General features: G+C 44.6%; 2 protein-coding genes across 5 annotated transcripts in view; one reads left to right on the forward strand and one right to left on the reverse strand.

The window, feature by feature from the left end:
• The first annotated feature begins 1951 nt into the window (after positions 1-1951).
• Positions 1952-57342, forward strand: LOC140360474 (prolyl 4-hydroxylase subunit alpha-2-like). Of its 4 annotated transcripts, none has more exons than XM_072445678.1 (15): positions 1952-2097; positions 13450-13545; positions 18523-18619; positions 19454-19605; positions 22922-23059; positions 28284-28523; positions 29270-29466; positions 30622-30798; positions 31385-31455; positions 31994-32093; positions 32798-32851; positions 33547-33612; positions 37845-37913; positions 39809-39905; positions 55989-57342. In XM_072445678.1, exons 2-15 carry the CDS (start codon positions 13464-13466, stop codon positions 56018-56020), a joined length of 1572 nt encoding a protein of 523 aa, XP_072301779.1. In that variant the 5' UTR covers positions 1952-2097; positions 13450-13463; the 3' UTR covers positions 56021-57342. The 4 variants fall into 4 exon arrangements, with proteins under 4 accessions (XP_072301779.1, XP_072301778.1, XP_072301777.1 ...); XM_072445677.1 differs by lacking the exons at positions 33547-33612; positions 55989-57342 and adding exons at positions 33423-33482; positions 41407-42007; XM_072445676.1 differs by lacking the exon at positions 55989-57342 and adding an exon at positions 41407-42007.
• Positions 57343-69446: 12104 nt separating this feature from the next.
• The window catches only part of LOC140360475 (sodium- and chloride-dependent GABA transporter 2-like), a 20909-nt gene continuing 18266 nt past the window's right edge, over positions 69447-72089 (reverse strand). Inside the window, exons 11-14 of the mRNA XM_072445680.1 lie at positions 71925-72027; positions 71267-71367; positions 70546-70716; positions 69447-69629 (exon numbers count right to left, since the gene is read on the reverse strand). Coding sequence (XP_072301781.1) covers positions 69495-69629; positions 70546-70716; positions 71267-71367; positions 71925-72027 — 510 coding nt within the window. The 3' untranslated portion in view covers positions 69447-69494. The remainder of the gene's footprint in view (positions 69630-70545; positions 70717-71266; positions 71368-71924; positions 72028-72089) is intronic.

Here is a 72089-nt window from a genome sequence, read left to right on the forward strand (position 1 = left end):
CAGAGCCGGACCTCCAGACCCGGACCGCCAGACCCGGACCACCAGACCCGGACTAGAACCAGACCCGGACCGCCAGACCCGGACCTCCAGACCCGGACCGCCAGACACGGACCCCCTGACCCCGACTAGAACCAGACCCGGACCACCAGACCTAGACTAGAACCAGACCCGGACCACCAGACCCGGACTAGAACCAGGCCCAGACCTCCAGACCCGGACCCCCTGACCCGGACTAGAACCAGACCCGGACCACCAGACCTGGACTAGAACCAGACCCGGACCGCCAGACCCGGACCTCCGGACCCGGACTAGAACCAGACCCGGACCTCCAGACCCGGACCTGCAGACCCGGACCTCCGGACCCGGACTAGAACCAGACCCGGACCGCCAGACCCGGACCCCCTGACCCGGACTAGAACCAGACCCGGACCACCAGACCTGGACTAGAACCAGACCCGGACCGCCAGACCCGGACCTCCGGACCCGGACTAGAACCAGACTTGGACCTCCAGACCCGGACCCCCAGACCCGGACCTCCAGACCCGGACTAGAACCAGACCCGGACCTCCAGACCCGGACCGCCAGACCCGGACCTCCAGACCCGGACCGCCAGACCTGGACCTCCAGACCCGGACCGCCAGACCCGGACCTCCAGACCCGGACTAGAACCAGACCCGGACCTCCAGACCCGGACCGCCAGACCCGGACCGCCAGACCCGGACCGCCAGACCCGGACCTGCAGACCCGGACCCGGACTAGAACCAGACCCGGACCACCAGACCCGGACCTCCAGACCCGGACCGCCAGACCCGGACCGCCAGACCCGGACCGCCAGACCCGGACCTCCAAACCCGGATTAGAACCAGACCTGGACCACCAGACCCAGTCCAGATCCAGATCCAGTCCAGACCCAGACCCAGACCCAGACCCAGACTCAGACCCAGACCCAGACCCAGACCCAGACCCAGACCCAGACCAGATCCACTGCAAACGTGACGAGCTGCATGTAGTTACCGTAACACCGACCAAAAGACGCACATGGATTATTTTGACGTCACCCCCCATGTGAAGAAAAGCCTGTGCGTTCTCTGGAGAAAATGACCACCAAGATGTGATCCTTTTTTAAACTAATTCATGAATGTATTTATTTTGTACCTAAATGAAATCAGGAAAGTATCAAAAGTCTTTGACATGGAACAAAATCAACACGTTTAAAGTCCTCCATCTTAACACTGTTTGTTTGTTTGCTGGAGGCATTAAAATAACGTTCAAAATGTCTTGTGTTTTGTCTGAAATGTGCTGAAGACGTCACTGCAAAGAGACAACACTGCAATTTCAAGAAGAAAAAGTCTCCTATTGCTACTTTTAACACATGATTTTAATCCGTGTTTAGATTCCTGTAACTGTAACTGCCGTTATGATTATGTAAATGAATGTATTCTATTATATAGTATTTATATTGCTTACATTATATATTAATCAATGGTTTAATAGATCCAGGTTATTAAATAAAGGATACTACTACTACTACTACTACTACTACTACTACTACTACAACAAATACTACTACTAATAATAATAACAATGATGATAATAAACGTGGCATTTGAAAGGAGGAGGGTATTTACTTGTAACTCGTGTGTATATATTCAGTCTAAGTATTAGTAAAAGTTTTTTTTTTTTTTTAATCTCATTTAGTTCATTTAGTTCAGTCCCAATTGTTTATTCATGCCTTAATATTATCATTTACTATTATATTCTCGTTTCATGTTGCACCTTCTCACAGAATAAAGTCCCTAGTTTGTGAATCTCGCTTTTATTCCCGACAATGACACTAAAAGTGTTTCTGATCCTCATTCTTCTGATTCTACTTCGGCCGGAGGAATGTGCGTGCGCCTATGCTGCCGGCTTTACGGCGCGTGCTCCGTACGTGGCAACGCTACAACATCGTCCGCGCGCGCGGCGCTATTCATAACCCCGGGGAGCCAAGCCGTCCCGCGCCTCGTCCCGCGCCTCGTCCCGCGCCTCGTCCCGCGCCTCGTCCCGCGCCTCGTCCCGCGCCTCGTCCTCCGGAACCCTCCGCGCGGGGACACATCGGTAAGACGAGCTTTAATCCTCACAAACGCGTCTTTTCCGCTCATCGACGCGCCGCACGCACGTCACGGCTGTCATGGTCAAAACGCGCTGTTCCGCTGCGGACCGCGCCGTTATTGCGCACTGTTATTGCACACTGTTGTTATGCACGGTCCGGTCGGAAACGTGCAACCGATTTGTCACGACGTTGTCAACGGAACACGCGTTTGTTTCACGTTTGGCGCGAGGCTTTCCACGCGCAAAATGCGGAAAGTTTCCAAAAACACCTTCTCAGACGCGGTTCCCTCAAAAAGCCGCTTTAAATCGACATAACAGTTTATCTTACTGCGCAAAGTGTCTATTTATGGCCGCGCAGCCGAAAGGACACTGTGGTCCCTGTCCCGAATGAAGCAGAAGTGTCTGGAGTCTTCTAGAAGACGCGTCCTGCGCAACGTCACGTCCCAAAGCTCCAGCTGGAGACGGGGGGCATCCCGGGTCAGCGAGGGGGACGAGGCCCCGAGGCAATTACCCTTTTTAATGAGTAGTTTGCTGTTTATAGACCTTTTTCATGATTGGTCCAGGCTGAGGTCAAACGGTGTTTATTTCCCTTTGCGTCATTTAGACCGCCACAATCAGCGCGTCACAAGAGCCATTTCACTTCTGTCTTATTATAATGTAGTGTCGGTGTAATCCCTCATTCGTCCAGGCGTGTTCCATAGTAGAAAAAGCTTCAGTTGTTTCATCTGGACTCAGCTAGAAAAAAATAAATATATTTTTTCTAACTGAGTCCAGATGAAACAACTGAAGCTTTTTCTATTATTATTATTATTATTATGTATTAAAAACTCTTGCTTTTTGGACCTCTACGGATATTTTCTGCCGTGTGTGATTTGTGCGTTGGCTCTTCTCTGAATTCTTAATGCGCCCGAACATGTTTTGTGCTTTTGAACAGACTCACAAGCATAAAAAAGACCCAAAAAAAAAAAAAAAAACATGAATCGCAAATGTAATCGTGACGAGAAGAATCGCAGTTATAGTTTGCCGGACGCTTTCAGCCCCGATTCCTTCCTCTTGACTTGAGAGTTCACCGACTTGTGCAAACCATGCAATAATGTCACAGTCATGTGCAATAATGTCACATTCATGTGCAATAATGTCACAGTCATGTGCAATAATGTCACAGTCATGTGCAATAATGTCACAGTCATGTGCAATAATGTCACAGTCATGTGCAATAATGTCACATTCATGTGCAATAATGTCACAGTCATGTGCAATAATGTCACAGTCATGTGCAATAATGTCACAGTCATGTGCAATAATGTCACAGTCATGTGCAATAATGTCACATTCATGTGCAATAATGTCACAGTCATGTGCAATAATGTCACAGTCATGTGCAATAATGTCACAGTCATGTGCAATAATGTCACATTCATGTGCAATAATGTCACAGTCATGTGCAATAATGTCACATTCATGTGCAATAATGTCACCTTCATGTGCAATAATGTCACCTTCATGTGCAATAATGTCACATTCATGTGCAATAATGTCACAGTCATGTGCAATAATGTCACATTCATGTGCAATAATGTCACATTCATGTGCAATAATGTCACAGTCATGTGCAATAATGTCACAGTCATGTGCAATAATGCCACAGTCATGTGCAATAATGTCACAGTCATGTGCAATAATGTCACAGTCATGTGCAATAATGTCACAGTCATGTGCAATAATGTCACATTCATGTGCAATAATGTCACAGTCATGTGCAATAATGTCACAGTCATGTGCAATAATGTCACATTCATTTGCAATAATGTCACCTTCATGTGCAATAATGTCACAGTCATGTGCAATAATGTCACAGTCATGTGCAATAATGTCACATTCATGTGCAATAATGTCACAGTCATGTGCAATAATGTCACAGTCATGTGCAATAATGTCACATTCATTTGCAATAATGTCACCTTCATGTGCAATAATGTCACAGTCATGTGCAATAATGTCACAGTCATGTGCAATAATGTCACAGTCATGTGCAATAATGTCACAGTCATGTGCAATAATGTCACCTTCATGTGCAATAATGTCACAGTCATGTGCAATAATGTCACATTCATGTGCAATAATGTCACATTCATGTGCAATAATGTCACATTCATGTGCAATAATGTCACAGTCATGTGCAATAATGTCACAGTCATGTGCAATAATGTCACAGTCATGTGCAATAATGTCACAGTCATGTGCAATAATGTCACATTCATTTGCAATAATGTCACCTTCATGTACAATAATGTCACAGTCATGTGCAATAATGTCACAGTCATGTGCAATAATGTCACATTCATGTACAATAATGTCACCTTCATGTGCAATAATGTCACAGTCATGTGCAATAATGTCACATTCATGTGCAATAATGTCACAATCATGTGCAATAATGTCACTTTCATGTGCAATAATGTCACAGTCATGTGCAATAATGTCACATTCAGGTGCAATAATGTCACAGTCATGTGCAATAATGTCACATTCAGGTGCAATAATGTCACAGTCATGTGCAATAATGTCACATTCATGTGCAATAATGTCACAGTCATGTGCAATAATGTCACATTCATGTGCAATAATGTCACAGTCATGTGCAATAATGTCACATTCATGTGCAATAATGTCACAGTCATGTGCAATAATGTCACATTCATGTGCAATAATGTCACAGTCATGTGCATATAACTGATGTAAATAAGAGTGTTTACTTTACCATTTGTATTAGTATTATGTTGTCTTACGCTAGCTATTTTCATTTTATTTTATCTTTATTTTTCCCCTCCATTCCCTATTAAGATATGAGAGGTTCTGTCTATAGGAGTTTTTTTAATAAGAGTTTTTCTTTATAAAAGTTATTCTATTAAGAGTGTATGTGTAAATAAATAAACTTCCTATAAGTTTTCTGTCCTTTTCCCCTGTATCTACTGCGTTGCAACAATGAAATGTCCCCATGTGTGGACAATAAAGGCTTATCTTATCTTATCTATTCACCCGCGGGTGGTGTCGCCTGAAGCCGTCCCGTTTGGGGGGCGTGAGGGGGGTTTGGGGGCGTGAGGGAGGTTTGGGGGGCGTGGTTTGGGGGGCGTGAGGGAGGGGTACGCCCCGGATAATCACAGACCTCGCTCCATTCGCTCCAACAGTCCTTCAATTTGTCCGGCCTAAAGGGCGTTCTGTGGATTACCAGTTGTATATTCGAGCCTTTGACATGGTTTAAACAAGAGCTAAGTGCTAACATTTGACGTGTCCCAATCCGTTAAGACCGTAAACATGTTCCAACGCCGGGCTTTGGTTTCTTCTAAGGTCTACGTTATTAAGGCCTTCGAAGGAGCAACATCAAAACTGGGACTGAACCTGGATTGGAACAGGACTCGACCTTTAGTCAACAGCACAAAGCCTTTTGAAATGCTATAAAAGGCTAATACCGGCCGACACTGCTCCACGCCCTGCAGCCATGCATGACAAAGGCAGCGTCTGGACTCAATAAAGGAACGAGGATGACTCCGTCTTTGGTCCGTGATCGGGCCGTGTGCGATCGAAAAGCTCTGCTGCTTAATTTTGTGCGTCTTTCTTCACTTTCAGAGCTGTTTCTTGGGTTTCAGGAAATTATCTTTCGCCAGTCAAAAGATCTCATAGCTTGATTAGAATTGCGATGTAGGACCTTTTTTTTTAATCAGGAGGGAATTCTTTGCCTGGAATCCATGAATTATGACATCGATCACAAATCTACAGGTTCAGTCACGTTATTTAGTGCCGTCTAGATAAAAAAAAGTATTAATTAACTCAACATTAGACCAAATACAGACATACAAGCTCGTGTGTTAGTCTGGGTTTGTGTTTATTACATTTATTCAGGCGGTTTTAAGTCGAGACGCTTGTACAGACACCGATTTGCTTTCGTTTCGTACGTTTTTAAAGCCTAATCTGCATTTCCACTTGCATTGCAGCTCGGTTGTTTGCCAGGTGCAGCTGTATGTTTGCAGTTCTCTTGTTCGGCCCCTGACCCTCGGCCTGTGTAAACCAATGCGGTTAATACGCGCCCGAGATGGGTCACTCTCCGTAAACATTCAGCCGAGGTTATGAACGCTCTCGAACCTCCTCGAATCCGCAGTGAAGCGCTCTGATCGTCCGCGGATGCTTCAATCCAACCACAAGTTCGGGACATTAGAGGGAAACGCAAGCGATTACAGGGTTAAAGAGACGACAGAATTCAATTTGTTTTCGACTTATTGTAGTAAAAACGCCCAAAAGCAGCAGTCGCCGGGCAGGGTACAGACAAAATGGTTGATTTGTACCAGCAGAAAGTTTGACTATCAAGCAATGAAACCGACGTAGGTGAATAATAGAGAAGCAGAAGGTCCAACGTTCAAGCAAATGGATAACTGTCCTTAGATCCTCTTTCTCGCCAAAGAAAAACTACAAAAAACAGTGGGGAAAAAGGAGAAATCTCAAAGCTACTGTCCAACAATGTTCCACCGGTTATTACCAGATCGATAACTGCTAATGTTTGGTGGCTACTAATCTCAACAAAGGCGGTGAAATAAACGATGTTGCCTTTTACGTTGTCGCTCTCCATCTCTGACTGTTCCAAACTGTCATCACACACACCGTTGTTGTGATTTTACGGTATGGTTACGGTTGTCAACGTTACGCAATGAAAATACTGAATACGAATCAATACTAAAACATAACCATGACTGAACTGTTTCCTGAATGAAACTTTATCAGAACTAGTCTGGGATCACATGTTGAGAGCTATAAACTGATATTGTTTTGCCTTAAATTACATTTTACTGTAGGATTGTTCACTTTTTTTCTGTGTAGTTTTGGTAAGTGGCTCTTCCTTAGTATCAAACTTGAGTTTGACAATCACTCATTTTGGAGCAGCTGACAGAAATAGAGACAAAATGTACAAAAATGTCGAACTTTTGGGTGTAATAATGATAAATGATAGATATAAATGTAACTATAGCTGTACGGACAAGACAAAAACGACTTTAGACTCTTGAAATGTTGGCTGCCTCTGCTTCCTCGGGTTTAAGTTTGAGCTGCTCCTCGTGTCATATCTGCCGGGCCAATATTTATTCTATGACGTTTGGTTCATATTGCAACGACAGATACAGCAGTTTAGCGTATAATCTGCTGCTTTCCTGCCAAGAACATTCAGAGATAAGCCTCAGAGTAAGAAACACATTCATCTTTGCGTTGGAGTCTACACGATATCAAACTTCTCAAATATGTTCATGTTTTCCCTGTTATCGTGCGTTCCAAAAGACTAAAGTGTTATAGATTAACCCAATGAAGTGAAGTGAAGTGACTGAACTCTTTGGAAGCATATGTAAGCTATTAACCCGTGTAGAAATGAAACGAAGCCATCAATGTTTTGTGACATCATTTTGACATGGTAAAAGTCTGTATATTAAAATTGGGGACGCCAAGATCATTAGGTTAATCGATACTCGTGATTGTTCAGGTCACAGTGTAAACGCAAGAACCAAAAAATGAGAATCGTGAACATTTTTAGAAGCCAAATTAAGTCTTTTTAGTTCAGTCCATAGTCCAAAAAGAAGAGCTAAATGTAAGTAACTTTTCTATCTGGCTGTAATTTTCAACTTTAGTCTTTTCAGAGAGTTCAGTTTGGTAAAGCCGCTCACAAACTCGAGGAATAGTAACATGAATGAAAGAAAATGAAAGATTTCACTGTTGCTTCGTCACAGTCTCAATAAAATGATCGTAACACTAAAATTTGATATCGTGACATCCCCAATCAAAATATGGACGCTGCAACTGTCCTTTACTTTGATAATCGATTAGTCTGGCAATTATTCTTTCAATAAATCGATTCGTTGTTTGTTTTTACCCCCATAAAACTAAAGTCAAGCCTCTCGATGACATCTGGATAGTTCATTTTTTCATCAAAATACAAAATTGTGTACATTTCCCGTGTCATTTCGATGTAATTACTACTTTGTCTGAGTCATAAAACTGTCTTCTCATCTGCTGGAGTCTGTGTATAGACCAGTAACTATATTCACTACGTTACAGTAGTTCACGATTGACACAATACGACCTTGGTCAATATAAAACCAAGTGGAAGTGAACGAAAATCTCCACGTTTACTACTGTACCACTTGACATTTGTCTGCTAATGCGATGCAGTGTTGCAGCGTGTCTCCAGAGTAAACACGGGCTCAGGCTCATGCCGAAGACAGATACATATATTTATCGGGATCTTTGCAGGACGGTGTCGGGAAATGCTGCCTGTTTAGACTTGGACATCGCACAAAGCTGTAAATTACGAGGGCCACAATCTGGTCCTCGCATCTGTGTATCTCTTTCAAGCTTTAGGCAGATAATGTTCTGGAAAGACTGTATCCACAAGCAAGACCTGTAGAAAACCCTAGAGAACTTGAACGCTTACGAATGTGAAGGACAATCCCACTATTTCATGTTTTTAATAGTTTTGTTAAACTATTCAGACGATGCGTGGAGTTTTTGGGTCCTTGGACAACTTACGGAACAGAACTGACATGATAAAGCATGGAATATCAGCAAACTCAATATTTGTAGTTTAAAAGTGTTCTTCTAATAATGTCATTATAACAAACAATAACTAATACAAAGGCTTATTTCATCTCCAGTAACTTAATGTATTCTCTACAATTCTGCAGAGGTTTGGACGTGCAAGTCGTGGCTTGACTCGAGTCAGATTTGCATCACAATTTTGATGATCAGAGACTTGATAAAATAGACTTGAGACTCAACATGGACTTTGGCTCGGGACATGACTTTCACAAATGTCAGATCATTTGTGAACATATTTTCTGTAATTGGGTGAATGACTTCAAAGGACTTGAAACTCAAAGTAGAGAACTTGTCTTTGACCCGGGACTTGACTTGTCCATGACTCATCATCAAATCAATTTATTTTTGTAAGGCCCAAAATCACAACAACAGTCGCCTCTGAGGCCAAATCAACAATGTCTGTGGTGGCGATGGAGTCAGACAATGTCTGTGGTGGCGAGGGACGATGTCCCAGAGTCCTCTGTCCTTAGACTCTCCTTCTCGGCCAGGAAAAACTACAAAAAAAACCCTCTTTGGGAAAAAAGCGTAGAAACCTGGAGGAGTTCCAGTGAAGGAGAGATCCGACTCTCACAGACGGACACAAGGGAGACTGGAGCTGGACCCACTCTTCAGGCAGATGAGGGACCGTCTGAGTCGATCTGGACCCACTCTTCAGGCAGATGAGGGACCGTCTGAGTCGATCTGGACCCACTCTTCAAGCAGATGAGGGACCGTCTGAGTCGAGCTGGACCCACTCTTCAGGCAGATGAGGGACCGTCTGAGTCGATCTGGACCCACTCTTCAAGCAGATGAGGGACCGTCTGAGTCGAGCTGGACCCACTCTTCAGGCAGATTAGGGACCGTCCACACAGGACAGGGACCACTTCACCAGGAGAGGGACATCTGGGTCCACAGGTCCTCAGGAGTGAGAGAAAGAAAAAGAAGGCGGTGAACAGTTTGCAAGTGGAATTAAAAAGTAAATATTGTTTGATAGAACAATTAGTCAGAAGAAGAGGATCGTGCTCAAGTTGTCATACTTCCCCCAGCATAGTTACTCCTAGGGCAGCGTAGCTAGAGCTATGGTCTGACCATAAGCGATTTCGAAGAGGAACGTTTTAAGCCTGGACTTAAATGAAGAGACTGTGTCAGCATATATAACATACCTGGGACTTGACTTGTCCTTGACCTGGGACTTGCTTGTCCTTGACCCGGGACTTGACTTGTCTTCAGTACAGGGTGTAGTGTAGCGTTAGCGTTAAAGTCAGAAGTTAATATATTCACTTGCTGTGTATTTACTCAGAACGTTACAGATTCTTGCGTTTCGCTGACACACCGTCTTCTGTAGAGTTGACACGTGGAGTCTGAGCACATATTTGCCCCGTCGTTCCCAAACTGGCCACTTTGGACGTGTTCGAACAGCTCTGCGTCTGTTCAGCCCAAACATCCAAACTCTGAAAAGGTCAATCTCGGGGTTGAATCTGTGACTCTAATGACTTTTGATATGACCCACATACCAACTCAAAATAACTATATTAACTATATTTGCACAACTTTCTGGACTGTTTCTCGCTCTCAAATTAAGCTACAGAGTTGATCCTTTATACAATCCCACTTAATTGTTGCTTTGACAGTTTGACAGCAACATAAAGGCGTGTTGTTGTTGTTTGTTTGCTTTGACTTGGGAATCTTGCATTTCATTCTGGTTTATATACGGTTTATATTTATGCACATGCCTAAGATTCATGTTTACTTTGACTTACTTTTTCACAGGGATTTAAATTTTGGGAGTAATCAGAACAATTCTTTTGTTTGCGGTAAATGCATTTCCTGAAATACAATTCATTTAACAAAGTCATGGTGTTAAAGGTGCACTGTGTAACATTTCTGGTGGAGATGCTGCTGCTTTATTGATCAATTGATTGCCGTAATTTCAAACACGACAGAACGCATAGTAATGTTTCATCTTGAATGTTCAACAGTATCGCATTCATTCTGTCTCCATTTTTAGCAATAACGCACCTGCAAAATGCTAATTATATACAATACGTTTAATGCAATATTGTGGAACATTCCAGGCAAAGCTATAACAGCTTCACAGTCAGGTGGTGCCGGACCCTCAAACAGAAAAGTTGAATTATTGACTAAGAAATCGCTGCATTATGGCACCAATGAATGTGTTTCAGTTTAGTTTCAGTTTGTGCTAAAGTTTAGTGCTGCTACACCTGGTGATACAGAATCGTGGGCTGTTGTATCGATATATCGGCATTATTATTTAGTGGCAGCGCTGCAATGGTGTTTAAAGGAAACTTGTTTACGCGATACATTTGACGCGTGCGCTGTTCTGATGTGTATTTCATGTTAAGTCTGTGCAGGCAGTGGTTTGACAAAGAAATAGTGCAGATAAAATGTATTTGGTTCTTAAAAAATGGTGCCATAGTGCAGAATATCATGTGCCTTATCAAATGTATTGTGTTATTGCCGTTTCATGAGCCATTTATCGACCCCCTGGGGCTTTGAGGACTCAACAATCCAAAATAACATACTATTATATCTTTTAAATGGTCTTTTTTGTGAGTGTGAAACCCATGGACAGGGAACACAGGCTCTTTGAAAGAACTACTCTGCTCCACCTTCTGCCTGAACAACACTTTCACTTTATGCAAATTCGCAAAGATTTGCACCTCTCTCCGTGTGGCCTTCTAGTGTTTGATCAGCTTGCGTCGACGGTGTTGCTCCGGCTCGACGTCTGCGGGTGAGTGGTGCGCAGTGAAAGTAATGCATGTTTTGGGTCCTTCCCTTCGGCGCACTCTTCAAAGTGTCACGTTCATCTCATAAGGGCGATGTAAGAGCCGGGTTTCTGCGTGATTACACACTCGGGTGTCGCGTTTTTCTGCAAAGGCCAAGACGCTCTGGAGAGAAACTGTAGTGGAAGGTTTGGATTATGTCTGCGCCGAAGAAGCATCGGCGTTGTTGGCAGCAGACGTGGACTGCGAGCTTTAGATCAGGGCAATAAAAGAGGCTCGCACAGACGGGAACATAAAAGTACATTCTTTTCTACAGCATGTGGCTTTATTCTGTCTCCCTGCTTTTTACACACTCTACACTGGCGACTGGTGTTTGCTGAGTTTAAACACATTCGGACACAGATTGTGCAAATATAAGCGTTTATCCTTGTTCTGACTTCGTTCCCTCAACAAAAAACCTGACGTTGTATTCTGCTTTTTCACTGTATTTTCATTCATCTTGTCTAGTAAATCCTCTCCCCACCGAGCCTCAAAAAACACTCAGATAGGAAGGTTTTTAAGACCAAAAATCATCTCCAGACTCGTTCTGAGCGTTTCTGCCCTCAAATTGCCTTCTGTTGCATGTCGGGGGGAAAGCTAGATTTGTTTATCTCCTGTGTGTAATTCTTTGTGCAGCCACTAGACTGAGCTCTAACTGAATTCCAGATGTCATGTGTGCTTTAGTAGACAATTTTCTAAAACGTGAGATGCCAAACTAAAGGGACATGAGCATGTTTGAAATACATTAACAATACAATAATGCATAATATGTGTCCTTTAATCGTTTTCACGGTTCTAGGAAAATGGATATTGTCTAGATTCACTTCCTCGTTAGACTCATTTCTCCGTGAATATGAGTCTGATTGTAGTAGTTTAAAACATAGTGACCTCTGTTCACTGACGTCTTATTCTACAGTGTGTCAAATGCTTGCACTTCCTGCTAGAGTGCCCCCTGGTGGCCATAAGCCAGTACAAATCTAGAAATTGACCACTCTGTTGTATGGGCTGCAGGGTTCAAAGCGTGGGGGGAAAGTAGCGGCTTAAAGTCTGAAAAGTATGACATGTACGTTTAGGTGCAGGATGAGGAGCTCAGTCACACGGGAGGAGCTCGGAGTAGAGCCGCTGTAGTGTTCCACGGCTCCACTCTGCTCCTCCTGAATCCAAGATTCGACTATCAGTGGGATTCTCCTCGAGTACTATTAAGTAGACCCTACCGGGGAGGCTGAGGAGTGAGATCCCTCTGTGGACAGAGGTACTGTCCCCGACAAGACAGTAACATCCAGAGACTGTAGATACTAAAGGACCTCATCCACCCCCAGAGCCTTGCCACAGAGGAACCCGCCAACAATCTCAGAGACTTCAGTTTGGGTGATGGACTAGTCCACCTCAGAGTCCTCAGTCTCCTTGGCCCTTAATGAGCCTAAAAGATTTTATTTAAATTATTGATTGTGCTCTTTTGATTTGACATTTGCTCCTGTCACTGGCATTCAAGGATGAATTAAATGCAGAGGACACATTCTCCAAAGGGGACAATAAACATGAACCTTCTGAGCTTGAATTCTAGATCAAAGAAAAGTCTCATTTGACCTGCATTATTTTTGTATGAGACTTTTTAATCTTCATGTCTAGACTACAAATAAAACACAATAGGCCTGAAATGACTCTAAAATGAACTCTTCTCCAAACATCTGTAACATGTGAAAAACCTTGTGCTGAACACGTCCCCAGTCGACCGCTATGACTCATTATTACTAACATCATGGAAAAAGCACATTTGGTTTGGAAGAACACACTTATTACAAGAGATTTGGAAATCTGGAAAATCTGTCTGAGCTACTTTTTGCTTTGTTAAGGATCATTTCTAAATCTAAAGGACCGTCTGAATGTTGGATTATGACTTCACCTTGTTCTGCGAAGTGTCCATGAATTGAAAATGACATGATTTGAATGTGTTTTTTTGTTGCAGACGTCAGAGAAACGATGCGTGACTTCGGTGTCTTCTGCTCTTTGGTCCTGCTCTGCTGCTGCTGCATCTCACAGGCCGAGATCTTCACTTCCATTGGTAAAAGCATAAATACTTTACTCTTTAAATTGTGGGAGTAACCGTCCTGTTGTTGTTGTTCTGTTTTAGCGCTCCTGTGAGACAAAGACAAAACATACAATAAATGGAATGGTTGTATTTTGCTCATCGCTCTCTGGACTATACAGACGCTAAAACGCTCACAAAAAGACGTTTGATCGTAAAGACGGGTTCATTATTAAATACAAAGATACAACATTGAATTAAATTGGTAATACACAGAATATTTTCTATCCAGAAGCCTTCAGTTACCAAATTTCAATCATTTTTTGGGTTAAAAATGCATTAAAAAGATCTCGATGTACGAAAGAATTAATTGTTTGATTACTAATGTCGGTTAAAGCCCTATTGTGTAACTTTTCTATCAAGGGGTCGCCACATGCTTGTCTCTGAGGAAATGTATTTGCTTTTCCTGGAATATTCCACTGTATAGCTTTATCTCGTATTTTCTGTACTATATGTCGCTCAAGTACAAGTTTAGCATCAGTTTTACCCCAAATCACTAAATCCACTGAATTCTTCTTCCTCTGTGTCACTTCTAAAAAACTCCACAAACTCCAGAGGAAGTGCAGATTCTTCTTCTGCGTCGCTTAGAGCCTAGAGCGCCCTCTTGTGGTTGTCAGTGTGAAAATAACAAATAATATCACATATAAGTCTCTCCGAAGTATAAGTCGCACCCCGGCCAAACTATAGTCCGGAAAATACGGTAATTACATAACAATAGATAAGTTTAATGCCATACAGTGGGACATAACCAAGTTTACGTACTGTGGAACGCTCTTGTTAAAAGCATAGAAGTGGGTCTTTGATAAGCAGTAATCATTAAAGGTGCCATAACATGCTTTTTTTCACGTTTCGTAGTCTATTCTAAGTGTATAATTGATAATAATAAGTGTTGTGCAACACCCTTAACATAATAGTTAAGAAATATCACCCAGACCTTGGACCGCCTCACCAACCCGGAAATGCAGACGGCTTGGTTTGATATTCGCCCCCACCCCTGTGCAGAGCGATCTGGCTCCCCCGCCCAATCTGTGACGTAGTCTCAGAGAGCGTGTGTGCCCCGCCCACCCGTGACGTAGCCCCACAGCTGTAAGCTGAGTGAGAAAGAGTCTACTTTGAGACTGAATAAAAACGTGTTGATACAGATATATATATATATATATATATATATATATATATATATATATATATATATATATATATATATATATATATATATATATATATATATATATATATATATATATATATATATATAAAGTCTTATGTCCATTGCGCTCTTATTTCCTGGTTTTTCGGTATCGGATAGAACTTTTCTCTGTTTATTTTCCCGGTTGCTGCATCAACTGCCACATAAACCTTCACCATTGTGATAATAGTAAAGAGTGCGATATCATTAATGAAGTTTTGGGCCTCTTTGAGCCGTGTTTCCTCGTAAATCGAAACAGAAAAACTCCGAGGCTTGAATGGGAGACACGAGCAGCGCGGAGCCGGGGTGAAGGGGGCGGGAGGCGGCAGGCGGGATGGGGGTGCAGAGGGGGGATGATGACGCGTGCTTGCCCTTATGACGCGGTCTTGCCCCACCGCCTGTCAGTTTGGGGATTGGAGGAAAGGAGATAGTCTGTAATATACCTAAACACTGCGAGAATCAATCAAAAAAACACTCTGGACATATATGAAGCACAAATAGCAATGTAAGAAGGTTAAAAGCTCTGAAAAGTCGATTTTGCATGTTATGGGACCTTTAAAATATAAATGTGAGAGAGTGTAATACTGTTACAAAAAACAAACTCTATCCAGTCTTTTATCCTGGTCCAAGCTGCAGTATCAAGTTTCTCTTTTGAAAAAAATGCTGTTTAAAAAAAGAAAAAAGCTGCAAAATCCGATTTCAAGCCACGAGTCGACTTCCTGAAATTCTTCTCTCTAAATCGCCTCGTTATGTTCACGGAGTTTACTGCTTGTTTTTGGCTGAAAACGGTCGAAAAATCGCACATTTTTCCAGACTTTCGGAGCAGCGTGTTGAGCCAGGGTCTGTTCTGCATCACAAAGACGCTTGAAATAGAAGACAACGGACACGTCCTGAAAAATCGCTGCATAAATTCAAAAAAGCTGTGTTGGCAAGACTTGTCTACAGTCATGGCAGAACTGGTTGCGCAACTCGAAATATCATTAATCTTAAAAAGTTCTGACAGGCCTAAGACAAATCTAAATGAAACGTTTTTAGATTTTGTTTTCAATTGAATCTTTGTGAAATAAGAAACAAAAGCTTCACCATATCAACGTCATATTTAATGTTCTTTGTTTTCACACCTGACTCGCTGCAGAAACTCACACGTGAAGTCAACACTACCTGCCGCTCAAGCGTCTCCGTCGTGTCGTTGGCTTTGACCCTTGTTTCCTCGGCTAAAAGCGTTTGCGGATGTGTAATGCCACACGATTAAGGTCCCGCAGGATTTCGCTCTATTTTTAACGTGCAACGCCTCGTTTTATTGGGTTTAAATTTGTAGCATTGCACGGCCATAAAAATGCAGTTCTAGTAATTAAAACACTTGAACTTACCTTACATTTACAGCACTGTAAACCATTACGTCATAAGGCGCTGGTACAGCTGGCAGCCCGGTGTAAACGCTCTCTCTTCTTTCTCACACTTATTGTGCTTTATCTCCTATATTTTGTAAATATAGTTAATATGTTTTTTCTATTTTACTGTACGATAGGGACACGCGCTGGAATAGTTTTTTAATTCAACTGTTTTTGACTTTTTTCGGCTGGATTTGAGCGTTTTTCGTTGCGTTCGTTGTGTTGTTGTGAGGTGAGCTAGCTCCGAGCGAGCCCACCAGCCCCCCCCCGCGCCCTCCGGCCGCGCTAAAGTACGGCGTGTCGTCGGTACACGTTTATATACACGTTTATATGAAAGAGGAACTTCACGAACGATCGGGACACGCACTGGAATCGCTTTAAATTAACTTGTTTTGACTTTATTCGGCTGGATTGAGTGTTTTCGTCGTGTCTTGGCTCTGAGTCCCCCGGCTCCGGCCCGGCCCCGCCCCCCGGCTCCGGCCCCGCCCCCCGGCTCCGGCCCCGCCCCCCGGCTCCGGCCCCGCCCCCCGGCCGGCGCCGTACCGCGTTTCCACAAAGGAGGAACTCATGAAACTGCGGAGAACTGTCGTCTTACCCGGAGATCGTCACGTTATCCCGTCGCAATACTGACCTAACCTAATACTGATGTGCAATTCTGTCGTATGTGCAATTGCTGTTGGAATTCATGTGCAATTCATGTGCAATTACTGTGAAATTCATGTGCAATCTATGTGCTGTCGTGACACATATTCATGTGCAATTACTGTCGGGATCACATGCAATGGTATTTATGTATTTATTTGTCTATGGGAGTTTTTATTTATTTATAGGAGATCTTCTACTGAAAGTGTTTTTCAGACTTCCTATAAGTGATCTGTTCTTCTGTATCTACCTCTGTATCTACCTGCGTTGCACCAATGAAATTTCCCCATGTGGGACAATAAAGGATTATCTTATCTTATCTTATCTTAAAGTTGTGTTCGGAGCACGGAATCAAATAATGTACCGTATTTTCCACACTATAAGGCGCATTAAGCCAAACAAAATGTGTACCACACACAATCTCTTCGAGGTCAGTAAGAACAACCAGATTTTATCCTTAAATAAGGCGCACTGTCCTTTTTTTGAGAACATTAAAGTCTTTTAAGTGCGCCTTATAGTGCCGAAAATATGGTAGTGTTTATGATCTATTATTATGATGTCTTGGTCATTTTTATGACTTGGTAATTCTTTAATCATATTGCTTTTCTAACTGCTGTTTTTCACTTTCTCAAATGGTCAACGATCAGGCAGAGCAAAATAATATGTCTGTTTGCCGTAACCCGACCGAGCCGTCCAAATTATAGCCGACTGAAAACAAAATATCATTATTTTGTCAAAATTATTCCAAATTCTTTTATTTTTCTTATATTTCGCAGAGTCACCGACCGTTTTTTCAAAAAAGCGCTGTGTTGAATAATTTTGTGTCACTGGAACTCGCTAAAAATATTACGAAGCCGAAAAAGAAATGAAAATGAAACTTAACACGAGCGGAGAACGTTCAACTCATTGTCTGTTGAAGCCTGACCCCTGGTGGTCACTGCGTGTCACTGGCAGAATAGAAAAAATGTCGACGGCAACATGTGTGTTCAGTGTGTCAGTGTCAGACCGCACAAAGCGAGCGAAAAGAGGACGTCGACGATGCTACAACTTGAAAATGGCCAAAAAATAAAATCATTTGTCCTGTACAAAAATAGTTTATTGGGTGGACTTATTAATTTTTTTGTTTTGTACATTTACGGTAGCATCTCTTTTATTGAATGATGATATTAACCTAATTTCATAGGCAAATTATTGTTGAAGTATATATGCAAATTTGGATTTTTTTTTAATGCTTTAAAGTAAAAAAAAAAAAAAAGAATTTACTTTCCTACCTACCCACTTGAAAAATGTTGGTAGGGTTACACCAAACATACCATTTATTTTAGATCTTTATTTTTGCCTTCAAAGTTTAAAAAAAAAAAGAATTTACTTTCCTACCCATTTGAAAAATGGTGGGTCGGGTTACAGCAAACAGACAATTTATTTGGGGCAGCCTCAGCTGGGGAAGTTTGTTTAAATGTTCTAAACACGGTAAAAAGTCAAAGCATGACGTTTGGAGCCGTCTTTCTTTGGCAAAATAAACGACAATGTTCTGTGTTCCAAGTCTGCACTCTTTATCTTTCTTTAGCTCTAAGATTGAAGCATATTTCTAAGTTTAAATCACTTTGTTTGCCACGTTGCCCGGTCATAATCGCACACGTCGGCTGTGGAAACCGGGCGTCTTATCAGAGGTTGTTGTGATCGTTAAAAGAAAAGCGGTTTCCCCGTCTCACTTTCCCCGTCTCTTCTGCGCAGGTCAAATGACGGATCTGGTGTTCACGGAGAAGGAGCTGGTGCAGTCGCTGGCCGAGTACATCAAAGCCGAGGAGGCCAAACTCGCCGCGGTCAAAAGGTAGAGGTCTCGCTCTAGAGTTTTGGGTGACTCGGAGACCACCGGGAATCTGAGCGTCGCCGCGGTTTAATGGTTTGGAGGTGAAAAGGTCACGGAGTCGCTGCCCGGCTTTCACAGTTGCCTTTTATTGTGCAAGCGAAGACGCGGAATTGTGTAGAAACGCCAGTCTTTTAAGAGAGTATCTTTTTCTGACTTCTGAATAAAGGTTTTCTCATCTCATCTTATTATAACACTAACACAAAGCGTGTTAAAGCCTCGCTCTGGAGCATTTCACCCTCGAAATGGATCCAATTACATGTATTTCGAGGTGAAAATGCGTCCTTTGTGTGAGCGGCCTCGCCTCACGCCTACCGCAGACCTGATTCGTTACTGCGGCCGCTTCGTCTCCCTGGAGATGATATTGTTCCGGTTTAACGCGCTCCCTGTATCTTCCACTCAGTCGTAAACAAAGACACTTGTCAATGACACACGAACAAATGGTTTGATTTACATTGTTTATGATCGTTTCTCTATTACCGTATATTCCGGACTATAAGTCGCACCAGCCAAAAAATGCATAATAGAGAAGAAAAAAAACATATATAAGTCGCACTGGAGTATGAAATGCGGTTGCAAGTGTGAAAATAACAAATAATATCACATATAAGTCGCTCCGGAGTATAAGTATATGAGTATAAATATAAGTAGTTGCACCCCGGCCAAAACTATGAAAAAAGGTGCGACTTATATTCCGGAAAATACGGTACATGCTCTTGGAAAGTGGACTTTAAATGCCGCTCACAGTGGCTTGAATCACATTTCTACACTAAACCCGTTTGTTCTCTGTGTACGTAGCTGGGCCAACAAGCTGGACTCTTTGACCAAGATCTCCACCTCGGACCCTGAGGGGTTTTTGGCTCATCCTGTGAACGCCTACAAACTGGTGAAGAGGCTGAACACGGAGTGGTCAGAGCTGGAGAGCCTGGTGCTGCAGAACCCGTCCGACGGTACGGTTTTTATTTCATCTGTCATCATTTCCCTTCAGCAAACACAGAAAACACAATCCCTCCACCTGTCCCGCAAATCCAAGACTAGTATGCTAACGCTAACACCTTCAGCTACATGACGTATGCTAACGCTAACAGCTTCAGCTACATGACGTACGCTAACGCTAACACCTTCAGCTACATGACGTATGCTAATGCTAACACCTTCAGCTACATGAGGCACAGACAGAACTGTGGTAAGTGTCTGGTATGTTAACGTAACATATGAACAGTTATTCAGATAACTATAGCATAAAGAACATGCTAAGAAGTTTACATTTTGCATTTCGATTTACGGCCCTTTTATTTACTTCATCGCTCAATAGTATCCCGTCCAACTCGACTGCCACGTTTGCAGATTCACTGGAGCGACAAACACACACACGATGTCCCAAATCAAATCCGCACTTGGACAATGTGAAACACGGAGCAGCTGCAGGTCGTGAAAACGTTTGGCAGCCGATGGGTTTGAAGGCCGTTTCCTTTCCAAACACTTTCCAGCGCAGAGCTTAGACGTGAAGCTAAAGGAAGTGAGCGGAATACAAGGGTGACAGTCTTTATGCTATAAACGTGTTAGCATGTTCTTTATGCTATAGTTATCTGAATAACTGTTCATATGTTATGTTAACATACCAGACACTTACCACAGTTCTGTCTGTGCCTCATGTAGCTGAAGGTGTTAGCGTTAGCATCCGTCATGTAGCTGAAGGTGTTAGAGTTAGCATACGTCATGTAGCTGAAGGTGTTAGCGTTAGCATACGTCATGTCGCTGAAGGTGTTAGCGTTAGCATACGTCATGTCGCTGAAGGTGTTAGCGTTAGCACACGTCATGTAGCTGAAGGTGTTAGCGTTAGCATACGTCATGTAGCTGAAGGTGTTAGCGTTAGCACACGTCATGTAGCTGAAGGTGTTAGCGTTAGCATACGTCATGTCGCTGAAGGTGTTAGCGTTAGCATACGTCATGTCGCTGAAGGTGTTAGCGTTAGCATACGTCATGTCGCTGAAGGTGTTAGCGTTAGCATACATCATGTAGCTGAAGGCGTTAGCGTTAGCATACGTCATGTAGCTGAAGGTGTTAGCGTTAGCATACGTCATGTCGCTGAAGGTGTTAGCGTTAGCATACGTCATGTAGCTGAACGTGTTAGCGTTAGCATACATCATTTAGCTGAAGGTGTTAGCGTTAGCATACATCATGTAGCTGAAGGTGTTAGCGTTAGCACACGTCATGTAGCTGAAGGTGTTAGCGTTAGCATACGTCATGTAGCTGAAGGTGTTAGCGTTAGCACACGTCATGTAGCTGAAGGTGTTAGCGTTAGCATACGTCATGTAGCTGAAGGTGTTAGCGTTAGCATACGTACACCTATTCACCATGTTCTCTCATCTGTTATTTTTAAACTGCATTTACAGATGAAATGTCAGTTCTTGGATTTGATCAAATACATTTCCCCCAAAAATGCGACTTATATATGTTTTTCTCACCATCCACCTATTTTCGCCCTGTGCACAATGGTTGGACATACCCAAATGGCATTGCTTATTAAAAGAGGATCTTATGTTCCACATGCAAGTGTGATGCATCATTAGAAAGCTTAGGCCTTCTAGTTTCTGCAGATGTGCACATGGACACTGTTAGGGCTTCAGAACTTGCACTACAGAGGCCCAAACATAAACAAAACATCCTTTTTTAGTCTCGCCTGAATATTGTTAATTTGTAATGGTCCTGAGCATGACATACTTCATTGTGTGCTTATGCTGTTCACTGTACATGATGTTTATCTTGTTGACAACAACTGTGTAAAGTTTCAGATCTCTAGGAACAGGCATTTTGGTGCTGTTGACCTTTTTGTATCAAAAAGTATATTCAGAACAAGTGATCCAAATATGTGCCAACTGTGCCAAACTGTTTTATTACAATTTTAGCACCTCTATGATCATAAAACATACATTTTGATGTTTTGTAGGCCACTAATAGCAATTATAACTGCTAAAAAAAAAATATGTGAAAATGTGTAAATATGAGTTTACCCATGAATTTCCCATATAGAGGTTAAAATATATATATATATATATATATTATTTTTATTTTATTTTTGTATTGGTATAATAATACATATATCTAACAATATGCACGTCCAAAAGGCTAATAAAATCAGAAAACGTTATGCGCAAAATCCTGCCGAGAAATCTGGCTCTTTACAGCCTTCCCGGAGCCTTACGCACGATAATACAGAACATTCTGTGTCAATCAGCCCCATTGTCCCGCCCCTCTTTTTAAAGCTATTTTCATTGGCTAGAATAATCTGTCAATCAATCTGAGCTACGTCATTCGCACGCGGCGCTGTTTAGATGTAAACAGACTAATCCATGTGCGTCGCAAGCGGCGCATTTTTTTTTGCGGAGGCTGTAGCAAACAAACCCGTGGACAGAAAAATTCGTGGATGGTCTCATTCTGTAGGAAACAGTCTGAAGAAAAGAAGGATACCCAACATTATTTTATAGGTCAAACAAGTCATTTGTTATGGACGGAGAAATGCGCCGAACAAGCGCATTCTCGTCCGGCGAGAAACGAAGAAAAGTTTGTTTACTTGACAATATCTTGAAATCGGATAACTTCAGGAAAAATACAAGTGGATATTGTTTTTCAATGGTTCCTTACGGACAGACTGAGCACATGGATGTACAGAATTAAAGCCGTTTCGTCCGTCATAAACAGCAAACAGGTAGGACATGCGTTTGTAAAAGTTGAGACTTTCTCACAAACTATTGGCAATTGCTTCTTGGGGCATATTATTCAATGTAAATCAATGACATATTCGTTTTGTTGAGAAAATAAGCTTTAAAATGATGTATGGCTTGCTGGTATTGACCACGGAAATAAAAGTGATGATGTAAGAGAATATTTGAGATATAGAAAATGTTCGCCGGCGGACAGGTGGGTGGTAACAGGTTAAACATTTTTTGGCTTTAACTTTTTTTTTGGCTTTGACTTTTTCGACTTATACTCCGGAAAATACGGTCGACCTGCAGACGGCGTCGTTTACTAGATTCTCTATGTGATCATATTGATTCTGCTCCGGGATAAACAGGGCAGTAGCAGCTCAAGTCAAAGTGTGGAAATGACTATTTAAATAAGAAGAGTGACGCTGTCCGGTCCTGGAGAAACTGCCTCTGCTTCAGTTACGCTGGTGTCAAGGCTCAACATTTGACCATCATGAGCGCTGATCGCCATGATATCTGGACCAAACAGACTTTCAAACGCTCTGTTCTCCGCCCCCAGGGTTCATCTCCAACATGACGGCGCACAGGAGGTACTTTCCGGACGAGGAGGACGAGACGGGAGCGGCCAGAGCTCTGATGCGTCTCCAGGACACGTACCAGCTGGACTCGGAGGCCTTCGCTCAGGGGAAACTGCCCGGTAACGACGTCCACAGACGATAAATCCTGCTCTGTCAAAACTTTTACAATAGTAAGATTGTAAGAGAGAGAGAAAAGCCAACGTTTTCCATCGTTTTGAACCAAAATCGTGGGTGAAAGTAGTTTCTGTTCGGTTGAGACGCCAGGAATGACCAACAGTACAACGACTCATGAAGTAAACCTGCACTGTACGCTGGTAAAGTATTGCAGTATTGGCATCCAACTGGATATAATATAATATATCCATCCATCTTCTGCCGCTTTATCCGGGGCCGGGTCGCGGGGGCAGCAGTCTGAGCAGGGACTCCCAGACTTCCTTCTCCCCAGACACTTCCTCTAACTCCTCCGGGGGGATCCCGAGGCGTTCCCAGGCCAGCCGAGAGACATAGTCTCTCCAGCGTGTCCTGGGTCTTCCCCGGGGCCTCTTCCCGGTGGGACATGCCTGAAACACCTCCCGAGGGAGGCGCCCAGGAGGCATCCGAAACAGATGCCCGAGCCACCTCAGCTGGCTCCTCTCGACGTGGAGGAGCAGCGGCTCTACTCCGAGCTCCCCCCGTGTGGCCGAGCTCCTCACCTTATCTCTAAGGGAGCGCCCAGCCACACGGCGGAGGAAACTCATTTCGACCGCTTGTATCCGCGATCTTGTTCTTTCGGTCACTACCCAAAGCTCATGACCATAGGTGAGGGTAGGAACGTAGACCGACCGGTAAATAGAGAGCTTTGCCTTTCGGCTCAGCTCCCTCTTCACCAGAACAGTCCGATGCAGCGACTGCATCACTGCAGCCGCTGCACCGATCCGCCTGTCGATCTCACGCTCCATCCTTCCCTCACTCGTGAACAAGACCCCGAGATACTTGAACTCCTCCACTTGGGGCAAGGACACCCCACCCACCTGGAGAGGGCAAGCCACCTTTTTCCGGTCGAGAACCATGGCCTTGGATTTGGAGGTGCTGATTCTCATCCCAGCCGCTTCACACTCGGCTGCAAACCGTCCCAGTGCATGTTGCAGGTCCGGGTTTGATGGAGCCATCAGGACAACATCGTCTGCAAACAGCAGAGATGAGATCCTGTGGTCCCCAAACCGGACACCCTCCGACCCCTGACTGCGCCTAGAAATTCTGTCCATAAAAATTATGAACAGAACCGGTGACAAAGGGCAGCCCTGGCGGAGTCCAACATGCACTGGGAACAGGTCTGACTTACTGCCGGCAATGCGAACACAGCTCCTGCTCCGGTCATACAGGGACCGGACAGCCCTGAGCAAAGGGCCCCGGACCCCGTACTCCCGGAGCACCCCCCAAAGGACACCCCGAGGGACACGGTCGAATGCCTTCTCCAGATCCACAAAACACATATGGACTGGTTGGGCAAACTCCCATGAACCCTCGAGCACCCGATGGAGGGTATAGAGCTGGTCCAGTGTTCCACGACCGGGACGAAAACCACTCTGCTCCTCCTGAATCCGAGGTTCGACTATCGGTCGGATTCTCCTCTCCAGTACCTTGGAATAGACCTTACCCGGGAGGCTGAGGAGTGTGATCCCTCTGTAGTTGGAACACACCCTCCGGTCCCCCTTCTTGAACAGAAGGACCACCACCCCGGTCTGCCAGTCCAGAGGCACGGTCCCCGAACGCCACGCGATGTTGCAGAGACGTGTCAACCAAGACAGTCCTACAACATCCAGATACTTTAGGTACTCAGGGCGGATCTCATCCACCCCCGGAGCCCTGCCACCGAGGAGTTTGCGAACAACCTCAGTGACTTCAGCTTGGGTGATGGATGAGCCAGCCACGAGTCCCCGGTCTCCACTTCCTCTTCGGAAGACGTGACTGAGGGATTAAGGAGATCCTCAAAGTATTCCTTCCACCGTCCGACAACATCCCCAGTTGAGGTCAGCAGGCCTCCACCCGCACCGTAAACGGTGTTGGTGAGACACTGCTTCCCCCTCCTGAGGCGCCGGACGGTTTGCCAGAATTTCTTTGGTGCCGACCGATAGTCCTCCTCCATGGCCTCCCCGAACTCCTCCCAGGCCCGGGTTTTTGCCTCTGCGACAGCACGAGCCGCGGCTCGCTTGGCCTGCCGATACCCGTCGATGACCTCCGGAGACCTACAAGCCAGAGTGGCCTGATAGGCCTCCTTCTTCAGTCTGACGGCATCCCTTACTTCCGGTGTCCACCACCGGGTTCGGGGGTTGCCGCCACGACAGGCACCGGAGACCTTGCGACCACAGCTCCGAGCAGCCGCATCAACAATGGAGGCGGAGAACATGGTCCACTCGGACTCAATGTCCCCAACCTCCCCCGGGACATGGGAGAAGCTCTCCCGGAGGTGCGAGTTGAATACCCTACTGACAGAGGGCTCCACTAGACGTTCCCAACAGACCCTCACAATGCGCTTGGGTCTGCCAAGTCTGTCCGGCTTCCTCCTCCGCCAGCGGATCCAACTCACCACCAGGTGGTGATCGGTTGACAACTCTGCCCCTCTCTTCACCCGAGTGTCCAAGACACGCGGCCGGAGGTCTGATGACACGACAACAAAGTCGATCATTGACCTCCGGCCTAGGGTGTCCTGGTGCCATGTGCACTGATGGACACCCTTGTGCTTGAACATGGTGTTCGTTATGGACAATCCGTGGCTAGCACAGAAGTCCAATAACTGAACACCGCTCGGGTTCAGATCGGGGAAGCCGTTCTTCCCGATCACCCCTCTCCAGGTGTCACTGTCATTGCCCACGTGGGCGTTGAAGTCCCCCAGTAGAACAACGGAGTCCCCGGTCGGTGCACTGTCCAGTACCCCTCCCAAGGACTCCAAGAAGGCCGGGTACTCTGCACTGCTGTTCGGCCCGTAGGCCGCCACAACAGTGAGAGACCTGTCCCCCACCCGAAGGCGGAGGGACGCGACCCTCTCGTTCACCGGGGTAAACTCCAACACGTGGCGGCTGAGCTGAGGGGCTATCAGCAAGCCCACACCAGCCCGCCGCCTCTCCCCGCGGGCAACACCAGAGAAGTGGAGCGTCCAGCCCCTCTCGAGGAGATGGTTCCAGAGCCCAAACTGTGCGTGGAGGTGAGGCCGACTATATCTAGTCGGTATCGCTCAACCTCCCGCACAAGCTCAGGCTCTTTCCCCCCCAGCGAGGTGACATTCCATGTCCCCAGAGTTAGTCTCTGTGTCTGGAGATCTGGTCGCCGAGGCCCCTGCCGTCGACTGCCGCCCAGATCTCTCTGCACCGGCCCCTTATGGATCCTCCTGCGGGTGGTGGGCCCACGGGAGGGCGGCCCCACGTCGCTCTTTCGGGCTGTGCCCGGCCGGGCCCCGTGGGGTAAGACCCGGCCACCAGGCGCTCGCCATGGAGCACCCATCCCAGGCCTGGCTCCAGGATGGGGCCCCGGTGACGCCGATCCGGGCGACGTAAACGGCCTTGTTCGTGTCGTCGTCATAAGAGGCTTCTGAACCGATCTTTGTCTGACCCGTCACCTAGGACCTGTTTGCCTTGGGAGACCCTACCAGGGGCATGAAGCCCCCGACAACATAGCTCCCGGGATCATTCGGGCACTCAAACCCCTCCACCACGTTAAGGTGTCGGTTCAAGGAGAGTATAATATAATATAATATAATATAATATAATATAATAATAATATCACAGTAACGCCAAGGTTCTTCCTCGTTAAGTCTTTATTTGATCTTGATTTTGTCTGACTGTCAAAAAAAAACTACAGATATGCACAGTTTAGTTTAAATATAACTGAAATTATTCAAAAAGTATATTTAATTAAAAAACTGCAACAATATTGAGCACTAAACTGCCTGCAGATTTCAGCAGTAAGTGTTTATTTAGTTCTACACGGATCATATACATATATAATACATTTTACACTAGACAGACATTAATACACAAAAGAAATACTGTGCTTTTATTTAAATGTAGTTTTGTTTTTAGCCCAAAATCACGAGAGAAATGGCCTCGCATAAAGTGTGAACGTGTTGAACTCCTCAGTCCTCAGAGCCTCGAAAAAGAAACTTCTGCTTCGGTTAGAAAAAGTCGTTTGGACCAAAAATAACTTTAAAGATGAATAAAACAAACAGAAACACAACCAGAGAGCAGATTATGAAATACAAATACAAATGGACATCAACTAAAATTAAAATAACAAAAAGTCACATTTGGTCCATAGTCGGTCAAACAAAAAGAACTTTAAAGTGAATAAATGTCCATATTTATTTTGTCTATACTTATGTCGAATCACAACTCCTTCTTTATTAATTGGCACGTGTACTTGAGCTTGTACTTGTACTTGAGCTTGTACTTGTACTTGTACTTGAGCATGTACTTGAACTTGAGCTTGTACGTGTACTTGAGCTTGTACGTGTACTTGAGCTTGTGCGTGTACTTGAGCTTGTACGCGTACTTGAGCTTGTACTTGAGCTTGTACGTGTACTTGAGCTTGTACTTGTACTTGAGCTTGTACGTGTACTTGAGCTTGTACGTGTACTTGAGCTTGTACGTGTACTTGAGCTTGTACTTGTACTTGAGCTTGTACTTGAGCATGTACTTTTATTTGAGCTTGTACGTGTACTTGAGCTTGTACTTGAGCATGTACGTGTATTTGAGCTTGTACTTGTACTTGGAGCATGTACGTGTACTTGAGCTTGTACTTGTACTTGAGCTTGTACTTGTACTTGTACTTGAGCTTGTACTTGTAATTGAGCTTGTACTTGAGCATGTACGTGTATTTGAGCTTGTACTTGTACTTGGAGCATGTACGTGTACTTGAGCTTGTACTTGTACTTGAGCTTGTACTTGTACTTGAGCATGTACTTGTACTTGAGCATGTACTTGTACTTGAGCTTGTACTTGTACTTGTGCTTGTGCTTGTGCTTGTACTTGTACTTGTACTTGAGCTTGTACTTGTACTTGTACTTGTACTTGTACTTGAGCTTGTACTTGTACTTGTACTTGAGCTTGTACTTGTACTTGAGCTTGTACTTGAGCATGTACGTGTATTTGAGCTTGTACTTGTACTTGGAGCATGTACGTGTACTTGAGCTTGTACTTGTACTTGAGCTTGTACTTGTACTTGTACTTGTGCTTGTGCTTGTGCTTGTGCTTGTGCTTGTGCTTGTACTTGTACTTGTACTTGAGCTTGTACTTGTACTTGAGCTTGTACTTGTACTTGTACTTGTACTTCGCCCCCACGACGCTGACTGTGGGCTGTATTTCCGCGCAGGCACGCACTCGAACGCCCGGCTCACCGTGGACGACTGCTTCGGCATGGGCAAGACGGCGTACAACGACGGCGACTACTACCACGCGGTCCTGTGGATGCAGCAGGCCCTGAGGCAGCTGGACGCTGGCGACGAGGCCGAAGTGGTGAAGTCGGACATCCTGGACTACCTCAGCTACTCCGTGTACCAGATGGGGGACCTGCCCCGGGCCCTCGAGCTGACGCGGCGGCTGGTGGCCATCGGTAAGAGCGGAAAGCGTGCGAAATGAGGGCTTTTTCGAACCCGAAGCCGAGCTGATCGTTTCCCGTTCGGCCTCGACCGACTCCCCACCGTCTGGATCAGGTCCCACGGGGGATCTGGTGTCCCATCTCGCATTTATTCCGTTCTGGTTGAATGAAAGTGCATAAGCTGAAGACCACTTACTCTTTTGAGATTCAACTGCTCGTCAGTTTGAACCCTGCGCGATCTCGTGTAATGACAGGCAAACCACTCTGACCCGCTGCATCTTTTAGCTAATGATCTTCGTAATGGCAGAGCTTTGTTGTCGTTTATACATTTCCTGGGTGTTGCCATGGCAGCAGGGCGTAGTCCCACCACAGGCCCGTCCGGTGCTGCTGCTGCCGTGCTGACCACAGAGGGGCCGCTCACACTCGGGGCGACCTCAGAGTCCAGAGAGCAGCGTTTATGTTATTTATAGTGCTTTTTCTGACCGTCTGGACATGTGCAAATGTGTCAAAATACAGTGCAGACGCTCTCTATGTCTGTGTAACGTGTTTGCAGCGCATATATCACACGATATGTCACATTAACTACAGTGTTCTCTGTTATGGCTGGAGCAAATGTCTAATCGTGATCAGAGTTGGATCAATATTTGGTTTCATCGCTGACTATTCGAATGATATCGCGCACTTTTTATTACGTCTGTATCATATTTTCATCCAAATAATGTTGTGTTATTGCTGGAATAGATCACTCCTTGTGTCTACAGACCCCAACCACCAGAGGGCAGGAGGGAACCTTCGTTACTTCGAGGTGCTGCTGTCAAAGCAGATGAAGGAGCAGAATCAGGCCTTTGAACCAGCCACAGAGGAGCCCATCCAGCTGGGGACCTACACCCGCCCCAGGGACCACCTCCCGGAGAGGGAGGCGTACGAGGCCCTCTGCAGGGGGGAGGGGCTGCAGATGGTGAGGGTGCTTTGTCACGTGGCTGGGCTGAAAATGTAAAGAAATCACAGTTTAAACAGTTTTCATGTCAGAAACCTTTTTTTCCATGTTGAACCAGAGAAAGGTTGATTCATGCTGAGGCTTGTAATTATTGCCAGTTTACCTTCAAATATCAATAATAATGTTCAAAAGCATAAATTAAGAAGAGGATCATCTAATAAATCAGGCGCCATATTGTGATGTTTCCAAACACTACATCAACGTATAGTGCCACAATGCTGCCCTCTAGTGGAAGGAAGGGGCAGATGAATATATTATAATATATTTTTTTAACATGAGCTCCATAATGTTATTCAGATAATATTTGAACAGTATATCAAGAATGTGCTAAAATGTGGCGGCAAGAAGTCTTGTTTGTGGCTTAAGCATTTTATATATATAACTATATACTATATACTCTATACTCTACTATACAACAATTGCAATATCATATCGTTATATATTATGTTATAACTTGAGAACAAAAACCTGCACAACTCTAACACCACTGGGAACAATACAAATATAAAATTCAATAATACAAAATCGAAATATGTTGTTTTTGAACATGTCCACAGTGTTTTTAAAGTACATAAACAGTTACAAATGAGGAAATAGAGTAAATGTACCAGGGCTGTAGTCGACAGACTAAAAGAGGCAAAAGCTGTAAAAACAATCAAGTTTCTCCATGTGACCCAAACTGCACTTAAAAGACTAAAACATGCAAAAACAAATACTAGTAATTGTTTACAAATAATAGTATTTGTAAACAGGGCATTTGTACATGACAGATTTATAAGAGTCACTCCAAAATGTTCTGCTAATTCACTTCATATCTTCTCCTTTTTGCCGTTGTCTCTTATAAACGCTTTTAATCTAAATAAAATACTTTAATACAAATGTTGGCTAAAACACCATTGACCGATTTAAACCACTTATTTGTACATTTTACAGCCCTAAAATGTACAAATAACCGCGCCATTAACTCCGCGGCTGACTCAGAACTGTAACACGTGTTTTCCATTTGCTCCCTGAGTCTCGTAGTCATTTCTCGAATCCTTTTGAGACGTCATATTCGCGTTTTCCTGCCCTTTTTTCCCCTTCTTCCATTGACGACGTCCTCTTGTGCCGCGCCAGAACGAAGCCCGCCGCAGCCACCTCTTCTGCCGGTACCGGGACGGGCGGAGGAACCCCCGGCTGCTCCTGCGCCCGCTCATGGAGGAGGACGAGTGGGACAGCCCGCGCATCGTACGCTACATCGACTTCCTGTCCGAGCGGGAGATGAGCAAGATCAAGGAGCTGGCCAAACCCCGGGTGAGTAATGATTATTAGTTAAATACAATCAGGATTTTAACTGGGAAGCGCACAACGGCCAACAACGCACTGACGTATTGAAGCAGGTGAGAGGGCGTGGCGTTCTGATGGCCTGTTCTGTTCACGAAGGGTCAAATGACTCTTGTCGTTGTTTTAATATATTGTTGGATGAATGTAGTGGATAAAATAAGCTTGGCAATGTTAACGAGCCCAGTCAAAATGATTAAAAGTTGAGTTGTGTTAAACTTTACGGTGTTTTTTTTTGCGTTGCCAAGAATGTTCCGCTGTGTTAAAGAGCACGTGACGGGTTCTAATTATGACTCGTTTTTTGTGGAATTAAGTTTTTTATCGTGGGTTTACGTCGGTCAAGCAGAGAAATTGACAAAACACACAAAAAAGGAGAGAATAACAGGAAGCGGAATCCCTCTGTGATGTCATCAACGAGCGACGTCGCAGACAATTCAAAATGCAACCGACACATTTTTTCAAACAATCATTTCACAAAATAAATGGGTTAGGGTTAGGGTTACAATACGGTTGCTAGGTGACAGATGTGTGACTTCATTTGAATGTTGCATTTTCACAGCTCGAACGGGCAACGGTGCGAGATCCCAAAACCGGCGTCCTGACCACGGCGCAGTACCGAGTGTCCAAGAGGTAAGAGCCCAAAACCACACCACCACCTCGGCCCATGTTAATGAGTATTAAAGCACATAATCTTGCTCTTTAGCATTTTACTGTCCAGTTATTGGCAAAAGATGATGCATCTCGTATGACCGATATTTGTTTACATTACATTCTTCTGACATTTTTCTTTAGAATCAACTTAACGTAACGTAATCCATCTGAAACGGGCTGAAACGCTCCCGTAAATGTCCCGGTCGAGGTTCCGTTTTAGCTCCGACTGACTTTAAGCCTTTTGCTTGAACGTTTTGTGCCTTTTTAATCATTTATTTGTCTTTTTATACCGTCTTATTACAGATTATAGGGTAATACCAAAAGAGCCACACGATGCATATCCCAAAACTCGTCTTTTCTTTAAAAAATCTCTTTAACATGACCTCAAATCACGTTTTCATTGTGCCGAATAACAAGGCGCTTTCTCGCTGAAGCGCGCTTGCCTCGCTCGTCCTTGAACGCTCGTGATCAGACGAGGCGTTTCTGTGCCGTCGACAAACGTGTTCTTTGACTTTAGCGCGTGGCTGGAGGGAGAAGAGGATCCGCTCATCGAGAGGGTCAATCAGAGGATCGAGGACGTGACTGGACTCACGGTGGAGACGGCCGAGTTACTACAGGTACAGGACCATTTCATTCATTCATTTGGATTCAGCGCGTTAGAGACTCGTCGTGGTTTATGACGCAATAAACACAAATGACCATGTATTTTGTGATATAAATGAAGACAAACGTGTGATGTTGATCTAAAATAGACATAATGACACGTAATAAATATAATAATACAAAATAACAATACAAAGAAGTAAGCAAATGCAATGTGACTTGTTTTGCCATTAAGAGACATTAAGAGAAATAGCGCTAGTGTTTTATTTTGAAAGGGTGTCCTCTGTTTTGGAGTCTCGTTCTCTCGTGTTCAGCAGGCAGGACTTGGACTTCCAATGTCAATCAAAGATAAATAACGGCGTGCTACTTTTCTAGGAATGTCGTGACGCATAAAAACCGTAAAGCGATAGCGTCTTCTCAAAACCACGAGCTCAGTCAAAACAACCGTGTGAACCGTGTGAACCGTGTGCACACAAACACGTCAGTCGTCATAATCCACATGAAATAGAATGATTAAAACGAGCTCCTTGTCCCGTGTGAATGTGGCGTCTGGTGTTATTATCGTGGGCTCTTCCCAAAGAGACTGACCCGAGGGTTCTGCAGATGAATCACCGGGACATGAAACAAAAGCACGCAGTGATGTTGCTATAAGAGAGAACAGCGTGAGTTTTGTCCTTGTCTTGTGGCATCTGACCTTTCCCATCATGCATCTGTGCAGGTCGCCAACTACGGCGTGGGAGGACAATATGAGCCACATTATGACTTCTCCAGGGTAAGAGGGCGTCGCCAGTGTTTAATCTTTTCAATTCTAATCTTAATCTGAATATGTTGTGCTATTTTATGTTTAATTTCTTAAGTCTGGCAGTTATAATGAAATATATCATCTATAATCTTTACAAGAGTGACTGTTGTGACTAAAGCTATGTTCACACTTAAGTCCATTTTAGTCCTGACGTACACCTGCTTTAGTCCTGTTCTTGTCACAATTCATTCCATCTCCAGACTTGTCTCTTTTGCCTTGGTTTAGTCCAAATGTGGCGTGTTCAAGCTCGAACGCAGCCTTGAATTGTCTCTATGTCGTACCACTTTAACGTGAGAACTTACACCGCATTATTCATGTTTCTAAACTGACCCAAACTATTTCAAACCCTCAAAGGTTCAAGGTGCACGATGTAGCTTCTGTGGTGATTGTGCTCTTCTGTCAGGAGAAATGTGCATCGCATGAGCAGAGAAGCCGTGAGGTTACATAATGCACCTTTAACATGCGTTGGAAAAGAACCTGCATTTGGCTCGATCTGGACAGTTCCTCTGTTTAAATAGTTGAATGTAAATATCTGTTGCAGCGTCCTTTTGACAGCAGTCTCAAGGCCGATGGAAATAGACTTGCCACGTTCCTAAACTACGTAAGTAACACGTGCGCGGCCTCTTTCTCAAAGTGTCTTGTGTTTGTGAATCTTATCTTCGTAGAAAGATGAGCCCGATGCGTTCAAAAGGTTAGGCACCGGGAACCGCGTGGCCACAATGTTAAACTACGTAAGTACGAGTGCCGTCGACGCCCGGGGGAGCGAGGAGCCGCCTCGAGTCCTCGCCCTCTGTTTGAGCCGCACGGGCCAATGCACAAGCTCTGGTTCACTTTGGACTCGGACTGATCGACGCCTCCAAATTTGGGGTTTCTGACCGGGATAAACTCAATTCGTAGGCGTTTTCACACCGTAGGATCCTTGGGCAGTTCTGTTCATGGGTTCCACGCTCGCCTTCAGTACTTCCTGGTTCAAGCCTCGTTTACTATAAAGACGTTTCAGCTGATTTTCACGTCGTCTCGTGTCAGTCTGAAATGTCAAACTGCACAAAAGGAAATTGGTGTCTTAGCGTTAGTCTTTGGCGATGATTTTCAGTCATAAATTGTCTTTTTTTTTACTTTTGCCATTATAATTCTAGGCTCCACAATAGAAGAAAAGCACAAAAAAGGTACAACCACTGATATTGTCCATTTCTTCCCCCTGTAATGTCTGTACTTCCCGTTTGGACGTGGCATGTGGACACAGCCGTAGATACCGTATTTTCCGGAATATAAGTCGCACCGGCCAAAAAATGCATAATAGAGAAGAAAAAAACATATAAGTCGCACTGGAGAATGAAATGCGGTGAAAATAACAAATAATATCACATATAAGTCGCTCCAGAGTATAAGTATAGAAGTATAAATATAAGTATAAGTCTTGTAGTCCGGAAAATACGGTACTTGTTCAGTTGGTGGCACATTAGTATGGTTGAACATGGACATTAGGTACAAAACTCATTGGGCAAAAGTCCTCATAAAAACCTTTGCCTGAAACCTGTGAATCGAGCCGAATCCCACAAAAGTCCCAGGAGCCGCCAAAGGGTCCCAGGAGCCGCCAAAGGGTCCCTACGGTGTGAAAGCAACCGTCTTCTGGTCGTTCAGTTCCAGTGCTTTTTGTGGAGAGTTTTGTTTTAGCCGATGTAGACGTAGTCACTCTGTGTCGCATGTTCCCGTGCATCTCGTGCCTCGTGGCCTAGAGGTTAACCACAAAACACGAGCATGGAAATGGCCTGGTAATGTAAAAATGGTTCGTACTTTCCTGGTAATAAAGTGGACACGTTCCTGCTAAATTTGTGTTCCTTTTTAAACCAGTTACCGTGCTATTTCCATCCTATTCCGATCTGCTATTACTGTGCTGCATATACATATAAATAACAGCATTTCACGAGGCAAAGTTAGCATAATATTGTGGTCTGAAATAACTGTGGGGTTGCATGGGTCGTTGCCGCTTTATATCGTGTCCGTTTGTGAGACGAGCATGAAAAAGCGACGTCTCGAAGCTCGACAAAAACACATTTTTATGACTTTTCTTAAAGGAGAGACGGACGCGGTTTGTGAACGTCGGAGCTGTGCAACAAATGATTCACGAGTTAAAAAAAAATAAAAAAATAATAATGCTTCTTTTGCCCTTCAAAACAACATGAATCATTACTAATATTGTGAATATATGTGATGGAGGTTTTTACTATTTTGTTTCATTGTGAAAGTAAAAGGAGCGGTTGCACATACCGTATTTTCCGGAGTAGAAGTCGCACCAGCCAAAAAATGCATAATAGAGGGAAAAAAACACATATAAGTCGCATTTTTAAGGGAAATGTATTTGTTAAAATCCAAGACCAAGAACAGACATTTCATCTTGAAATACAATTTAAAATAATAACAGATTAAAGAACATGGTGAATAGGTGTACGTATGCTAACGCTAACACCTTCAGCTACATGACGTATGCTAACGCTAACACCTTCAGCTACATGACGTATGCAAACGCTAACACCTTCAGCTACATGACGTATGCTAACGCTAACACCTTCAGCTACATGACGTGTGCTAACCATAACACCTTCAGCTACATGACGTATGCTAACGCTAACACATTCAGCTACATGACATATGCTAACGCTAACACCTTCAGCTACATGACGTATGCTAACGCTAACACCTTCAGCTACATGACGTATGCTAACGCTAACACCTTCAGCTACATGACGTTTGCTAACGCTAACACCTTCAGCTACATGACGTTTGCTAACGCTAATACCTTCAGCTACATGACGTATGCTAACGCTAACACCTTCAGCTACATGACGTATGCTAACGCTAACACCTTCAGCTACATGACGTATGCTAATGCTAACACTTTCAGCTACATGAGGCACAGACAGAACTGTGGTAAGTGTCTGGTATGTTAACGTAACATATGAACAGTTATTCAGATAACTATAGCATAAAGAACATGCTAACACGTTTACCAAAGCATCAGTTTGACCCCAAATCACTAAATCCACTGAATTCTTCTTCCTCTGTGTCACTTCTAAACAACTCCACAAACTCCAGAGGAAGAGGAAGTGCAGATTCTTCTTCTATTATCACATATAAGTTGCTCTGGAGTATAAGTCGCACCCTGAAAGGAAGCGGGTGCGATTTATAGTCTGGAAAATACGGTATTTGTTTCTCTTGCCACATCAATTTCACTGAAACATTCAAAAGACACAAAGACAAAAAGACAAAAACACATTAAAGCGCAATAGGGTGTGACACCGTCATTTGAAATCAAAGACATTGTGCTCTAGTTTGGATGCATCTTCTCTCTCTGGGATCATTTACATGGCCAGAGAGAAGAAAAATAATCAGATAAACAGATTATGAGATCATATTTTGCGGTGTTCGTTTACGTGCGCAAAAGAAATCTGATAAATCTGAGACGAGGTACAATTAATTTTAAAATAACTCTCATTGCTGTCTTTTTTGTCTCTGTAGTTTTCCCTTTTTGCCTGCACAGATGTGAACACTGGCACTATAAAATGTGTCTGTAACAATTATTGTAAGAAGAAACGTCAAGATTTATGATTATTATGATCGTTGGCACCATAAATCCTTCACTTTGATTCAAACTCACCAAACTTTCTGAATAAAAAAAACACTATGTTTTTTTACTATTTTTGGCATAGTCTAAACAGAATTTGCTAATTCTTGCTCCCTACTTTTTGCACAATTATATTTTTTAATACTTACTGTGACCTGAATAATCACGATTACTGATTAACCAAATACACGTCATATCAGATTTAACTGTTTACACACAAAAATCAGATTTTCCCCTGATTTGGACAATCGCATCGACATCTCTTTGAAGTGGTACACGAGCTAAACTGTCACTTCATGATTTGTGAATTTGTCGTGTTTTTCTTCCCTTTCTCTTGCATCTTGTGACTGTGAAAAAAGGTGAATCACGTTTGTTCAGCCACATAAAGTTCACTTTCGTACCTTTTTAATAAATGGGTTCCTCAGGGACTGTCCTTGGACCACTGTTATTTACAATGAATATAAACTCAATTGGGCATAATCCCCTTGTGCAGATGATGCAATTCTGTGACTTAAGTCGCCTTCTGCTGCACAACAATATTCAAGAGGTTTTTCACTCCATCCCACAAAACTGTTAATTTAAAAGTATTACTGAATTCAAATAAAAAACTATATGTATGCTGTTCTCCAAAAGACACTCTAGAAACCCAAAAAATACATCTATTCTTACGCTTGATGGTAATAAGATTGAACAAGTACTCTATTACAATACTTGGGCATCTGGATGATAAACTCTCCTTTAACAAACACATGAGACAAATCATCTTAAGACAGATTGTCATTCTTCTTTAGAAATAAAATGTGTTTTCCCCGTCACTGTAGAAAACAGTTCATCCAGGCCACATTTCTCTCAGTTCTAGATTATGGTGATATTATACATATAAATGCATTTTACACCAACAGTGTTAAAACCTCTGAACTCAGTTTATCGTTTAAGGTTCAGGAAAAAACTTTGCTTCTGTGGACATTTTTTTAAATTCATTTAAATTAAATCATTTTACGCCTTTTAATTATTTTAAAAAACTGGTCAAGGACGACCCTCAGTGCTGATGCACGTATCTCATATTGTACATGTAAATGTGTTTTTATGTATTGGTTAATTTTATTTCATGTTTTATTTGTGTTTTGCTGTTTATTTTGTGCTGTGTTTTAACAGAGTATCCATGAAAAATAACTTTTCTCATTGGGTTTTCCCTGTATAAATGGATCAAACGAAATGAAATCCATACGTTAAATGCACAAACATGGCCCGATGGATTAACTCCCAACTGCCTCTGAGCCAGAAGAAAGAATCTAGTTAAAGCATTACAATATAAAGTCTCATTATTTGTTCTTAATCCAGATGAGTGACGTTGTGGCTGGAGGTGCGACGGTTTTCCCAGACATCGGAGCTTCCATCAGACCTCGAAAGGTGAGACGTGAGGGCTTTGGCACTGAAGGAGAATATTACACAGTATTATAGTTCATACAGAAGTAGATCATCATTTTACCAGTGGCGTGCGGTGACTTTTTCGTTCAGGCAAGCAGAAAATCACGATACTACAATGTCAAACCCTTTATTTCTCTAGATTTAAAATGCTCTTTTTACATGAACAGTGGCAGGCGCTAGTATGACAGTGGCAGGCGCTAGTATGACAGTGACAGGCGCTCGTATGACAGTGGCAGGCGCTCGTATGACAGTGGCAGGCGCTCGTATGACAGTGGCATGCGCCAGTATGACAGTGGCAGGCGCCCGTATGACAGTGGCAGGCGCCCGTATGACAGTGACAGGCGCTCGTATGACAGTGGCAGGCGCTCGTATGACAGTGGCAGGCGCCCGTATGACAGTGACAGGCGCTCGTATGACAGTGGCAGGCGCCCGTATGACAGTGGCAGGCGCCCGTATGACAGTGGCAGGCGCTCGTATGACAGTGGCAGGCGCTCGTATGACAGTGGCAGGCGCTCGTATGACAGTGGCAGGCGCTCGTATGACAGTGGCAGGCGCTCGTATGACAGTGACAGGCGCTCGTATGACAGTGGCAGGCGCTCGTATGACAGTGGCAGGCGCTCGTATGACAGTGGCATGCGCCAGTATGACAGTGGCAGGCGCCCGTATGACAGTGGCAGGCGCCCGTATGACAGTGACAGGCGCCCGTATGACAGTGACAGGCGCTCGTATGACAGTGGCAGGCGCTCGTATGACAGTGGCAGGCGCCCGTATGACAGTGGCAGGCGCTCGTATGACAGTGGCAGGCGCTCGTATGACAGTGACAGGCGCTCGTATGACAGTGGCAGGCGCTCGTATGACAGTGGCAGGCGCCCGTATGACAGTGACAGGCGCTCGTATGACAGTGGCAGGCGCCCGTATGACAGTGGCAGGCGCCCGTATGACAGTGGCAGGCGCTCGTATGACAGTGGCAGGCGCTCGTATGACAGTGGCAGGCGCCCGTATGACAGTGACAGGCGCTCGTATGACAGTGGCAGGCGCTCGTATGACAGTGGCAGGCGCTCGTATGACAGTGGCAGGCGCCCGTATGACAGTGACAGGCGCTCGTATGACAGTGGCAGGCGCTCGTATGACAGTGGCAGGCGCTCGTATGACAGTGGCAGGCGCTCGTATGACAGTGACAGGCGCTCGTATGACAGTGGCAGGCGCCCGTATGACAGTGACAGGCGCTCGTATGACAGTGGCAGGCGCTCGTATGACAGTGGCAGGCGCCCGTATGACAGTGACAGGCGCTCGTATGACAGTGGCAGGCGCTCGTATGACAGTGGCAGGCGCTCGTATGACAGTGGCAGGCGCTCGTATGACAGTGGCAGGCGCTCGTATGACAGTGGCAGGCGCTCGTATGACAGTGGCAGGCGCTCGTATGACGGGTAACTACACAAAACAACATTTATGAGGAGATACTCACAATAACAGACAGATTCACTCGTAAACGCTTCTAAAGGTGGATTTGGTCTCCATGGAGATAGACGAGTGTAATGCCACACAGCGGAACACTGGAGCTAAAGCGGCGATGCCCTCAATCAAACCGAGTGAAAGAAAACGATTCAAGCCTGAAGTGTTTTTTTCATTATTGCCGTTTCTTCACAGATTCATGTCATGGAAATGATTCCAGACAAAATGGGCGTGTCCCGCGTTACACAACGTCTTAGTCAATCGTTCTCTCGAGTTCGCTCCACGCGTCTTCACTTTGGTCGACGAGTTCACATCCTTGACAAAGCGCCAATAAATTGCGAGTGAAAATGGCGCAATAAAAGCCACTCTCGTGGAACCCTGAACACTTGACCTTGACCGTGACCTTGACCTTGGTGTCTCCACAGGGGACGTCGGTGTTTTGGTACAACCTTTTCCAGAGCGGAGACGGCGACTACAGGACGAGACACGCGGCGTGTCCTGTTTTAGTGGGAAGCAAATGGGGTGAGTCGCTCGTTAATGTCGCCTGAATGTGTTTCACGTGGTCATAAGTGTGTTTATACAGGCCCTAAATCTACTTTATTGTGAGTTCAAAAGCAGGAATTGACCGTCAGCTTTTTATTACCGTATTTTCCGGAGTATAAGTCGCACTGAAATATAAGTCGCACTGGAGTATAAGTCGCAACGGAGTATAAGTCTCACCGGAGTATAAGTCTCACCGGAGCATAAGTCTCACCGGAGTATAAGTCTCACCGGAGTATAAGTCTCACCTGAGTATAAGTCGCACTGGAGTATAAGTCGCAACGGAGTATAAGTCGCACCGGAGCATAAGTCTCACCGGAGCATAAGTCTCACCTGAGTATAAGTCGCACTGGAGTATAAGTCGCACCGGAGCATAAGTCTCACCGGAGCATAAGTCTCACCGGAGCATAAGTCTCACCGGAGTATAAGTCTCACCTGAGTATAAGTCTCACCGGAGCATAAGTCTCACCGGAGCATAAGTCTCACCGGAGTACAAGTCTCACCTGAGTACAAGTCTCACCTGAGTATAAGTCTCACCTGAGTATAAGTCTCACCGGAGTATAAGTCTCACCGGAGCATAAGTCTCACCGGAGCATAAGTCTCACCGGAGTATAAGTCTCACCTGAGTATAAGTCGCACTGGAGTATAAGTCGCACCGGAGCATAAGTCGCACTTGAGCATAAGTCGCACCGGAGCATAAGTCGCACCGGAGCATAAGTCGCACCAGAGTATAAGTCGCACCAGCCAAAAAATGCATAATAGAAAAGAAAAAAAACATATATAAGTCGCACTGGAGTATGAAATGTGTTGCAAGTGTGAAAATAACAAATAATATCACATACAAGTCGCTTCGGAGTATAAGTATATAAGTATAAATATAAGTATAAGTCACACCCCGGTCAAAACTATGAAAAAAGGTGCAACTTATAGTCTGGAAAATACGGTACATGTGTTGGGGTCATATTAATCGAGTGCAGACGGGATGGACCACATCGTTCACTAAAACACCGTTATATTCAAGATTTCACTCAAATATTTGACCCTTTTTTTCCCCCATTTTCACATATTCTGGTGAATTGACCCGAAAATATGCCAAAACGACCGACGTCACGTGGCTGAATTTTTACTTGACAAAGTAAATTAACAACGGAAGCTATGGAAACGTGTGCGCGTAAACAGACCGTGACGTTACACGGCCACAAGAGGGCAGCCAAGGCACGGCATTCTGTTGAATCTAGAAGGAGCTGAACATGAGGGAGATTGCTACTCTTTCTGCTCCTTTTCATTCATTCTTTGGAGCTGTATTTCAATCATAACGTGTTTGATGTGATGAATGAAAAGCAGATCAATAAAAAGCGATGACATGAAAAGCGACATTAGAGCGCTTTAAGGACACGAGGACCGTAAACACGGAGCGCTCTTTTGAACGGAAACACTTTCTGCGGTTGTGGCATTGACACTTTTTTGTTTTGACCGTTTCTAGTTTCGAATAAATGGATCCACGAGAGAGGTCAGGAGTTCAGGAGACCCTGCGGCCTCGCTGAAGTGGACTGATGACCGCACTCTGTCCAGACACAAAACCGTTCACTTTTCTGCTCCTTTTTGTTTCTTTTTTCAACACAAAATGCGATCTTCTGTGATTGTGACGTGGCCGAGTGTCTGGTCGTTCACTGATCTGACCCTTAGCAGAGGAGAGCTGCTGCTGCTGCTGGTCATTTTGTGAAACTTATGGAATTTTATTTTTTGTTCCTCTGATGTAGGAAACCATTTTCAGAAACGTCTAAATCAGGGGTGTCCCAACTCTTCTCACCAGGGGCCTTTGAATCTCACACGGAGCAGAGGGCCACAAACAAGCCACAATCAAGCAAATCATTGACATTTTGCTTATCGGGAATCCTGAGGGCCGACATCCGCATTTGGCCCCTGGGCCACGGTTTGGACAGCCCTGGTCCTGTGATGCCACTCCTCAGTGTTAACCCTCCTGATATTTTATTTATAGAGTGTTCTAAATTATTATGCCTCCCCCAATGTGTGTTCTTTGTCCTTTGAGGTGAAACATGAATAAATAACTTTTGATAAAACTTTGCTTTTTTTTTATTCCAAATCAAATCAATTTATTTTTGTAAGGCCCAAAATCACAACAACAGTTGCCTCTGAGGGCCACAGGGAGAAATGAATCAACAATGTCTGTGGTGGCGATGAAGTCAGACAATGTCTGTGGTGGCGAGGGACGATGTCCCAGGGTCCTCTGTCCTTAGACTCTCCTTCTCGGCCAGGAAAAACTACAAAAAAAAACTCTTTGGGAAAAAAGCGTAGAAACCTGGAGGAGTTCCAGTGAAGGAGAGATCCGACTCTCACAGACGGACAGACGGACACGAGGAGACTGGAGCTGGACCCACTCTTCAGGCAGAAGAGGGACCGACTGAGGCGAACTGGACCCACTCCTCAGGCAGATGAGGGACCGACTGAGGCGAGCTGGACCCACAATTTGATCATGTCAAAACGATAAGACGTCCATGTCCATCAGGAGAAGGACGAGAGGGACAATATTTACTGGATTAATGGCAAGATTAAGATGCACGAGTTCTGCAACGGCTCGTTGGGTTAAGCGGCCGGAACGGGGCCCACAACAAATCTGGACATAAATATGAGGTTAGTACAAATGTAAAGTCGTAATAAATGGAAACCATCGATCTGGAGCTAAAACACTTCATGGACACAAAGAAACACCGTAACAATAAATAAGAAAGCCATAAAAATACAGCATCCATTAGCAATACAAATATATACATCAGCAAAAGCCAAACCGGACGGTGACCACAGAGTCTGTCACTGACCACAGAGTCTCTCACTGACCACAGAGTCTGTCACTGACCAGAGTCTGTCACTGACCACAGAGTCTCACTGACCACAGAGTCTGTCACTGACCACAGAGTCTCTCACTGACCACAGAGTCTGTCACTGACCAGAGTCTGTCACTGACCACAGAGTCTCACTGACCACAGAGTCTGTCACTGACCAGAGTCTGTCACTGACCACAGAGTCTGGTCACTGACCAGAGTCTGTCACTGACCACAGAGTCTGGTCACTGACCACAGAGTCTGTCACTGACCAGAGTCTGTCACTGACCAGAGTCTGTCACTGACCACAGAGTCTGTCACTGACCAGAGTCTGTCACTGACCACAGAGTCTGGTCACTGACCACAGAGTCTGTCACTGACCAGATGACCAGAGTCTGTCACTGACCACAGAGTCTGTCACTGACCAGAGTCCGTCACTGACCAGAGTCTGTCACTGACCACAGAGTCTGTCACTGACCAGAGTCCGTCACTGACCAGAGTCTGTCACTGACCACAGAGTCTGTCACTGACCAGAGTCCGTCACTGACCAGAGTCTGTCACTGACCACAGAGTCCGTCACTGACCACAGAGTCTGTCACAGAGTCTGTCACTGACCACAGAGAAGGTACAATAACATTTGCATTCCAAACCTTTCACAAAGCCGTTAAAGGATTTTCATTGGACGGGCTGGACTGGCCAGCCACTGTCACCAAAGATGAAAGTATTGCGTGTAACTGTCCTTTTAGCACCTCGCACTCTGGTAACTTACGTCCACTGAGCGGCCGCTTGGTCAGAGTCATTTTGGCTGTGGGACCAGCCCATTGTTCATGTTTTAGGAAAAGATGAACCTTCAGCGACAATGAACTCATTCCAAAAGAGTTCCAGTGTGTAAAGTGCAGGGCTCACGCTCAGTGGACGGGGAACTGTTCAGTACCTCAGGACTATAAAGTGTCTTAGCATTGTCTCCTCCCAACGGATTTAGATTGTATTACGTCTAGAGCTGGGTTGATTCAGATTTCAAGAATCGATTCGATTCCGATTTTTACACGTTACACATGTAGTTCAGGGTCACTAATGCCACTTAGGAACTGTTTTATGAAACGGGCACCAATAATTCTTTGTGTCTTTATTGTCTCTTCATGTAATGTCGACTCTGCTCTATGAGGTTCAGTTGTTTTGCTCTTTACAATCTAATATTGTGTCAAGTTTAAAATGTCATATTATGTCAAATGTATTTTCTCACACAGGGCATCTGCCTCTAAGTCCTTGTCTTGCCTTTACCAACAGTGTGTTTAGTTCATAAATTCAGTTGTAGATTTGTATTTATATATTCACTTCTGACAAACTCTCACAGCCGCTGCATGTACGTGGCACACGGTCGTAGTGACTGGACCAGAAAGGTTCATTTGACAGTAAATAGTCTGATTTGTTGTGTCTTGTCTGATCGTGCGTTACCTCACACTTCTTAGATTACTCCTTATACTTTATCCACCCATTTGACAGGACTTTGACAACTCTGAGTGCATTGAACTTTTCCATATTGAAGTGGGCACGGAGAACGTTCAGCGTGAGTTTCAGTGGCGCGTGTTGTGAGGACGTTAAAGTCAAGTCAATGTGTGTCTGTGTTTAACAGCCGCGATGGGCGACAGTCACACTGGCTTCACGACTAAAGCCATGTTTCGGGCCCTGATCCCTCAGACCGGTTCACCTTTGGAACGGTTTAAGGACAAAGCGCGTCTCTGTGAGAAGCTGACCTCACCCAAAAATAAAAGATGAATAATTATGCTTGTGGGAGAAGTGGGACGACATTTATTTCACTCGTCCGCACCTCGACACTACGTTCTGTGCTGCATCGGGTTTAGCTGGTGTCAGATGCGTTATGCACTGGCAAAATAATCTAAAAAATAATATATGTGTAAGTTTGTTTTTCACTCCAGCGTTTCAGGGCTCGGCATTCAAAGTTGCCATCGCTGGACGTACGACGGTTTGTCACAAGATTCACGAGAAATTACAGCTTTTTTTCTGTTTTCCATCTGCTTTCTGCCGTCCTTATTCCAGCTGAGTCTGCGTTCTCTCTTCTCCAATCATCTCGCTCTGGTGTGCAGCTCCTCCTTCGCTAAAGAGGACATGAGAGATGGATTGACTAAATTATCTGTACAATTCTTAATCAAGAACATCACATTTCCCTCTTTAATAGCAAATCAAAAGTCTTTTTACGCGTGTACTTTTACTTTAACTTCAGTTTTTTTTCTCCTGCATCTGTACTTTTACTTCCACAACAGTCGAATACAAAAACAGCTGTGGTTGGTAATATCTTCATATCAAGGCGTTGCTGGAGGCCAAGAAGAGCGTACTTGATACGGGCTAATTCCAGATCATTCACAGACATCGTTCTCACCAGTTTTCCAAGAATTTCCACCGTGTTCATTGAGAAATCCCAGGGTTATATCAGTTCAGTTTAACGCTGGGAATGGGAGGAGCTTACGTTGTTATTTTTGGAGCCCTCTGCACTTCACAGGTCGGGATAGTAATAATAAAACACGTCAGCTCTCGCATAAGACGCTGCTTTTTCGGTGGAAACTAACAAAGTACAAAAGTAAAATCATTAAACAGTTCAAATTCCCCTTCGCTGCATTTGAGAGAGCAGTGTTTTCTACTTTACTGCTATTTTGTTTTTCTGGTTTATTTTGTCGGCACATTCAAGGTCATTGATAACATTTTTAAGTTCCAAGTCTTTGAGCAAACAAAAGGAGGCTGCAGAAAAGAGCAGGATAACTCATGATCAGGACATTATAAAGATGAGTCTTCAGACAAACAAACGAGGTTTCATGAGCCGAGGATGTGTCGTTTCACTGGCATGAGCTCCATCGTGACACAGTGGGTGAGAGGGCGTGTCAGCGTGTGCCATTATTTATCAAGGTTTGAATTTGATTATTTAATAGTTCTCAGCATTTTGAAAGGTGCACTTTTAGATGGATTAAAGTGATGCTCTGTATGTTTTGCATCTTCATCTTCACTTTGACTCCAATAACAAAATGGAGCACTTCTTCCTGCACTACTGTTTTTCAAGTAAAAATATCAATATATTTACTGTTGTATCGTTACTGTTCTGTTTGTGTCCGTTCTCCTGCTTCTCTTCTCTCTTTGTGATTCTGAATATTTTTATGGGTAACTTGTCATAATGTGCATAAATAGCACATTGACGTTGACGTGGAAATCTTAAAGTAGTACAAAGTAGTGTTCTTAACTGTTATATATGTCCTATTTTATCTGAATTATTGATTTATGTTGATCAATGCGCCACACAATTGTCACATAACTGGACTTTTGTTTGTAAAAATGTGTGTTAAAAACTGATGTTACTATTTCAGGTGTAAATGGCTGGTTCGTAAAAGTTATTTTCTATTATTTTCCTGTATTTTGTGTCATGCAGTATTGAAAAGGTTGTGTTTGACTCTCATTTGCACCTTCCCTGTGACTTATATCTGCACGATGAGCTTCCACAAGGCCTTAGCTTCTTTTATATACCAAGATTCCCCATGTAGACCATTAACAAGCTGGATACTATTGCACTTTCTATGTCCTTTCTTACCCAAAGATCTGTCCAGAAAGAAACTGCACTTAGTTACACGGCACGTACAGTATTTGCCACAGTTTTTCACATCTTTCATCTTGCTACTAGAATGAAAGCGCTTGAACAACACACTACACTACGCAGTACTCACCTCTGCAGTACCTGCTTCTACCACTCATCCACTCAGTCTTCTTAAGAGCTGCTTTCTGATGGCCACATTCCACTTCTCCGACACGTCACCTTGTCCCTTTGTCTCACACTCTGCGGCAGGTGCAGACTTATGGTCAGCCGTAAGGAAAGAACGCGTCATCTGCATAAAGTAAACAGGTGTGTTATTACCAGTGCTACGGAGCAAAATACTTGAGTGAATTTGTACTTTAGTCTGACCCTTTGATCCGGACGTTTTGCAGTTTTGTTAAAGAATAATCTGTTAGTTTGGAAGGAGTCAGTCTGTACCCTGTGACCCAGAGGCGTGTCCGGAGTGGAGTGCCATTCACATTCCAGAAGATTAAGCCATGCTTTACATATTTCATGTTAATGGAGGCCTAATAGTGTTAAAGTATGTGAGTGAGTTTTCTATTGAAGTCATGGTCTTTGGCCCTGTCACCTTCAGTCTCTCTGTCAATCCCACTAATGAAGTTGGCATGTCATTATCGCACTGTGCTTAATCAACTCATTGACTTTGTACAGTTGAAACATAGAACATATTTTGCAGCCTCTACAATTTGGCTTTTTCAATAGAAACGGCAAACTCATTTCTTCTGGAAAAACTCCAACTTGCATTAGATTAGAACTAATAGGTGGACATTAATAAGGCATTTATACCCTAAATGACATCCTGATCCACAAATGAGCCAGCCTCAACTTCACTATAAAGACATTACAGTGGTTTAAATCATTAGTTTTCATTAAAATAGCACATTGAAAAAATCCTTGAAAAAGTTGTAGTAAAACAGCTTTGTCGCCACCTGCAGGACAATAACTTATTTGAAGTTTTCCAGTCAGGGTTCAGAGCCCACCACAGCACTGAAACTGCACTAGTTAAAGTCACAAATGATTTGTTACTAGCCGCTGACGATGGACTGGTCTCAATCCTGGTTCTGTTGGACCTCAGCGCAGCGTTTGACACCATTGACCACAACATTCTACTGCAGAGGTTAGAATGTGATGTAGGTGTTGGAGGAACAGCCCTCAGCTGGTTTGAATCCTATTTATCTGATAGGTTCCAATTTGTTAATGTAAACCAGAGCTCCTCACCAAGCTCTAAAGTAATTTACGGTGTGCCACAGGGTTCGGTACTCGGTCCAATTCTGTTTACTCTTTATATGCTACCATTAGGCAACATTATCAGAAAGCATGACATTAACTTCCACTGCTATGCAGACGACACTCAGCTGTATTTATCAATGAAACCTGATCAGAGCGATCAAGTAGACAGACTTAGTACTTGTGTGAAGGAGATAAAAACCTGGATGACACTTAACTACCTGCTTCTTAACTCTGAAAAAACCGAGGTCATTGTGCTTGGCCCTAAGCATCTACGAGACGCTCTCTCTGAGCAGATAGTCACACTGGACAATGTCAGTGTAGCCTCCAGTTCTACTGTAAGAAACCTTGGAGTCTTATTTGACCAGGAGCTCTCATTTAAAGCTCATATAAATCAAGCTTGTAAAACAGCCTATTTCCATTTGCACAACAAGAGCCAAAATCAGAAGAATCCTGCCTAAAAGTGATGCTGAAAAACTTATCCATGCATTTGTAACGACTAGATTAGACTACTGTAACTCCTGCTCACAGCGTGTCCTAAAAGCTCCATAAAAAGATTTCAACTGGTTCAAAATGCAGCAGCAAGATTACTAACAGGAACTAAAAGAAGAGAGCACATTACGCCGGTGCTGGAGTCTCGACCTACAAAGCCATAAATGACATGGCCCCATCCTACCTCAAAGATGCTATAGAACCATATCATCCAAACAGAGCTCTTCGCTCTCAGAATGCCGGCCTTCTGGTGGTGCCAAGAGTCTCTAAAAGTACTGTAAGCGGTAGAGCGTTTAGCTACCAAGCCCCTGTGTTATGGAATCAGCTCCTGACCCATGTTAAATATGCTGACACAGTCTCTGGTGAAGTGGTCCCTGCCCCGTATGGGCGGTGCCTCATCTGCCTGAAGAGTGGGTCCAGCTCGACTCAGACTTCTGAGACCTAGAAGTCTGAGTCGAGACTTCTGAGTCGAGCCTGGGTCCAGCTCCAGTCTCCCTCGCGTCCGTCTGTGAGAGTCAGATCTCTCCTTCACTCTGGAACCCCTCCAGGTTTCTACTTTTCCCAAGAAGGTTTTTTGTAGTTTGTCCTGGCCGAGAAGGAGGGTCTAAGGACAGAGGACTCTGGGACATCGTCCCTCGCCACCACAGACATTGTCTGACTTCATCGCCACCACAGACATTGTTGATTCATTTCTCCCTGTGGCCCTCAGAGGCAACTGTTGTTGTGATTTTGGGCCTTACAAAAATAAATTGATTTGATCTGATGATTAATAATGAAAAAAATCCGCATTTCATTGTATATCCATGATTTGGCAGAATTGTGAGAAACAACAGGGTTTTTTTTTTTTCAAATCTACGCTGACAGTGCTGTGATTTATGTGGGTGGAAAGACTGTAGATGCCATTTCAAACTGTCAAAGCATCAAACCATGACTGTCTGTCACTGAACGCTGAGAAGACCAGTTCCTAGACTGTTTTGCCTCTAGGAACAAGTCCATATCCATCCTCAAGCTAAAGATAAATCAAACACGATATTGAGCAGGTCTCAGAGATCAAATGTCTGGGGCTTTTACTTGATACACAACTCAAATTTGACAGTTGTAAAAAAACATTTCCACAGTTGCCAAAGCAAACTTATACACCTTCTGCCCACTCAGAGACACTTAGGTTACTGCTGCAGCTCCTCTTCACAGGCCATAACTACTCTGGATACGTTTTTGATATCTGAAATATGTTAACTTCACAAAATCACATCAAATCTGCGAACTTGAAACTTGTGTACCAGTGCTTACATCAGCCGTACTTTAAGACGTGATGGTTCCTCTCAGGCCGTGGCAGTCACCAGAGGAGCCCAGAGTAGAAACTGTCGAGTCCCGAGATGTAAAACTACTTTTGGACAATCAGCTTTCACCTGTAGAAGTAAAGGGAGAATAAACGGGGTCATTTTCTTTCAAGTTAAAGGATTTTTTGGCCAGAAGGCTTTATTAGACGACAGCTTAGCATAAAATGGGGATGAGAGAGCAGGAAGGACATGCACTAAACTGACAGAGCTGGGATTCAAACTCACGACGCCTGCTGCACATGGAGCCTGGTGTTTGTGCTGCCATCTGGACCACTAAGCCACTGGGCAGGACACTAACTGGGTCCTTTTGAAACATGTATTAAACGTGTGTTGTCTTTTGTATCACATTGTGTTGTTTATTCAATTCAATTTATTTTTTTGTAATGCCCCAAATCACAGCAGCAGTTTGTCCCAGGGTCCCCTGTCCTTAGACAAATGTCCCAGGGTCCCCTGTCCTTAGACAAATGTCCCAGGGTCCCCTGTCCTTAGACAAATGTCCCAGGGTCCCCTGTCCTTAGACAAATGTCCCAGGGTCCCCTGTCCTTAGACAAATGTCCCAGGGTCCCCTGTCATTAGACAAATGTCCCAGGGTCCCCTGTCCTTAGACAAATGTCCCAGGGTCCCCTGTCCTTAGACAAATGTCCCAGGGTCCCCTGTACTTAGACAAATGTCCCAGGGTCCCCTGTCCTTAGACAAATGTCCCAAGGTCCCCTGTCCTTAGACAAATGTCCCAGGGTCCCCTGTCCTTAGACAAATGTCCCAGGGTCCCCTGTCCTTAGACAAATGTCCCAGGGTCCCCTGTCCTTAGACAAATGTCCCAGGGTCCCCTGTCCTTAGACAAATGTCCCAGGGTCCCCTGTCCTTAGACAAATGTCCCAGGGTCCCCTCTTTGGGAAAAGTAGAAACCTGGTGGAGTTCCACATGAAGGAGAAATGTGACTCCCTCAGACAGACGGGCGGACGTGAGATAGAGCGGCGGGTGAAGTGGGAAAAGAAGAATAAAAGGCAATGAACAGATTGCAAGTGGAATTAAATATTAAATATTGTTTGATAGAATAGGTCAGAAGCAGAGGATAGTGCTCAAACTGCCATACTTCTCCGAGCAGAGTTGCTGCTGAAACTGTGGCTTTATGAAAAAAGCCCAACTAGGGACAGATATTAGACCCGGCGAAAATTTTGTAGTGTATGACATGAGCTCATAAACATGGACCGGCCTCCTGCTGGTGCCAGAGTCAGGACTAAACATGGACCGGCCTCCTGCTGGTGCCAGAGTCAGGACTAAACATGGACCAGCCTCTTGCTGGTGCCCAGAGTCAGGACTAAACATGGACCGGCCTCCTGCTGGTGCCAGAGTCAGGACTAAAAATGGACCGACCTCCTGCTGGTGCCCAGAGTCAGGACTAAGCATGGACCGACCTCCTGCTGGTGCCAGAGTCAGGACTAAGCATGGACCGGCCTCCTGCTGGTGCCAGAGTCAGGGCTAAACATGGGCCGGCCTCCTGCTGGTGCCAGAGTCAGGACTAAACATGGAGCGGCCTCCTGCTGGTGCCAGAGTCAGGACTAAACATGGACCGGCCTCCTGCTGGTGCCAGAGTCAGGACTAAACATGGACCGGACTCCTGCTGGTGCCAGAGTCAGGACTAAACATGGACCGGCCTCCTGCTGGTGCCAGAGTCAGGACTAAAAATGGACCGACCTCCTGCTGGTGCCCAGAGTCAGGACTAAGCATGGACCGACCTCCTGCTGGTGCCAGAGTCAGGACTAAGCATGGACCGGCCTCCTGCTGGTGCCAGAGTCAGGGCTAAACATGGGCCGGCCTCCTGCTGGTGCCAGAGTCAGGACTAAACATGGAGCGGCCTCCTGCTGGTGCCAGAGTCAGGACTAAACATGGACCGGCCTCCTGCTGGTGCCAGAGTCAGGGCTAAACATGGGCCGGCCTCCTGCTGGTGCCAGAGTCAGGACTAAACATGGAGCGGCCTCCTGCTGGTGCCAGAGTCAGGACTAAACATGGACCGGCCTCCTGCTGGTGCCAGAGTCAGGACTAAACATGGACCGGCCTCCTGCTGGTGCCAGAGTCAGGACTAAACATGGGCCGGCCTCCTGCTGGTGCCCAGAGTCAGGACTAAACATGGACCGGCCTCCTGCTGGTGCCAGAGTCTGAACTAAACATGGACCGGCCTCCTGCTGGTGCCCAGAGTCAGGACTAAACATGGACCGGCCTCCTGCTGGTGCCAGAGTCAGGACTAGAAAAGTTTCAAATTGAGTCATCCGGACACAAGACGTTTGGACTTCCATCCTGTCACAGGAAGCAGGAGTTATAATTGAAACTAACACTGTTTGTTTACTCGTCTGCCAGTTTCAGCTGGAGCTCGGGTCGTTTGGCTTCTGTTCTGGACTGAGTTAGGCCAAGTGCCTCATTAGTATTGGACTGGTTTCTGCCAAGGTGACAAAAGAGTTCAGTACAGTCCTGAGAGGCGGCCCAATTCTCTCCTCTTTCCAAGCATCCTTAACTTAGCTTAACATTTAAGCTCAGGTCCTTAAACGTGTGATTTGTCACTGATGTGACAGTGGATTGTACAAGTATACAATTGTATACTGTATACAAGTATACAATTGTATACTTGTACGGATTGTAAAGTATAAATAAGCACTGTCCTGTTCCCTAATGCAGCCCTCATAACTGCAATGAATAGAATACACCACAATGTGTGTCTTAATGTGTTGAACATAAACTGCCTTAATCCTTTGTAGGTTTTTTTATTTTTTTATTTTGTCTTTGGTTATACACAGAGCATGACACATGAGAGAAACTAAACCGGTATAATGGCACAAGACGAAAAAAGAAAAACATTGCATGAACATTTAAGTCCCATTTTGTCTAAAGTCTGTCAAATAAGTACTTTTTTTTATTTTTTCAGACCTTCAAACGGCCTTCTTCCCTGTCCGGGTTTTTCAGTCCAAGAGAGAGAGAAACCTCGCTCTTCCTCAGCTCCGTTCCCCTTTAGTCCAGTTTCTTGGCTCTTGGCTCTGTTAAAAGGCCATTTGGGGTAAACACAGACTGAAAGGGCTTTCTGGACATGTGCTTTCTTTGTTCCCTCTGAGTTTGCAGATGCTCCTGGGCTTTGTGTTGTCACGTTCTTCTCACCCCCAGTTTGTAGAATCAAAAAGCAGAAATTGGCCCATGCGCTTCGGTTTCCCCGATATGCAAGCAGCACAATCTAAAAAGGCGAGGCAGCTCTTGGCAGTCTTGTTGAAGCGAGACCTGGAAAGCATTGCAGAGCTCATAAATACTCTAGACGTACAGATTACAGTCAATTCACTTGCGAAGAAGTCACGGAGAACGGCCTCGTATTTATAAGAAGGATTTTTAGACAGCACCACATTCCTGTTTACTTTAACAGAAACGGGTCAAGCAAGGACAAAATCCTCCCACAGAAACAGAGCGGTGGTGTATTCCATTCACTGCTCTTTACAAGGACTCGTTTCAGTTCAGAATCATTCTCAAACAGTGTCCGAGTGACTACCTTAGAGACGTTTCCGATCTTATCTCACCACAGATTCACCAGTGTTGTTTTTTTGGCTTTGCTCATTGCGTTCGCAGAAACCGGCAAAGGTTTTCAATCCCTATGTTTCGTTCCCGTTCTTTTTTCCTCGTAAGAAGCCGGGTTTGTTTTGAGGCCGACCGTGTGTGTCTCTGGCTCATCCACCTGTCCCTAACGTCCATCTGAAACAACTGAAATGACACTGACGACCAGACGGACATCATGAATCTGTATCCAAAAAATGAAAGTGATCTGCGTGTCTGGTGACATCGCTGGGTCAAGCGGTCAGATCTGTGGAGGAGCAAACACACTCACTATTGCACGAAGTGTGAGGAGAAGCATTTAGTAATATGTGATCTTCTTGTGTGCACATTTGAGCCGCTCTGCACACGTTCAATGGTAAAGTCATGTAACCTGCGCATGCTGTTTTCCATTTTTTACACAAAGGTGATGGAGGGCATCATCTGTGTGGAACAGAGGCTGAGAAAACAGTGCAGAGTTTGGTTAAAGAGTCTCCTCACAAAAGCACGGGACAAAAGCATATCTTGAGCTACCCGTGTGTGTAATTTCACATGAATAGTCCGTGTACACGTGGCCTGGTCCGGTTTGTGTAGCATAATCCTCTGTCTTTGGACCGGAGCTCGTCCAGTTTACAAAAGGGTGCAGAGCCATTTATTTATGAACCAAAAAGACACTAACAACCACTACGAGATCACAAGAGCCAGACACAAAGTTACAAAGTTGCGATACATATTTCTAATTTGAAGATTTAATACAACATAAAAGATCAGCTTTATCTTGCGAATGGCAGCTTCTTGTTGAAAATGTGTGCTTGCAATCAGTAATAAAATATGCAGTGAACAACGATAGCAATACATGGTTTATTAATCTTTTTGAGTTTCGTTTTTGATTAAAATATACTGTATGTAAAGATTCTCACTTTCAAACTCAACACCAGCATTGTGCATGACCCACATCCTGCAAATTTGGGTGTCGTCGGGGCAGAGGACCCCAAAGAGTAACCAGGACAAAAACCTGCAAACTGCTAAATAATTACCTCGATGTATTTGAGATAAACCCGATACCCACGTCTCCAAGGTGGAGGAGCAGGACTCAAAATCAGACAAGTTTTATTGCCATTGCAAATGAACAAATTCACAAACATAGGAACTTGATGGAAATAGAAATGTTAGTCGGATTTCACTAATTTGACATGTAATCTCTAGTTAACAATCAGGCAAAAGAACTTCAGTTTGGGGGTCATTCCTCCAGTTTGGGGGTCACTGCCCCCAGTGCTCCGGTCACTACAGCACCACTGACACCTTCACGCTCCAGACCTTCTCCAGCTCCTCTCTGAGGCCCTGGGATTTCTCTAGTTTCTTATGTTTCTATCCCATGATGCACTGCAATGTCCACCACCTCGTCTTTCCTCTGACCCCTTGAGACCACCACTATGTCCGGTTGGTTCCATTACCATTCTGTCTGTATCTGGACGTCCCAGAGGACCTTGGCTCGGTTGTTCTTTGGAGGTGTTTCCACCTTGTCCTTGGGGTCTCCAGGCCGTGCTCTGCTCAGATGTTTATGTAAACAAATATTTCCGTAAATTTTTTTACAAAAATGCAATAACCTAAAATAAGAAACAATACTTAATACTGTTGCTACTTTAGTTTTGCTTGGGGGTCCCGAGTCAGTTGCATGGCTGTTTTGGGGTCCCAATCTGAAATGTTTGGAAACCCAAGCTGTAAATCATGTATCGTGTGGTGTGGATCACCAAGAATATAATTTGCAGCTGCTACTTCCAATAAATAAAACAGAATTTTTTTCAATAAGAAAAGTTCCAATGAGTTGCACTAAAGGAAAACATAGAATAGATTAATTTCTTAAGGAATGTGGCATAATCTAATTTACCCTTGTAGTGACCCATAGTCTGCTGGACTGAACCAGGTTTAAACATGGACCAAACCAACTGTGAGGAATGATTGATCTTGTTTTAACGGCTCTATGCTGTTCTTGAACTGTGCGTTGCTAAACTGGAATCTGTGTAAGACAAAAAATGTTATTTATCATTGCAATAGTGATTTATAGTGCACCCCGAAATATCCTTCATCTCTTGCCATTTAAAATAAACAAAGAACATAGATACGAAGGTAAATATGTTTGTTGATTGCTTTTAATACAGAGTATTCCCATACAAAATATATGGTATAATGTAAATAGAAATGTACTGTTGAAGTAAATATATATAGTAACCATTATTGAATGTTAATACAACACAATAAACCTGTAACCTGTAAACGTTTTCACATATGGACGTTCTGTGGAGGGTTTACACATTATTCAATCATATGAAAGCATAGATAAGTAACCATACGTTATACATTATCATAACTGACTGAGAAGTGTGGAAAACATCATGGAAACGACATCAAAGGCACGAGAGGACACTTAGGTCACATGTTCTTCACCTAAAGAACCACAAAGAATGCATGACTGAACATCAGACAGCAATGAAGTATTGATCACAATTTCAAAAAACAGTAGAACATAATATCTGGACATTACATTATATTTTATTGTATACATCTATATTATATCTATATCTGTATATTGTGATTGTATTGTATTATTTTTTCTCCTACTCCCTTTATTCCTTTGAGGTTGTGTTTTCCTAGAAATTCCAGTCTGGTTTCATTTTCATCCTCAGAGATCAGATGGGCGTGATTGACAGGTGAATTAGCCAATCAGAGACACACATGGTCTATCCATCTACATAGCTGTATATAAACTAAACAAGGCTGTCTGTTAGGAAAAGAGCTGAACCTCAGAGCTGAACCTTAGAGCTGAACCTCAACTACTTTTTTTAATTTGTATCAAACCCAACAACATCCAGACGATCCAGTGATCCACTGAATCAAAAACCTTTGACAAATCAACAAAAACAGCAGCAAATTCTTCATGATTGTCCAATGCAATCGACGTATCATTTATAACTTTGTTATTGTTTGTTCCCAGGCGAGAGACATTGTCCCTCCAGTTTGTCCTGAATTTTCCTCGGAGCTTCTTCCTGGTGCCACATGCCTGGAACATCTCCCCAGGGAAGATCTGGAACAGATGCCTGAGCCACCGCAGCTGGTTTCTCTTAATGTGGAGGAGCAGTGGCTCTACTCCGAGCTCCTCCCGTGTGACTGAGCTCCTCACCCTATCTCTAAGGGAGCGCCCAGCCACCCTGTGGAGGGAACTCATTTCGACCGCTTGTATCCGCGAGCTTGTCCTTTCGGTCATTACCCAAAGCTTGTGACCATAGGTGAGCGCAGAACGTAGAGTGAGCGGTAAATTGAGAGCTTTGCCACCAGCTTTGCCATACAGCGACTTCTCACTCGTGAACAAGAACCCAAGATACTTGAACTCCTTCACTTGGGGCAAGGACTCCCCACCCATCTGAAGGGGGCAAGCCACCTTTTTCATAGTCAAGAACCATGGCCTCAGATTTGGAGGTGCTGATTCTCATCCCAGCCGATTAACACTCACTGAAAACACTGAAACACACACTGCAAACCGTCCCAGCTGCAGCTGCAGGTCCTGGTGCGATGAAGCCACCAGAACAACATCATCTGCAAACAGCAGAGATGAGATCATGCTCAAACCGGACCTCCGTCAGAGGTTTGACTCTCCTCTCCAGTACCCTGAAGTAGACTGTTACGGCAGTTTCCTGTAAACAATGATCAAATAAAGAGTAACCAGGCAATAACTTGAAGCAGAAACAGAGTCTCTCGGTCTCTCTCAAAAGGTGGAAGTTTATTCACGTGCACAGTGGATAAACACCCTCTCTCTCCCTAAGACAAGGTCGTTCTGTCCCTACCTAACTTTACAATTTACAAAGTGCACCTTTTATAGGTGGTAACAAACATAACATAATCACAACCCAAATCAGCTCAAAAAGAGATAGACCAGACTATCACGTCTGTGATGGTTCCAGCCATCTCTTCAGAGGTTTAATCAAAGACCATTTCCACACCGAATCCGGTCGTGACGCATTAATTGATGATTAAGAGGCGCCGGACAGTAGATATTCAGTATAATCAGGACCCCATATTCTTATCCCATCTGCACACAGGAGAACAACACAGATATTAATTCCGTGACATGTCATGGCCTAAAACAACATTAGAATGACATGACCCATTTTCTGCCATTACAATACCACTCTTTTGATTATCTTAAACCCCTGTTTAATATCATATCATCAATCAATTACCAATCAGAGAAAATAGTAATTAATAATTAATAACACAACAAAAAATGAATAATAACAATAATTAGATAAATTATCAAAAAAAAAAAAAAAGACCAATTTAATGATTAAAAACACTAATTAATAAAATTGAACCCTTGAAATGAGTAATGAAATAATAATAAAAATAATAATAATAAATAGATAAAATTATTAATAAAAATTATTAATAAAGTTAACCCCAGCTCCCCCGTCCCGAGACCCCCTCCACCGGCCAGGAAAAAACTACCAAACCTCTTTGGGATAAAAGTAGAAAACCTGAGTAGGAGAAAACTACAAAACCACTTCGGGATAAAAGTAGAAACCTGGAGGAATTCCACTGTGAATGGGGCTCAGGACGGACAGGCTGATGCTGACTTCTGGAAGAAAAAAAAAAGCTCAATTAATTTCATCAAAATAAAGATTTCAGTCTATCTCTTGTCTTAATTTAAGTCATTACAATTTCCCTTTGAATCAGTGATTTCAAAAACAGTTTAAAAGAAATTAATAAAACTGTTAAAGTTTGATTTGCCTCCGCTCTTGTTTTACTGGCTTAAGGTCTCATTCCCTTGATGATTGAATCATCATCTGAATCACTAATGTAGCCTGTGTCTTGCTTAGACGCGTCTCTATCTGGCCCTGGAACCTGAACAGACACATATTGAGCAGAAACCATTTTACCAATCACTTTGAACAAACATGGGAGAACGCAAGAAAACAGAATCAAGATTACCCCTACAATAATGCCAAAATTTATGAGCACGTCACGCCAGGAAGTAAGAGCCCATCCTAACACAGAAAAAGGGTGAGTGGCAGTGGCAGTTTCAGATTCCATGAGATTACGGAGTTTGGTCAAGTTTGCGAGTCCCTGTTGGATCGCACCCCCATCCTCATCATTAGCAGGAATGTAGGTACAGCAGCTTCCTTTTAGTAAAGTGCACACCCCCCCACTGGAGGCCGTTATCTGATCCAGCACGATACGATTTTGAAGTGCTACTGCGCGAAGTGCATGCATCTCCTCTCTCTCTGCCTCGAAAGTAGCTAATGTTGTGTTTATAAAAGCAGTAAATCTATAGCTAAGAGTCTCCATACGCAACATCAATTTACCCACTCCCACACTTGGGAACAATGCAAATGGGACCTTTTCCCCCGTAGTCCAAATTTTATGGTCATCTGGCACGTCAGACCCCCAAACAGCGTCATGAGATGCCAGATCCCTTTGTGTCCTGGGTGTGTGACGTGGTATGCTGGATATTATGTATGAATGATCTGAAGGAATCACAGCTGCGCATCGGCCAACCCATCCCGCCGGAAGACATTCATACATGTAATATCCACAAAGAAACATGTACTCCTCTTTTGGAACGGTTCCTAAAATGTCTGTAACAGTGTAGTAAGGTGCACATGTGGTTTTGGGGCCCGCCTGAGAATTATTCAAGCGGGTGCTCAATTGGGTGTTGTTCACCAGATAAGTGCACGGGACATACACTGTGCAACAATATAAATCAGGGATTTGCCCTACATGGAGTGGTTTAAGTTCAGATCCTGGACCGATAGATAAGGTGGATGCAATAGTCTGTGCAAAGCATGTAAATTTAGAGCCAGGTCGAATGTGGACTGGTCCAAAAAGCGGCCTTAGTTTTACATTTTTAGGAGGTCTGATGTGAATCTGAGGTCGGAACTTAATCTTGCGTGGGAGAAGAGGAATCACCGCTCTCCACGCAGACCAAACTATCCTACTCAGAAGTTTAACATTATCTCTAGAAATTAGAGTGTCAGGTAACATGTTGGATAAATTAGGCACAGGGAGAGGGAGCACGTGTGGAGAGTTGGTTGCCATGGGCATGTGTGTACATACATAACAATCTCTCCGCTTGTGACTGTCGGCTACATATTTAGCATATCGATACCAATAGTTTAGTGTACAGACGGTGGAATGGTTATAAGTGTCTGTGAGAGACTCGATCTTGGATGTGTCGTCATAGTGCAGTGTACGAGTGTTACGGCCTGCTGTGTTTTCTCTGTGGAGCCACATCCAGCTAGGCAGAGTGATAAACCATATTATTCCCAACGCCAGAACTATTGAAAGACCCAGTGCATAAATCATTATTCTATAGTTCAGCAACCTGATGTTGAGCTCGACCTTTCTGTCGGTCAGATACCATTTAGAGCTCTGACGCTCCGGGGGACTCCTCCCCCCAGGAGGAGCCGGGTGAGCCTCAGGAATGATGAAGACGATGAAGACAGTATTTGTGTAGATATTACCAGACGATGCAGAAGAACGTGGAGCTTTAAACCACGCCGGGTTTTGGCAACGTGCCCCGTGCTCGGAGCACTCGATCAGTGGGCTCTGGTGCCTTTCGAGGTTTACGACCTGCTCGGACCCAGACTTTCTCGAACTTGAGATCGTTGCAATTCAAACGTCCCACGACGTCCTCAGTGGTTGCCCCTTGTGTCCGACCCACGAGTGGACCGACACCCGCGTTGTCGTTGATCTCCGCAGGTGTGCTGAAGATGGCTCGGCAGTGAGATGCGTGAACCCAGGTGCCCCGTTCTGCGACTTTCACTGCGGTGTGAGTGATGAGGAGGACCTGGACCGGGCCAATCCACCTTTGGAACACCACCTTTTCCTCCTCGGCTCTCGGATCAAGATCCAGTCACCTGGTTTGAAGTTGTGGAGGACAGCTTCTGCTGCCTTTGGGAGAGCGGCTTTCACCTGTGCAGAAATTGAGGACAACAGGTCATCCAGGTACATCTTGCCTGTACCCGCATTCTCATGTACATCAACACCAGTGGCAGTGCCTTAACCCAGGAGAGTCCAGTTTGCTCACATATTTTGGTCAGTTTTGTTTTGAGTGTCCTGTTACATCTCTCCGTGAGACCACAAGATTCCGGATGATAAGAAGTATGTTTTCGGAGATCGATGCCCAGAAATTGACCCACCTCCTCTATCACTTTTGCTACAAAGTGGCTGCCATTGTCACTTGAAATTTTTTCAGGAACGCCCCAGCGTGGCACAATCTCTGTAATCAGAGCTTTAACCACTGCGTTGCTGGAGGCATGTTTACAAGGAAACGCCTCGACATAACGTGACCAGATGTCAACAAACACTAAACAGAATTTCTTGCCTTCTGATGGATTAAGCTCAATGAAATCCATTTGCATATGCCCAAAAGGTCTTTTCTGGCGGTGGGTGTGCCGCCTGTGGAATTTGTCTTGCTCTACCTGGATTATTGTTTAAACAGATAGCACAAGATTGACAAAATTTTTGGGCATAAAAGGTAAAACCTTTCGTGAACCAATTCTGTCCCACAGCCGTCACCATCCCCCCTTTTGACGCATGGTCCCGTCCATGTGAGATCAGCGCCATCTGCCTGAAAAAATGTTTAGGTAAACAGTTTTTTTTATTAGGCCCAACCCAAATGCCATCACACTTCTCAGCCCCCGCCTTCTTCCACACAGAGATTTCCTCTGATGTGGAGAATTCCTGCATGGCTGATAAGGACTCTGGAAGAGAAGTGTTATTAGACACAAAACATTCATTTTGCTCTTGTCTGCAGAGATAAGATGCGGCCTTGGCTGCCTTGTCCGCTCTGCTGTTTCCCTGTGAAATTGGGTCAGTTTTGTTAGTAAGAGATAAGATAATCCTTTAATTGTCCCACATGGGGAAATTTCATTGGTGCAACGCAGGTAGATACAGAGGTAGATCCAGAAGAACAGATGACTTATAGGAAGTCTGAAAAACACTTTCAGTAGAAGATCTCCTATAAACAAAAACTCCCATAGACAAATAAATAAATAAATACCATTGCATGTGATCCCGACAGTAATTGCACATATGTGTCACAACAGCACATAGATTGCACATGAATTTCACAGTAATTGCACATGAATTGCACATGAATTCCAACAGCAATTGCACATATGACAGAATTGCACATCAGTATTAGGTTAGGTCAGTATTGCGACGGGATAACGTGACGATCTCCGGGTAAGACGACTGTTCTCCGCAGTTTCATGAGTTCCTCCTTTGTGTAAACGCGGTACGGCGCCGGCCGGGGGGCGGGGCCGGAGCCGGGGGGCGGGGCCGGAGCGGGGCCGGAGCCGGGGGACTCAGAGCCAAAACACATCGCGACGACACGACGAAAACACTCAATCCAGCCGAATAAAGTCAAAACAAGTTAATTTAAAGCGATTCCAGTGCGTGTCTCGATCGTTCGTGAAGTTCCTCTTTCATATAAACGTGTATATAAACGTGTACCGACGACACGCCGTACTTTAGCGCGGCCGGAGGGCGCGGGAGGGGCTGGTGGGCTCGCTCGGAGCTAGCTCACGTCACAACAACACAACGAACGCAACGAAAAACGCTCAAATCCAGCCGAAAAAAGTCAAAAACAGTTGAATTAAAAAACTATTCCAGCGCGTGTCCCTATCGTACAGTAAAATAGAAAAAATATACTAACTATATTTACAAAATATAGGAGATAAAGCACAATAAGTGTGAGAAAGAAGAGAGAGCGTTTACACCGGGCTGCCAGCTGTACCAGCGCCTTATGACGTATGCCTTATAGTATGAGCTTGACATTTGCATATAGCAATATCAGATGGGAGCAAGATCGCCGTCAGGAGTTCCCCAACTTGCGTGCAGTTCAGAATATGCTTACCATCCGATTTCAAAAAATTCCTGTGTCGCCACAACCCCGCCCAGTCGTGGCATACACCAAACGCATAGCGAGAGTCTGTGAAAATTGTGACGGACTGACCCTTCGCCAATGTGCATGCGACTGTCAGAGCCACCAATTCTGCAGTCTGTGCAGAGAAATGAGAGGGCAGTGGGCCTGAGGCCGCCACATCCCACTCAGAGCATACTGCAAAGCCAACACGGTTCTGTCCCGTGTTGGTGTCTCGAGATGCTGATCCATCTACATAAAAAACCAAGTCAGAGTTAACAAGTGGCTCCTCTTTCAGATCCGGTCTCGGGGTGCACACCTGTTCGATTGTAGAAATGCAACAGTGAGCTTCGCCCTCTTCTTGGGTGGGCAAGAGGGTGGCAGGGTTAAGCTGTGTGCATCGTTTTACTGTGACGTTAGGTAATTCAAGCAAAACTGTGTTGTACCTGAGCCATCGGAAAGCAGAAAGATGCAAAGTTTTCTGTTCCAGCAGGATCAGAGAGACAGCATGTGGCACAAGCAGTGTTAGCTCAGCATAGCCCACCAGATCACGCAAGGCCAAGACTGCTTTTTCAGCAGCCACCACCGCGTGTAGACATCGTGGCATGCCGGCTGCAACGGGGTCCAGCTTAGCAGAGAAAAAGCCACAGGTCGCAGGGAGCCCCCGTGCGCCTGTAAGAGGACAGAAGTCATGCAGCCGTTGCGTTCATCAACAGTCTGTGTGAAAGGTCTTGTTGGGTCAGGTAAACCCAGAGTTGGAGGCTTCTGTAAAGCCATTTTCAACTCACAGAAAGCTTTGTCTGCTTCCTCTGTCCATGTCAGTTTGTCATTAGTCCTAAGGCCTTTTCCATGGATTAGTGCACCTAAAGGAGACTCCATTACAGAATAATTTGGAATGAACTGTCGACAATATGAACACATTCCTAGAAATGACATCAATTGTTTCTTAGTTATTGGTTTCGGAATATTCTGAATGGCTGAAACGCGCTTCGTAGTAATGCTTTTGCCATTTTTAGATATCACATGACCCAGAAATATTACTTCCTCTTTAACATATTGCAATTTTGAGAGACTGGCCTTGTGGCCTTCTGCATGCAAATGTTTGAGTAAGGTCACCGTATCTTGTTTACATTGGTCCTCGGTTTGCAAGCACAACAATATGTCATCCACATATTGTAGCAGGCAGCTACCTGGTGCCAGTCGCAAGGGAGCCAATGAATCTCGCAGCGCTGCATTGTACCATGTTGGAGAATGCACGAACCCCTGACACAGCCTTGTCAGAGTCCAGAGTCGATTCTGAAACTCGAAAGCAAACCAAAAGTGCGAATCCTGGTGAACAGGGACAGAGAAAAAAGCATTAGCTAGATCCACAACTGTGAAATATTTTGCCTCTGGAGGAATCTGAGATAAGATAGTGTATGGGTTTGGCACCACAGCCACGACAGGTTGAACAGCTTCGTTCACTGCTTTCAAATCGTTTGTAAACCTCCATTTCTCTGGTACCCCAAGTTCGCTTTGTTTTTTAACCGGAAATATTAACGACTAGATTAGACTACTGTAACTCCCTGCTTGCAGCGTGTCCTAAAAGCTCCATAAAAAGCTTTCAACTGGTTCAAAATGCAGCAGCAAGATTACTAACAGGAACAAAAAGAAGAGAGCACATTACGCCAGTGCTGAAGTCTCTTCACTGGCTCCCCGTCGAGTCTAGAATCAAATTCAAAATTCTACTCTTGACCTACAAAGCCATAAATGACATGGCCCCATCCTACCTCAAAGATGCTATAGAACCATATCATCCAAACAGAGCTCTTCGCTCTCAGAATGCTGGCCTTCTGGTGGTGCCAAGAGTCTCTAAAAGTACTGTAGGAGGTAGAGCGTTTAGCTACCAAGCTCCTGTGTTATGGAATCAGCTCCCGACCCATGTTAAATATGCTGACACAGTCTCTTCATTTAAGTCCAGGCTTAAAACGTTCCTATTCGAAATCGCTTATGGTCAGAGTAGTTAGGAACAGAAAGATAAACCCACAGCTTCAGCTACGCTGCCCTAGGAGTAACTATGCTGGGGGAAGTATGACAGCTTGAGCACTATCCTCTTCTTCTTCTGACTACTTATGCTATCAAACAATATTTATTTTTTGATTCCACTTGCAAACTGTTCACCGCCTTCTTTTCTTTCTCTCACTCCTGAGGACCTGTGGACCCAGATGCCCCTCCCCTGGTGAAGTGGTCCCTGCCCTGTGTGGACGGTCCCTCATCTGCCTGAAGAGTGGCTCCAGTTCGCCTCAGTCGGTCCCTCATCTGCCTGAAGAGTGGGTCCAGCTCGCCTCCGACGGTCCCTCATCTGCCTGAAGAGTGGGTCCAGCTCGCCTCCGACGGTCCCTCTTCTGCCTGAAGAGTGGGTCCAGCTCGACTCAGACGGTCCCTCATCTGCCTGAAGAGTGGGTCCAGCTCGACTCAGACGGTCCCTCATCTGCCTGAAGAGTGGGTCCAGCTCGACTCAGACGGTCCCTCTTCTGCCTGAAGAGTGGGTCCAGCTCGCCTCCGACGGTCCCTCATCTGCCTGAAAAGTGGGTCCAGCTCGACTCAGACGGTCCCTCTTCTGCCTGAAGAGTGGGTCCAGCTCCAGTCTCCTTGTGTCCGTCTGTCCGTCTGTGAGAGTCGGATCTCTCCTTCACTGGAACTCCTCCAGGTTTCTACGCTTTTTTCCCAAAGAGGTTTTTTTGTAGTTTTTCCTGGCCGAGAAGGAGAGTCTAAGGACAGAGGACCCTGGGACATCGTCCCTCGCCACCACAGACATTGTCTGACTTCATCGCCACCACAGACATTGTCTGACTTCATCGCCACCACAGACATTGTTGATTCATTTCTCCCTATGGCCCTCAGAGGCAACTGTTGTTGTGATTTTGGGCCTTACAAAAATAAATTGATTTGATTTGATTTGATTTGATTTGAAATATGGGGCTCCGTACCCCCCCCCCCGATTTACAAGGAACTATTACTCCCGCCTCCCTCAGGGCTTCAAACACCGGAGTAATACCTTCAACCGCCTCTGGACGCAGAGGATATTGTGGTATACAGGGGCGAGCGTCAGATTTCGGGGTGATCACCACGGGCTGACAACCTCGAATCAGGCCGACATCGGTTGGACTCTTAGCCCACAGGTCAACCCCCACCTCTCTTAGTTCTGGTATCGCCTCTGCCCCAGCCTGAGATAAAAAACAATCCGCTCCCGGAGCAGCGTATCTCTTATCAGTGGAAACACAGCGAAAGGAATGCAGAGGCGACTGTAAACACACCTGCCATGCGCCTGAAGACCGTGAAAATGTCACATTAGAGTTTGGAACACTATCCCAGTCCTCCGCCATAAAACATTGATGGACAAAATCCTGTACCTCCCCCCAATTAGCATTCTTTGGTTTTGATAATGCTACGTACAGATTTGAGTTTGACAGGCTAAAGTTTTTAAGTGAATCGGGGAGTGACACGGAGACAACAGAAAAGTCTCTACCCCAGAATAAATGTTCAGTCTTTAAAAAGTCCTCACAGCATTCATTCCAACAAGCATCAAAATCACATTCTATTTCTGTTGCATCTGTGGGCAAACAAAACGAGCGCTGCAATTCTCTCACATCCTTGAAATCAACATTCTCATTGTGTGTCACTTTCTCATAGGCTAATGAAATTAACTGAATTGAGGAATTTGGGGACAATTTCCAAAAATAGTCATATTCAGGAGCCTCTGTATGCTCTGCCAGAAAATTTAAACCATGTACCAATTCTCTGTTATTTGTGACCTGCAGGCCGTCTGATGTGGAGATAAGGCAAATTCCTAATCGACACATCAGATCCCGTCCTATCAAGTTCACTGGACACAAAGGGGAATAGAGAAATGAATGTTTGAACGAGTGACCACCGACATCAAAACATGTTAAAGGAGATGTGAAATGCTCCTTCGTTGTCTCACCAGAAGCTGATAATGAAAATGTGTAACGAGCCCCCAGCCGAGGTTTTTTCGTTAGTGCAGAACATTTAATCACTGAATTTGTAGCCCCTGAATCCACCAAAAAAATCTATTTTTTCCCTGTTAACGTTCAATTGGTACTCTGGAAATTTAGCTTTAGCTTGACTAATTTTAGAATAGGTACCCTCCGGTACCTCTGCACATGCCTCAAGATAGGTGATTGCGTGTGTGAGTTGTGCCAGGTGCATGTTACCCTCTTGCAGGTGTTGTTGTGGGTGTTGTTCCGGTGCGTGTGTCGTTGAGCCAGTCGTCTCTGCTGCGTGCTCGGACCTGCCCCCTTCCGCTCCCGCCAGTCAATCCGACCCCCCATAATGTCCAGGAGCTGGAAGAGCTAAACATGGTTGAGTGGGCAGAGCTTGTTGTGATCTGAGTCCATGATTGGCCATGGGCAGTTAGCACAGTAAGGTCCAGGCTGCATAGTGGGGAGAAAATGTTGTGGTCTGGGTACGTGGGGGGTCGGTGCGTGATTTGCTGTGGGAAGTTGATCGTTAACATAAGGTCCGGGCTGCTGTGGTGCAGCTGTGCAGTCTCTGGCAAAGTGTCCGAACTGTCCATATGTGAAACACGCCCCCCTACGTTGTTCTTGTCTCCCACGCCCACGCCCACGGCCGCGTTGGTGATGCCCCTCTGGTCTACCGGAAAAAAGTGTCAGTTTGGCCTCGTGTTGTTCCGTAGCCCATTTCTCTTCCTTTTTTTTTGTGTGTCTTTGAGATAAGCTTTTGCGCATGACGTGCATATCTGCGCAGGTCATCGAGCTTGGGCTGGTCAAGTCCACCAATATACAACTTTTCCACTTGGCAAAAATGTCTGGAAGGATGCCAGGGCAGAGGGCCCGACAAAGGCTTTTTTCATATGCTGAGCCCGGTGTGTCTACCATGCCACTCTTTTCTTTATACAGAACGGAGAATCTATGAAAATAGTCGTCTGTGGTCTCATCTGGCCTTTGTTTACACCCCAGGAGGGCTTCAGGGTCATATTTGATTGGAAAGGCCTCAGTGATGGCCGTATTCAGCCCCTTTATAGCCGCAATGTATCCCACATTGTGTTCATAAACTGGTTTGTCGGCCCGCATGTCATTAGGTGGAATGGCTCCTTTAATTTTTGCAAAATCGCTTGTCCTCAGAGCAGATAGTAAAATTTTTCTACATTCTAACCCGGAAGGTCTTAGCTCTTGGCAAAATTCTTCGAATTCTCTAGCAAATGTAGTCCCATTGGGCACTGGGTCAGGCAGGGCTTTGGAGTTGGCCAGAACCTCTTCTGGGCTCCAGGGTCTATAAACAAACATCTGTCCCTCCGGGCCTGCCACCTCCACCATTGGCAAGGACATGTGTGGTCCAATATCTTGTCCTGTCCGTAGAAGGTTAGTCCAGTCCTTTTCATTTCATTTACATAGTCTCTTTCGCTCACGTGACTCAGCTTCCGTCTCCCACACTTTTACCCACTTCTCGTGTTTCCGCACCCACTTAACCGACTCACTTGATACTTTTTTAGATTTTAACAGCTTCTCTTGTGCTTCCTCTAAGTTTGTTTTAAGTTTTGCAATTTGACTCATGCTTAAAGACCCTCCCACTGGGAACCCATATTTTTCAGTCCAAATCGGCAGGCATTCTAAACACTCCGCCCCATACTTGTTTGACATTATCAACATTACTGGTGTCTCAGGAACTTTTTCACACTTCGATTGATTTTTCCCCATTTTGTAACCGTACGTTAAGTCAAAATCACACGTCTGTGTTATGCTAAATCGTACCTTCCACTCTTCTTTAGTCTAGGGTCCACCACTCGCTAAGACTATTTTTACCCCAGGCAAAACTAGACTACAAGACAATTTTTAAATTGCTTTAGCTAGTGAAATAAGTGGGCTCTTCTCTGCAGTGGCCTTCTGCCTTCTGATTATGGTTATCTCGAGTGTATTATAAAAACAAACAATGTCCTCCTACAGACACCAGTAAATGTAACTTTAGCAAAATATCACTAGAAATATTCAAAACAGATCCGAGAGTAAAACAAAGTACAAAAAAAAAAAAAAAAATTACAAAAACAGATTAATACTCTATGATTCGACCTAGTTGAGAGAGACAAAAAAAGACTCACTGGTTGACTCACTGGTTGTTTTCGAATCCGAACGTCGGCGCTCCTCTCCTCCAGGCCGGTGACGCAGGCCTCCCGTCTCAAACCGTGGAGAATGGAGGCTGGAATGTGGTGTTCCAGGTGGCCAGCCCTGCTTCACACGAACCCCGAAAAGATGGACCGCCGCCGAAAGATCCGTCGTTCGTAAGACGCCAAATTGTTACGGCAGTTTCCTGTAAACAATGATCAAGTAAAGAGTAACCAGGCAATAAATTGAAGCAGAAACAGAGTCTCTCAGTCTCTCTCAAAAGGTGGAAGTTTATTCACGTGCACAGTGGATAAACACCCTCTCTCTCCCTAAGACAAGGTCGTTCTGTCCCTACCTAACTTTACAATTTACAAAGTGCACCTTTTATAGGTGGTAACAAACATAACATAATCACAACCCAAATCAGCTCAAAAAGAGATAGACCAGATTATCACGTCTGTGACGGTTCCAGCCATCTCTTCAGAGGTTTAATCAAAGACCATTTCCACACCGAATCCGGTCCTGACGCATTAATTGATGATAAAGAGGCGTCGGACAGTAGATATTCAGTATAATCAGGACCCCATATTCTTATCCCATCTGCACACAGGAGAACAACACAGATATTAATTCTGTGACATGTCATGGCCTAAAACAACATTAGAATGACATGTCATGACCCATTTTCTGCCATTACAGACCCTAGCAGAGCGGCTGAGGAGTGATCCCTCTGTGGTTAGAGTGATCCCTCTGTGGTTAGAGTGATCCCTCTGTGGTTTGAGTGATCCCTCTGTGGTTAGAGTGATCCCTCTGTGGTTAGAGCGCACACTCTGCCAGTCCAGAGGCACCGCCTCCAACCACCACGCAATGATACTGAGACATGTCAGCCAAGACAGTCCTACAACATCCAGGGACTAAAAGTACTCTGGAGTGATCTCATCCACCAATGTCATGTGACTGAAACCCACGGATAAGAAGTGTTTGCAGTTAAAGGTGCTCTGTGACTTTTCCAATGGAAAAACAATTGTTTTTATTACTCTATTCTTACAGAGATGTAACCTGGAAAACCTCATAGGATTTCCAAGAAAAGTTATAACATCTCCAAAGAGACAGAAAAGTTACATAGTGTACCTTTAAAATATGTTACATTTTATATTCACTGTTCACTGTCCCAAATCCTTTGAACAGATTCTAATATTTTTTTTAAATGTAATAAAACATTTAGAGTGGCCCGAAGTCACTGGGATAGGCTCCAGTCACCCGCAACCCCGAAAGGGAACAAGCGGTAGAAAATGGATGGATGGATAATAAAACATAATGCACCATATCAACATAAAAAATATACCACTTTGAAAAATATGAGAAGGGGTACAATTTACTCTTTGTTTTGAAATGGAGATATTGGGGGTCATTTTTGCAAACGTCTGCCGTCCCATATCTCGACGTGTCCAAAGATTCTTCACTCTGAAAGTTCTCCGTTCTTTGGCAACAGGTCCAGTTCAGTACGGTCCGGTTTGGTGACACCGTTTTTCTCTGGCCAGTTTAGATGATTCAGGTCGAACTCATGCGAGGGCTGGCAGAGCGCCCAAAGCCGCTGGGTGAGAAGACAAAGAAAGAACTCAGATCAGTCGGAGCGAGGAAGATATCTAGTGTTTAAAACAAAACAAGACAGATGTTTCTAATGGACGGGACAGGATAGAGTGTGCTGGTTTAGTGTGTGGATTAGCAGCGGGATGAGTTTGAGGAGGAGCATAAACGTTCACACAAGTTGAACCTGGATGAACCTTTAAACACAGGCACTATTCAGCTTGCTACACAACTTTATGAATAGTGAAAAAGGTGTCAAACTGACCAAAATGTACAATACTTTCCTTGATATGAATTTTAAATAGACCTGGGGATAAAAACAGAAGTGGTCAAGGTGGTAATTCAGCACCAGAGGAGAAACTGTGAACCATGCAGGAAAATTACCTGAAGGATCGTATCGACGGATTGAAGTGTCGCGTTACAGTGATTAAAGACAAACTAAAATTAAAGGATGTAAGGCAGTGGTCCCCAAACATCCGGCCTTTCAATCCGGCCCGCCAAGCTTGTCCAAGTTATATTAAAAATGTAAAAAATATATATATATTTTTTTTTTGCCGTTGGCTTTAATAGACAGAAGATGGAATGAGAAAGAAAGGAAGGGGAATGATGAGAGAGAAAGGAGGACATGCAGCAAATGTCGGAGTTGGGATTCAAACTCACGATACTGTGGCTGGCCGTTCATTTTACCTTTCGCCTGTAATGCCCACATTGAGCCTTGCATTTGTTGCTTTGTTACAAGTTACAGGTTAAATCTTGCGTGTAATTTATAGTAATTCATTAGTTCACAGAAAACACACCATATTTTCCTGGCCCGGCCCCTCGGCCAAATTTTAGTACCCAATGTGGCCCTCGAGTCAAAAAGTTTGGGGACCCCTGATGTAAGGTTTCGGTCTCTCCACCTGGACGCGCACTCGCCGTCTTACCTGTTTGAGCGTGCCCTTTCCATTGACGAGCTGGTAGATGACGAACAGCGGGATCATGGAGAGCGACACCGAGGCGATGAACCAGCCCAGGATGTTCGCCCACAGCGGGTAAACGTACGAGTTGCTGAACTTCAGAGGGCCGTACCTCACTATGGAGAACACGAACGTCCCCTAAAACAAAACAAGAAAAGTGTCACGATCCCAACAATAGGCTTTAAAAAGAGCGAACTCCCAGAGCGAACGCTACGGCGCGGCAGGAGTCTTCGATCAGTCCCGAGGTGCTGTGTTTTCAGAAGTCTAATAAGGATTCCCACCGGATTTGAAGGGTTTGACGTGGCAACGGACGGCCCATGGTTGTTCTAACGATAGTATCTTTTGAATGGGGAAAGGTCTTCACAAAGTCCGTCAAATCAGGAGGGAACCATTTGCCTGAGTCCCACGAAGAGCGCCAGAGAACCGAGCATATCCAAGTGGCTCTGAAAACCGTTGTCATAAAAACGCGTACTCATGTCGCGTTAGAATGAGGAGCGGTGCATGTGAGCAGCACTCAAAAGTGAAGAGAACATAACTAGATCTAAAGCACACTGTGGAGCGCTCTAATGTGTGTGAAAACGCTCACATTTGAAGCTGCTTGCTAACTGAACGCCTGCATGTCAATGGGGAAGTTTGAAAAGCTAGAGCCGCGGCGACGCGGAGCGCACACTGTAAATTAAATACTTACAAAGATTGCTAACGGTGTGACATATTTCCAGCAGTATTTCATGAATCTGTTTGGACGATATCCGATCATCTGCGTGACGTTGTCATAGAAACGGTCGGCGCCTGAAGACGAGTAAAAAGAAAAGAAGAAAAGAGAAAAAACAACATTTATATATTCGAATAGATATTTTATGTTTTTTTTTACATACATTTGTTCATAGTATGTTCCGGTTTGAATCTCAGCTGATCCATTTTAACAGGAAACATAATAAGATAAGATAAGCCTTTATTTGTCCCACGATGGGGAAATTCCATTGTTGCAACACTGTAGTAGGTACAGAAGTAAATTATAAAAAGCAGATATGACACTTATTCTTATATATTATAGGCCTTAGCTGTTCATTGTGAGTGTTTAAAGATGCACTATGTAAGTTCTCTGGTGGATTTAACCACTCCATCACTATGGAGACGGACGAGAAGTGGGTCTGTGGAGAGGCAAGCAACTTGAGTTTGACTTTTATAAGGAGATGGACTGAGAACACAAAACAAAAGAGCTTAACGGGAAATGGAAATGACTCGAGAGACAACCATGGATCCCAGTTTGGTCTTCGTCCGTCTGGTCACGGCGGTGCACGACTTCCGGGATCGTGACCTGCGTTCTGCTTTTCTAGCGAACTCACCGTAGACCCAGGCGATGCTCACGCACTGGCAGAACGACAGCAGCAGCAGAGTGGTGCCGCTGCAGACGTGGTGGTCCAGCAGCTGAAGCATGTACATCCCGCCCTGGTGGAGAATCACATTTGGCACCGTTAAGACACACGTTTCTTCAGATAGATCCATAAATG

Source organism: Eucyclogobius newberryi, unplaced genomic scaffold (assembly GCF_026437365.1).
Source record: "Eucyclogobius newberryi isolate DKJ021-1_F unplaced genomic scaffold, fEucNew1.0.hap1 SCAF_15, whole genome shotgun sequence".
In the NCBI taxonomy this organism is placed as follows: domain Eukaryota; kingdom Metazoa; phylum Chordata; class Actinopteri; order Gobiiformes; family Gobiidae; genus Eucyclogobius; species Eucyclogobius newberryi.

Bases quoted from the DNA above. Each gene is read 5' to 3' on its own strand.
- LOC140360474 (XM_072445676.1), top strand. From the start codon at position 13,464: ATGCGTGACTTCGGTGTCTTCTGCTCTTTGGTCCTGCTCTGCTGCTGC. The intron at 29,467-30,621 runs GTGAGGGTGCTT...GTGCCGCGCCAG, and splicing joins GGGGGGAGGGGCTGCAGATG to AACGAAGCCCGCCGCAGCCA. The intron at 30,799-31,384 runs GTGAGTAATGAT...GCATTTTCACAG, and splicing joins AGGAGCTGGCCAAACCCCGG to CTCGAACGGGCAACGGTGCG.